The sequence below is a fragment of the Procambarus clarkii genome, chromosome 9, assembly GCF_040958095.1.
Source record: "Procambarus clarkii isolate CNS0578487 chromosome 9, FALCON_Pclarkii_2.0, whole genome shotgun sequence".
Classification (NCBI taxonomy): Eukaryota; Metazoa; Arthropoda; class Malacostraca; order Decapoda; family Cambaridae; genus Procambarus; species Procambarus clarkii.
In genome coordinates, this window is record NC_091158.1 from 37,574,774 (window position 1) to 37,646,862 (window position 72,089).

General features: G+C 43.9%; 2 protein-coding genes across 3 annotated transcripts; one reads left to right on the plus strand and one right to left on the minus strand.

Moving 5' to 3' along the window:
- Positions 1–16,554: 16,554 nt before the first annotated feature.
- Positions 16,555–19,097, minus strand: LOC138362744 (baculoviral IAP repeat-containing protein 8-like). Its single transcript, XM_069321304.1, has 3 exons — positions 17,927–19,097; positions 17,634–17,798; positions 16,555–17,522 (listed from the first exon to the last, which is right to left on the minus strand). The coding sequence occupies exons 1-3, from the start codon at positions 18,291–18,293 to the stop codon at positions 16,837–16,839; spliced, it is 1,218 nt and encodes a 405-aa protein (XP_069177405.1). The 5' UTR covers positions 18,294–19,097; the 3' UTR covers positions 16,555–16,836.
- Positions 19,098–19,547: 450 nt separating this feature from the next.
- LOC138362743 (uncharacterized) lies at positions 19,548–23,562 on the plus strand. Of its 2 annotated transcripts, none has more exons than XM_069321303.1 (2): positions 19,548–21,507; positions 21,656–23,562. In XM_069321303.1, the coding sequence occupies exon 1, from the start codon at positions 19,616–19,618 to the stop codon at positions 20,513–20,515; it is 900 nt and encodes a 299-aa protein (XP_069177404.1). In that variant the 5' UTR covers positions 19,548–19,615; the 3' UTR covers positions 20,516–21,507; positions 21,656–23,562. The 2 variants fall into 2 exon arrangements, with proteins under 2 accessions (XP_069177404.1, XP_069177403.1); XM_069321302.1 differs by having other exon boundaries at positions 20,789–21,507; positions 21,656–23,558.
- Positions 23,563–72,089: the final 48,527 nt, after the last annotated feature.

Here is a 72,089-nt window from a genome sequence, read left to right on the forward strand (position 1 = left end):
GGGTATGTGTGCAGCACATGACTGTAAAGCTGCCGCCCAGTCGGGTATGTGTGCAGCACATGACTGTAAAGCTGCCGCCCAGTTGGGTAAGTATGCAGCAAATGACTGTAAAGCTGCCGCCCAGTTGGGTGGGTGTGGAGCAAGACTAGTAACTGCGACTCCTCATAGACGTAAAGTGCCTTTTATAGTGACTGTTGTGAGCCTTTTGTTGAATTACTTGTGACAAAAGATTACTGATGTGTGTATTTGTTTGGTTGATTAAATATGTATGTGTATGTATATATGTATACGTATGTATATGTACATGTATGTGTACATTAATAATTTTGTAACTAGCGTCAAAAGATTGTTATTTGCTTAGCTAAACGAACTAGAGAGTTCAGTTCCTGAACCGATTATGTGCCTCTGTAATCCTTTACATCACCGCCCACGGAATGGGTATTGTGGGGTGCATAATAAAGAAAGAAAATGAATGGACCGAACCCCACAATTCATTTAGCTAAGCAAGTTACAATCTTGATGAGCTAGTTACAAAATTCACTATATGTCGTCACATCATAAATGGGTTCGAGATCGACCACAAGTAGTGCATTACATAATTTATCAGTATTGTGCAGCCTGTGATCCCCGCCTGGCTGGATACTGATACCTAGGTAGTTTTCATGTGTCCAGACACAGACGATAAGGTGGTATTATTTATTTAACTTAAGAGATATATATTTTTAAATGTTGTCACATTAACGGCTACATCTTCCTTTCTTCTGACATATAGATTTTTAAGATTAATTAAAATATATGGAAACTAATTATACAATTTATTGGCTGGTGTGCAGGGCTTCACACTCTGAGCTAGCCATCAAGTAACTATCAAAACGCATATATCTTCGTTTTCACTTCAGTTATATTTATGACAAAGGATTTTAAATGTAGCCTATATTTCTACCTTTCTGATGACATAAATACTTTCGTTAATTACAATATCTAGATCAAACTAACATTGATTTTCAAAAGGTTGTATATTTTCCATCAATGGAGAGCATCAGCCAAGAAGCCTTCTTTAAAATATGAATATCTTTCCTCACCCAATAAGATCTAATCTCTGAATAAAACGCAAAAAACGACTTGATTGTAACCTATCCACCGCTGCCCATTTGAAGGGGGAGAGGAGGTATTATGTGTAGGATAAACATATCAATTGTGACACTAGCCCTCCATATATGTCAGTTGCTTAAATTATAAACTGTACTTGTGGTCGGCCTCGAGCCCATTGTTGATGTGACAATGTGCATTGACTTTTGTAACTAGCTTATCAAGATTATAACTTGCTTGGCTATATGAATTGTGGGGCTCAGTCCCTGAGCCCATTATGTGCCTCTGTAACACTCCACTATCCCCCATAGGATGGGTATGGGGTGCATAATAAATGAACTAAACTAAGCTCTGCCTTTTTGATAACATATACAATTATAAGCTTTATTTGTGAATCTCAATTAATTAAACAATATATCACAGAGCCTGTAGGGTTTGGTGAGATGAGCGAAGAGACATGGGAGATTTTACATAAGTACAGTACATGGTAGTTTAGGTAACGAACGCATGTCAACGAATAACGAGTATATATTTTTTTTTTTTTGTAATATAACAAAACTATTGTTCTATGAAGTCGATTTAACTTCCAAACATATATTTTTAATAAATGGTAAATTTTTTCTGGCTAGTTATGTTAGATTTTATTAAAAATATGTATTCTACTTGTCAACATTATAATTTAAATTTGTGATAATTTGTGCAGAGAAGTGCGACAACTGGATATGCCAACAAACCCTTTCCAAACAACGATATATCTTGGATAAGTCGCTCCACAACATTGACGCTTGGACCGTCGACTTCCTTTGATGCTACTTATTTAATTATTTCATAATGAAATTATATTAGTTTGGAGTAAATATATGTTTTCTCATGTTCTGCATTCAACACCCACATTATAGTGAGTATATATACCATATTACTTCATTACCTAAATAATGCTAGGAGGGTTTGAGTAGCTTTGGGTCTTTAGTGGACAGAATCTCCAATAGATGGGGCGAGAGTCGCCCCATCTCTCTCGCCCGAGCAAGAGTCGAAACTTAATTTAAAATGGATATATCTTTGTTCTCGAACATGATATATTTCATTTGGTGCAATCATAATAATGTTCATATCTCGGTCTTTCTGGAGGCATATAAGATTTTAGGCTTTATTAGCGTATCCTCGTTAATTATACAATATATCGGCAAGTGCGTAGACGTCTGCACTCCATGCCCGACAAGCTACTGAGCGCTACTATAAAAACATATGTATCTTCACTTAAGCTATAAATATGTCTATTGTAATGTATTTAAAATGAAGCTCTTATTTCTATCTTGCTTAAGACATATAAAACACTTGTGTTTATTAACGAATTTAAGTGAAATAAACATTGATCTGAGAGAGAGTTGCTCTGTCGTTCAGTCTGTACGGGGTGGGAGGTCCGTAATTTTTAAAATACATGTATCTTCATTAGAACTTTAAATATGTCTATGGTAAAGTGTTTAAAGTGAAGCTTATATGTCTGCCTTTCTTGAGACATATAAAACATATATGTTTATTAACGAATTCACGTGAAATAAACATTGTTCTGAGAGAAAGCAAATCATCAAATGCAATTCAGCTACAGATAGACAACATTAACATCAGTAATAAAAATGATGGCAAGTTTCTTGGCCTATTCCTAGACAAGAGACTCAACTACAGCACCCACATTCAACACATAACTAAGAAAGTCTCTAAGACAGTTGGTATACTCTCCAAAATCAGATATTATGTTCCTAACTCTGCTCTCCTCTCACTATATTATGCACTAATCTACCCCTATCTTAATTATGGTATCTGTGCATGGGGGTCTACCACTGCAAACCACCTTAAGCCCATCATCACACAGCAAAAATCTGCTATCAGAATAATAATTAACTCTGCTTTCAGACAACACTCAGCTCCCTTGTTTAAATCCCTAAACTTGCTAAATATTAACTCCCTCCACACATTCTCTTGTGTCAACTACACTTACAAAACCCTGTTCTTAAATGCAGACCATGCTCTGAAACTCTCCCTGGACAGATGTAATAGGACCCATTATCACCACACCAGAAATAAATATCTCTTTGATATCCCCAGGGTCAAACTTAATCTGTGTAAACACTCTATGCAAATTAAGGGACCTAGTCTATGGAACTGACTCCCTAGTGAATTGAAAAACTGTAAAACTTTTGCCTTATTTAAAAGCAAAACCAAAAAGTACCTAATTTCATCTTCTTAGTTTCCTACACTGAGCTTTAAATTTGCTCTGTACCTAGTGTTACCCAATCTCCTAATTTTTATGTAGTATCAAACAACCTTATCATTGTGTTCATTGCTGTCTTCTTTTATGTGCTAGCCATATGCTGGATTGTGACTACCAATTTTTGTCAACTACCATTCAAGCTGTCATTGCAATCAATCTTATATTGTTTCTGCTGTATTGAGCCTACCAATTTTTGTCAACTACCATTCAAGCTGTCATTGCAATCAATCTTAGCTACCTATGTGCTTTAATATACTGTACCTACAATTTTCTCTCATCTTATTTTTTTCATTCCACGTAACTGTTATCATTTTTTTGTCTATAAATTTTGCAAGCATTTACCTTCTTAAAATTTTCTTTGATTAAGGACCTGCCCGAAACGCTGCGCGTACTAATGGCTTTACAAGACTGTAATTACCATTTTATGTATCCTCACATTCCCAATGTACATTCTTGTATATGCATAAATAAATAAATAAATAAATAAAGAGTTGCTCGGTCGATCGATCTGTCCGGGGTCGGAGCTCGGCTATTATAAAAATACACGTATCTTCGCTTTAAATTTAAATATACCCATGGTAAGGTATTTAGAATGAAGCTTATATTTCTATCTTTCTTGTGACATATAAAACTCTTACGTTTATTAAGAAATCTGCGTGAAATAGGCATGGTTCTGAGATGAATGCTGCGGTTTTCGAGCTCGACAATGGACGCCATGCACATCCAGTGGGTGTTATTGGACCCCATACCCATTCTATGGGTGGTTGGAGCCCCATACTCATTCTATGGGTGGTTGGAGCCCCATACCCATCCTGTGGGTTGTAGTGGACGCCATACTCATCCTGTGGGTGGTATTGGACCCCATACCCTTCCTGTGGATGGATGTGGTCCCCATACTCATCCTGTGGGTGGATGTGACCCTCATACCCATCCTGTGGGTGGTATTGGACCCCTTACCCACCTAACAGGTGGTAGTGGACAATATACCCATCCTAGCTATAGTTGGTATAGTAGACACAATAATATCCTGTTTGCAGTAGTTTACCCCATAAACATTCCAACGTAACATCGTTTTCTGTTAGCGTTCCTACAAAACATCCTTTAAAGATTTGTAAAGCATAAACTATGGTATATAATATTGATTGGTGAAGCACTGTTATTCTATGTAATAATTTTTAGTGCTTATTATAATTTACTAAGAACAACTAATATTTCTCAAAACAAAACTACGAGCCTTCAATAGGAAGTAGCTGATCTGTAATATTCTAAGAGCATGGACAATAGTAGGTAAATTTCACAACCCATGTGGGATCTGAAAACTACAATTTTCCTTATAATTGAACCAATCACGACTATTCTGCTATCTACGTTGACGGACGGGTACTGTGAAACGTAAATTGGTACGTGAGGAAGAGTTTGGGTTTTGGAAAAAAAGTAACTGGGAATATATCACATATTTACTAAGTCATATTCAACATATTGACTTTAAGCATTAAGTCATATATGTGCTGTCTTGTGTGAGAACGGGTTGCCTACTATAAACAGACAGTCATTCTCTCATTTTGGTTAAATTACAATATATAAATATTGCATTTTGTCACATGATAAGTGTGGTGTGTTGTTTGACATGAGTGTTATATAATTTTGGGATCCATAAGTGTGACTCTTACCGCCACCAACTGCAGCGTTGACGTCTGCTCCAGCGTCGAGGAGGACCTTCACAGTGTTGTCGCGATCACCTGCGACTGCCATGTAAAGGGCTGTCATGCCTGTCAACAGATACCGCAATTGTTATTATACATAAACCATCACTATTCCAGTACTTTATGTAAGATATTGAAAAAAGCTGTTAAAGATGAATATTTTTATATACTAGTGACTTGTACCGACTCTACATATTATGCAAAACTATTTTCCACCCTAAATTTATGAGAGGAAGATCAAGTTAAAATTGTTAGGAATATATCACTATTAAAATATCCGACATCTCACCAATTCTTATTTGATAATTTATTATTTGTGCATGAGCGACAGTGGTGCTATTGTCATGTCCGAAACACTACCACACAACCAACCACACTATCACACACCACACTACAATACCACACACCCCACCTCACTACCACAAACCCCACTACACAACCCCACCAAACTACCACACACCCCACCACACTACCACACACCCCACCACACTACAACACACCCCACCACACTACCACAAACCACACCACACTACCACACAACCCCACCACACTACCACACACCCCACCTCACTACCACAAACCCCACCAAACTACAACACAACCCCACCAAACTACCACACACCCCACCACACTACCACACACCCCACCACACTATAACACACCCCACCAAACTACCACACACCCCACCGCACTACCACACAACCCCACCACACTAGCACACACCCCACCTCACTACAACACACCCCACCACACTACCACACACCCCACCACACTACAACACACCCCACCACACTACCACACACCCCACCACACTACCACACAAACCCACCACACTACCACACACCCCACCTCATTACCACAAACCCCACCACACTACCACACAACCCCACTAAACTACCACACTACCACACACCCCACCACACTACAACACACCCCACCACACTACCACACACCCCACAACACTCTCCACCACACAACCACACACCCCACCACACTACCACACAACCCCACTACACTACCACACACCCCACCACACTACCACAAACCCCACCACACTACCACACAACCCCACTACACTACCACACACCCCACCACACTATAACACACCCCACCACACTACCACACACCCCACCGCACTACCACACAACCCCAACACACTACCACACACCCCACCTCACTACAACACACCCCACCACACTACCACACACCACACTACAACACACCCCACCACACTACAACACACCCCACCACACTACCGCACACCCCACCACACTACCACACGACCCCACCACACTACCACACACCCCCACCTCACTACCACAAACCCCACCACACTGCCACACAACCCCACCAAACTACCACACACCCCACCACACTACCATACACCCCACCACACTACAACACACCCCACCACACTACCACACACCCCATAACACTCTCCACCACACAACCACACACACCACCACACTACCACACAACCCCACCACACTACCACACACCCCATCCAACTACCACACACCCCACTATACTACCACACTACCGCACACCCCAACACAATACTACACATCCCCACCACACTACCACAAACCCCACCACATTACCACAAAATCCAACCACACTCCCACACAACCCCACCACAATATTACACACTCCACCACACTAACACACGACCCCACCACACTACCACACACCCCCACCACACTATCACACACCACACCTCACTACCACACAACCCCACTACACTACCACACACACAACCACATTACCACACACCCCACCACACTACCACACACCCCACCCCATACCACACACCCCACCACACTACCACACACCCCATCACACTACCACACACCTCAATACACTACTACACTAACACACAGCCCACCACAATTCTACACATCCCCACCACACTTCAATAACCCCACCACACTACCACACAATCAAACCACACTCCCATACAACCCCATCACACTACCACACACCCCACCACACTACTACATGACCCCACCACAATACCACACACCCCACCACACTACCACACACCCCATCACACTACCACATACCCCAATACACTACCACACACCCCATCACAATACTACACATCCCCACCGCACTACCACAAGCCCCACCACACTACCACACAATCCCACCACACTCTCATACATCCCCACCACACTACCACACATCCTACCACACTACCACATGACCCCACCACAATAACACCCCCCCCCCCCCAGCAAACTACCACACACCCCACCACACTACCACACACCCCACCACACTCCCACACAGCCCCACCATACTACCACACACCCCACCTTACTAATACAAACCCTAACACACTACAACACAACCCCACCTCACTACCACAAACCCCACCACACTACCATACGACCCGACCACACTAACACACACCCCCACAACACTACCACACACCCGACGACACTACCACACACCCCACCTCACTACCACACAACCCCACTACATTACCACACACCCCACCACACTACTACACATCCCACCACACTACCACACAACCCTAACACACTACCACACAACCCCAACACACTAGCACACAACCGCACCACACTACCACACACCCACCACACTACCACTCAACCCACCACACTACCACACACCCCACCAAACTACTACACATCCCGCCACACTACCAAACACCCCACCACACTACCACACATTTCACCGCACATCCCACCACACTACCACACAACCCCACCTCACTACCACACACCACACCACACTACCACACAACCCACCACTCTACCACACAACCCCACCACACTACCAAACACCCCATATCCCTACCACGCACACCACCACACTAATACACACACCACCACACACCCCTACCACACTACCACACACCCCACCACACTACCAAACACCCCACCACACTACCACACATCCCCACCACACTACCACACACACTCCACCTAACTACCACACACCTCACCACATTACCACACACATTCCACAACAATACTATACAACCTCACCACACCACCACACACCCCAATACACTACCACACAACCCCACCACAGTACTTCATACCCCACTATACTACCACACAACCCACCAAATTACCACACACCCCACGACAATACTACACAACCCCACCACAATACCACACACCCCACCAACCTACCACACACCCCACCACACTACTACACACCCCGCCACAGTAAACACACCCCCCACCACACTACCACACACCCCACCACACTTCCCACAACAATAATATACAACCTCACCACACTACCACACACCCCACTACACTACCACACAACCCCACCACACTACCACGCAACCCACCACACTACCACACATGTGGGATATTTGAGGCTTGACTCTATTTATTTAATTATTAAAGTAGTGAAATCAATTACGAAGGACCACCCGCTTTTAAGAAAAGAGGGAAACTAATAAAAAGTGATCATTTGAAACTCCAGGAAGAACCAGTGTCTATGGCTAAATATTAGGAAGTATAATCACTTAAATAATTAATGGGCTGTATAGATAATTAACTTGAATCAAAGCCTCAAACATCTACATTGGGGGGTTATTGCTAGAACTTCATATACGTCTAGGAACTAGTGTGGTTCGTGCACCAGTCCATTGTGTAATAACTAATCTTATGACCAAATTAAAGAAATCTATAGAAGATTATCACCAGTAATTATAAAGATCATTAGCATCAGAAATTAATCATTCAAATAAACATGGATTATCTCCAGTGTACATGATCAGTATCCAATTAGATAATTTGACATAGAATTAATGATTTTTAGAATAAATAAGCGAGTACAAAAAGTCTGAGCTTTAAGACGATTTCAATGACATCAGTCACGACTCATCCTCGGGATCTCCGGAATTCCTCGTAGAAACACTTGGAGGTGAATAACACGGAGTAAGGTAACAGCTCGTTGACTCCTCACATGCGAGCTGTAATTTAAGAGATATTACGTAGCATTGAACTAGGCTACTGAAAAATCTATATTCATGAAAATGGAAAACAATTTTGTTATGATACTAACATTGGATTTGTTATGGTCTCACGATCTAACGACAAGCTGCCCCGACATATACAATCTCTAATGATGCATCAAAAGGGAATTATATACTTAGCTAAGGGTACCAATTAGGTTGAAGCTTGCCGAAACCGCGTCCCAAGCTCAAACTCTCGCAATGTCGTGCACGTGGTTGATAGCTTGGCTTGAATGTCGACACGTTATTAGTTAGCCGGTCTCTGCAGATCACGTAGAACAATATTAACTAGTTCTATGTTGAGTACCAGGGTAATTCTTGCTGATAATCTCAACTTCACGTGTCTCAGACTCTGACACCACGACCTTGTTGCTCAATTCCGCAACACGAGACTTCCACGCCACACACCCTGGCGTCTCGTCCACAACAACAATGGCTTCTCCTTCCTCTCCCGCTAGTGTCCCTCATTCGCCACAGAAATTATTTATCACGAATAATATTATTTAGCGTAATTGTGGCTGAAATGCTTTAATAAAGACTGGGTTGTAATTCTAGGGAGTTAAATATTATTACTTTCTCGTCTTATGGTAGGAAACAAGAAATGGAGATTTTAGTTTTCTCCATGGCATTCACGCGTGACGGTAAAATTATTACTTGATAACAATTGTAACTAAAAACTCTCGATTTGGAATTATTTGGGGGTTATGTTATCCATAAATAATTATCACACGGAATACTGATGATTTTAGAGAACACATTCAATTCTCTAACACACTGGATATATATGTGTTTAATTAGGTATAATCTGACGCAATACTGGTGCTTGGTTTCGGAAGAATTCCAGCATCCCTATACAGATATAATAGTTAGTTCATGTGAACATCACTGTTAGTAAATTTTAGTAACTACAGTAATTAGTATATTTTAATACTAGTTTATAATAATACAATAGTATTGTATTAGTGTTGGAAATTTCCAACAACACACCCCATCACACTATCAGATTCCCCACCACACTACAACAAACCCCACCACACTACAACACACCCCACCACACTACCACACACCCCACCACACTATCAAACAACCCACCACACTACCACACACCCCACCACACTACCACACCCTCCACCACACTACCACACACCTCACCACACTTCCACACACCCCACCACTCTACCACACACCCCCACCACTCCCACACACCTCACCACACTACCACACTACCACACACCCCAACACACAACCACATACCCCCACCAAAAACTATACACCCCACCACACAACCACACAAACCAACACACTATCTCACACCCACCACACACCCCACTACACGACCACACAACCCCACCACACCACCACACAATCCGACCACATTCCCACACTTCCCTGAATAATAATACGCAACCCCGCCACACTACCACACACCCGCACCGCACTACAACACACCTCACCACACTATCACACAACCCCACCACACTGCCACACTCCCCACCACACTACCACACACCCCACCACATTACCACACAACCCCACCACACTACCACACACCCCACCACACTACCACACAACCCCACCACAACCACACAACCCAACCACACTGCCACACACCCCGCCACACTCCCACACACCCCTACCACACTCCCCACCATACTACCACAAAACCCCACCACACTACAACATATCCCACCACACTACCACACATCTCCACACACTACTACACACTCCCACCACACTACCACATACCCCACCTCACTACCAAACAAACCACCACACTATCACTCGCCCACCACACTACCACACACCCAACTACACGACCACACAACTCCACCTCACCACCACAACCCCACCACACTACCACACAACCCCACCACAATACCACACACCCCACTACAATAACATAACTCCACCACACTGCCACAATTCCCACCATACTACCACACAACTCTCCACACTGCCACACAACCCACCACACTACAACACATCCCCAGCAATCTACCACACACCCACCACACTACCACACACCGCACAACACTACCACACACCCCCACCACAATAATACACAACCCCACGACAATACCACACAACCTCACAATACTACCACACCGCACCACACTACCACACACCCCAGTAAACTACCACACAGCGCACCACACTACCACACACCCCAATAAACTACAACACACCCCACAACACTACCACATACCCCACAACACTACCACACTCCACACCACACTACCACACAACCCCACCACACTACCACACTGCCACACAACCCCACCACTATCACACAACCCAACCACACACCCCACCACACAACCACACACCCCCAAACTACCACACTCCCCACCACACTACCACACACCCTCACCACACACCTTACCACACTACCACACAACCCCACCACACTACCACACATCCCCACAATATAACCACACAACCCCCCCACACTACCACACATCCCCACCACACACCCCACCACTATCACACAACCCCCACGACACTTTGACACACCCCACCACACTTCCACACACCTAACAACACTACCACACCCCCCTCACTACTACACACCCAACCACACTACCACACATCCCACACTAAAACACACCCCAGAACATTACACACACCCCACCAAACTATCACACACCACACAACACTACAACACACCCCAAACTACCACACACCCCACCACACAACCACACACTCCACCACACTGCCACACAACCACACATCACTACCACACTACCACACACCCTATAACACTACCACACGCCCCACCAAAGTACCACAATCCCCACCACACAGCCACACACCCCAGAACACTACACACACCACATCACGCTACCACACACCCCACCACACTTCCACACACCCCACAACACTACCACACCCCCCCCCCACACTACTACACACTCAACTACACTACCACACACCTTGTTCAGGATATCATATATATTTAAAGATCTTAAAGTGGCTCATTTTAGATAGAGGTTAACGCTTATGGGAACTCGTGACACACGCACGCACACACGCCCAAATACACGCACACACGCAAACACACACACACACACACACACACACACAGCTACTCCACAGTCACATCAGAAGGAAAACAACAGTGAAAGAACAGGTATTGAAACTTAGAACAGGCGAGGACAGGTATACAGAGAATGACAGAGAGGTGTGTGAGGAACTCAACAAGAGGTTCCAGGAGGTCTTCACAATAGAACAGGGTGAGGTCACTGTGCTAGGAGAAAGGGAGGTAAACCAGGCGGCCTTGGAGGAGTTCGAAATTACGAGAGAGGAGGTCAAGAGACACCTGCTGGATCTGGATGTTAGAAAGGCGGTTGGTCCAGATGGGATCTCACCATGGGTACTGAAAGAGTGTGCAGAGGCACTTTGCTTGCCACTCTCCATAGTGTATAGTAAGTCACTAGAGACGGGAGACCTACCAGAAATATTGAAGACGGCGAATGTGGTCCCAATATACAAAAAGGGCGACAGACAAGAGGCACTGAACTACAGGCCAGTGTCCTTGACTTGTATACCATGCAAGGTGATGGAGAAGATCGTGAGAAAAAACCTGGTAACACATCTGGAGAGAAGGGACTTTGTGACAAATCGCCAACATGGATTCAGGGAGGGTAAATCTTGCCTTACAGGCTTGATAGAATTCTACGATCAGGTGACACAGATTAAGCAAGAAAGAGAGGGCTGGGAGGACTGCATTTTCTTGGATTGTCGGAAAGCCTTTGACACAGTACCGCATAAGAGGCTGGTACATAAGCTGGAGAGACAGGCAGGTGTAGCTGGTAAGGTGCTCCAGTGGATAAGGGAGTATCTAAGCAATAGGAAGCAGAGAGTTACGGTTAGGGGTGAGACCTCCGATTGGCGTGAAGTCACCAGTGGAGTCCCACAGGGCTCTGTACTCGGTCCTATCTTGTTTCTGATATATGTAAATGATCTCCCGGAGGGTATCGATTCATTTCTCTCAATGTTTGCGGACGATGCTAAAATTATGAGAAGGATTAAAACAGAAGAGGACTGTTTGAGGCTTCAAGAAGACCTAGACAAGCTGAAGGAATGGTCGAACAAATGGTTGTTAGAGTTTAACCCAACCAAATGTAATGTAATGAAGATAGGTGTAGGGAGCAGGAGGCCAGATACAAGGTATCATCTGGGAGAGGAAATTCTTCAGGAGTCAGAGAAGGAAAAAGACTTGGGGGTTGATATCACGCCAGACCTGTCTCCTGCAGCACATATCAAGCGGATAACATCAGCGGCATATGCCAGGCTGGCCAACATACGAACGGCATTCAGAAACTTGTGTAAAGAATCATTCAGAACTTTGTATACCACATATGTCAGGCCAATCCTGGAGTATGCAGCCCCAGCATGGAGTCCATATCTAGTCAAGGATAAGACTAAACTGGAAAAGGTTCAAAGGTTTGCCACCAGACTAGTACCCGAGCTGAGAGGTATGAGCTACGAGGAGAGACTACGGGAATTAAACCTCACTTCGCTGGAAGACAGAAGAGTTAGGGGGGACATGATCACCACATTCAAGATTCTGAAGGGAATTGATAGGGTAGATAAAGACAGTCTATTTAACACAAGGGGAACACGCACAAGGGGACACAGGTGGAAACTGAGCGCCCAAATGAGCCACAGAGATATTAGAAAGAACTTTTTTAGTGTCAGAGTGGTTGACAAATGGAATGCATTAGGGGGTGATGTGAGTAGTAGGGAGTAAGAGCCACAGGCTCCTTTTTTTTTCTGGGAAAAAAAGTGCCTGTGCGCCCCAAGGGTTTCAGGTAAATTTAGAATATCCCCTGTGCGCCCCAAGGGTTTTCAGGCGAATTTGGGGAGTCACAGATTTAGAATTAGGGAATTCTTATAATGAAAAATAATGTCATACGAGTTTGCTAAAGTTCTTATAAGAAAAATAATTTCCGAGACTTAGAAGTTTGTTAAGGCCTTATGGGAGAAATTCAAATAACATGTGTAGCACTTTAGGGCTTCCAGGAGAACTCTACGGACATATTTTACGTGTTTTCAACTTACAAAATCGTCTATGTAAGCCTTAGTTATTCATATAAATTTAGAAAATCACCTGTGTAAGTCATTGTTTTCAGGGTTTCGTACATCACACCCCCCTCCCTCCCCCCTTACCTCGCAATCTGTCGCCTCACCTGTGTTTACTTTAGACGTCAGCCAGCCAGTCGGCTCTTAATCTTATCTTATCTTATCTTATCCATAATATCTGGACCGTCCCTCCTCTCTCTCTCTCTCTCCTTTCATTCAGTTCAACTATTTTCCAACATCGTATGTTTGCTCCTTTTCATTAAGCAAGTCAGTATGTTTGCTCCTTTTCATTAAGCAAGTCAGTTTTACACAAATAAATCATGTTAGTAAGCAAGTTCTAGCTCACGTTCCCCACCTTAGTCCCCTGTCGTATAAAGAATACTATCATTCCAATCCCTCTAAAATTTAAAAATAATCATATTTCAAATGTAGTTCAATACAGTAATTAGTTACCAAGCTCCAGCTCTTGTCCTCCGCCTTAGCTCTCTCTCGTATCTTCGTTAGTATCAGTCCAATTTCCCTGAAATTTCTACCCTCTGTATTTCAGACATAGTTTAGTAAATGCAAACAATTATCAAACTCTAGCTCTTGTCCCCAGCTTAGTTCATTTGTACAAAATCATTAGTAACAGTCCAATTTCCCTTAAATTGTTACCCTCTGTATTTCAGACACCGTAAATAAAATCAAAATAGTTATCGAGCTCCAGCTCTCGTCCCCGCCTTAATTCTCTTTCGTATCTTTGTAAATAACCCATCAATTTCCCTAAAATTAAAAGCAGACATACTTCAAAGTTAGTAAATAAGATCAAGTCAGTTACTGAGCTCCAGCTCTCGTCCCCGCCTTAGTTCTCTTTCATATCTTCGTTAGTATCAGTCCAATTTCCCTGAAATTTTTACCCTCTGTATTTCAGACATAGTAAATATGAAGTAAACAATTATAAAACTCTAGCTCTTGTCCTCTGTCCAAGCTCACTTTTGTAAAATCATTACTCTCAGTCCAAATCACCCAACTACATTTTCAGACATAGTAAATAAAAAACCAGTTCAGTTATTAAGTTTCAACTCTTGTGCCCCAGCTTAGTTCATTTGTACAAGTTCTTTATTTTCCAACTAAATCACCCTGAGATTTAAGATCACCGTATTTTCTAACGTAGTAAAATTAATCTGGACATTAGCCTTAGATCATCAGACATAAATATATTCGATCAAGTCCGTCTCCAGCGTATCTCTTATCCGAGTATACACATAACCCCAACCTGTTTAATTATCTTTCACCCCCTCCCACCTTCCTCCATCTCATCCAAGTCTCGTAAATTTAAAATGTAGCTGTTAATTTGCGTTCTTTCCCCGTTCATAGCATATTCTCTGTAAGTTCAGATCTGTACTTAGTCTTACATATTCTCTACTTCTTTCCAATTTTATACAAGACTTAAACAACTATTACCGTCTCCTCTATCTTATTTAAACATGAGTCATATGTAAATATACCCCGACTCTTTCCATCCAATACAAGTCCTAGCTTGTTCACCGCCCAACTCACTACGCTATTTCTACTCTACATGTTATAGCATGTTTTCCGCTCATCTTGGTACCAACCCTTACAATCTCTCTCTCATTCCTTTTACATGTCTCAGCATGTCTCAGCATGTTCGCCTCGCATCTTACTACGCTGTCTACTTTACATGTTGTAGCGTGTATTACTGTGTCCCATATCTTATTTAAACATGAGTCATATGTAAATATACCCGACTCCTTCCATCCATTACAAGTCCTAGCTTGTTCACCGCCCAACTCTCTACACTGTCTACTTTACATGTTGTAGCATGTTTTCCGCACATCTTGATACCATCCCTTACAATCTCTCAATCCTTTACACATCCCAACTTTCAACCCTTTCTTACAATTTTCCTCCATCCCTCCGCTACATGTTCTTACCCGTTCATTACAGTCCACTACTTATTCTCTAATCATCTCTGTACTAATTCTCAAAACTAGTTGGTTCTGTCATTTTAGTAAGTAAGTAAGTAGATCATCGTTATTAACAACGACAACAACAACAACAACAGTAACATTACTAATTCACAGTAAGTTACTACTGAGCATTTGGTAGTTATCCATTTTCAAATAATGTCAATATAAATCATTCTAAGACATCTTCGTACAATTAAAGATACTTGCCCGTGCACTAAGTCATTACTTACAGTAGCATCTTAAGGCATTGTTTTCGTAACTCAGTTTTATTAAACATACACCTTCATTAGTCAAAGGAAAACTTTTCAAGTCATTGTATTCAATATTTCCGTTAAACTTACTACATCATGTCATTATTCGGTTTCATAATTAAGTACTTGTTTCAGTCCTCCAATGTAATAAGCAAATTATTCTATTAAGGATAAAGAAATCTTATTTAGAAGAGGCATTAAGTTTATTACAACATTTAACGCATACAAGTGTTCTTAGTAGTTATACAGGTATTCAAGAAATCATAAGTGTTCTTAGTAGTTTTACAAGTGTTCAAGAAAATCATATACAAGTGTTCTTAGTAGTTATACAAGTGTTCAAGAAATCATAAGTGTTCAAGAAGCAATTATATACAAGTATTCTTAGTAGTTATACAAGTGTTCAAGAAAATCATATACAAGTGTTCTTAGTAGTTATACAAGTGTTCAAGAAAATCATAAGTGTTCAAGAAGCAATTGGATTTATTATATATAAAATATTTCCTCTACAAATTGGACAGCATTTCAGAGCTAAAAGACAACCACTGCATGTCACCATATGTTTACATGGTAGTATTACAATATTTATATTTTTATCCATACAAACTCTGCATAAAATATCTTCTTCCCAAGATTGTTCTATACAGTCCTTGTTTTCATCAGTGTTAGTACAAGTCTCCGGTAAAGTTTTCAATCCCAGATCTTCAAGCGTAGCTTCTTGTTCCTTTTTATCATCAACTGCTTCATAAATTAAGTCCCGTACCCGTAAATAAATATCTGTTCCCTCTTGCATATACCTCAACACGATTTCTAGACATCTACTTTGTATAATAAAAGGCAACAAATCTCTGGATTCCTTAAGGTACTCACTTAAAGCATATCTTATACTCTCCACAGGTATTAATTTTTTATGAATCAGATGTTTGAACTTATCCATACCCTCCATTAAGATATTAATTAAATCATTGTCTATAGGTTTTATAGGTAATGGTATTGTCAATCTAGCATTCTTAACAAATTCCTTGCCCCTTGCAAGAATAATGTAAGCACATTCTGGACTACATCTCGCATGTAACGTCCAAGGATCATCTTCTGGTCTCCAATTTCGTATTCCACAGGCGCAGTGATAGCAGCAGACGTGGTCACTTATACCTGAAAACCATAAAACAATCCAGCATTATCTCGTTACTATCTTTTAACTAATATTCATTATTTCTTTACTTATAACTCTATTAAGTTTAAAATAGTTAAAACACTTCATACCACAGTAAAAAAAACCAGCTTCTGCCAGCTCATGAGAAGTTTGCTTGACGCTTCCAGGCCATGTCATATCAAATGTCTCTAGGCGAGATTTATAAGTTACCAATCCTGGATTCAGCGATTTCCTAAATTTGATCAATCCCAGATCTTCCTTAGGAGGAGCACCACCTAAAAAAATATAACGTAGTTACGTAAATTATTCTTTAGAAGAATAAGAAGTATCTATTTAAGCAATCAAGTTTTGTACAGAGTATATAAGACTGGTATAAGAATACATCATAAGAATATATACTTACTACTACCACTTATTTTCTTATTTCCCAGTTCTATTTTATGGGAAACAAATTCCAGTCCATATTTGAAAGCTATCTCAGACACCTCTAAAGAAACATTGTCACTCCTCTCGCCTCTAATAAAGGCACAGTCTTGATTAATGATCTTATGACGTCTTCTGGGGGTATCACCAACAATCCATGCACCTACTATACAATAACAAAATGCACACAAACAGTAATCACTATTGCGAAGGTAATAGAACCCATCTTCAACTAAGTCAATAGGGTTTAACCACTTAATAGGCCAATCCACAAATGTTTGTAGTCTAACTCCTGCACATTTAAGGCTTTCTATACTGTAAAACTTCCTGGCACACAAAGGATCCATCGTGTGAGGGCAGCACTAGCTATTAGAGTAGGATAAGCAAGTATATATATCCCTAAAATAAGTATCGTACATCGCTACATATTTAACAGTTTCCTCATTTATAATAGACAGTAATCTCCTCTAAATACTTCTCTATTTAAAAATCCTTAAAGTTTCATAATTAAATGAAGCTCTTATATAAATACTTAGTAAACTACTTTCATTATTTATTAGACTTATTAGAAAAATACATCACTTTGGCAATCTCGCTAAAAGTATACTGTTACGTCATTATTCGTAGCTGCCGTACATAATGATAGATATATATATATAATTTAGTAGTAAATTCTTATTTAATCTAATTAAAATATATGCTTAAAGCATCTATATCCTAAAATGAAATATACTATTAGTTATAATGTAATATATAATATCACTCTAAGGTAACAAAAATCCTTATTAATATATTCAAATAAGTGGTAACTTTTACATTTCCCCCAATATAAGAGCGCGGACCTCGCATTAGGGATATTATTACGACTATCTGGTTCGTATCTACTACCTTACGAGGAAGAAAATTCACCATGGATACTGTTCTGACAACTTGTCAGGGTTATTTAACCGACGATTCATTTTGTAATAATGAAACCTGTATTGTGTACGGAGTGAACTGTATATCCTGTGTTCCCAGAGGAATGGCTCTAGACTTAGCCAAGAAATATTCTCATGCTGATGCTTATAATGTTCGCCGACCCTTGTACAGTCTTAAGAGATGTATCCCTGAAGATCGTCCAGTACCAGGAACAATTCATATCTCTAAAGGAGAAAATTTTCCATATATTGTTGCTATAGCCACACAATACGGTATTGGATTACCTATAGAAAGTAATAACATTGCTCAGGGAATTATAGAAAACTCAAAAGACAGAAACATGCTCTCTGGATTAAACGAAGATACATCCATTAATCGTCTCGTCTACTTCAAGAATGGTATGAAAGATTTATTTAACTTTATCAAGGGCTCTCCTCAAATTATGAGAGTTATAATACCAACAGGAATTGGGATTACATGTGTTCGAAGAGATAAAGTTTGGGAAAATACTTATCTTCCTGTTATTGAAGATATGTATAAACAGTTAAAACCCTACGGAGTGGAAGTTAAATTACTGTTTAACGAGGAGATTATGCAGAGGAAGAGCAAGTAACACTTGGCAACCTTTTGTGTGCGCAGTGTTTCTACGCGCAGCCTAAAGATGTATATATGCTTCCCCCGGAGTGATCTCTTACGGTGTCCTCCTCTTCTTGGATGTCAGAATCTACTTCAAGCTTGGATATTCAAGGCTATGGAGATCAAGACTATTATTGGAGACTTTGCCTCCCTGCCCGTCTACAATAATCACGACTGTTTATTGTACGATCTTGATGCTACGAGTGTACAAATGTGTAAAATTGTGCAAGGATTGTGGGATCGTTACCCATATGCGAGATTACATCGTGAAAACTTTCCTTACAAAAACAGGGCTGTTGTATCTTATCGCAGTAACCCTGGCAGTATACATATTGGAGAACCACCTGAATTTAACAACAGGATGGATGAAGATCCCCATCTACCCCTTATTATTGGTTTAGTGACTCAGTTTGCTAGTAGACCTGCAACTTTACCAGCATATGAAAATCCTCCGTGTGAAGTACGAAGTTTAGATGAACATTTTTACGATGGACTTGAAAAAGATACAGAATATCAGAGATGGCGCTGGTTTGAAAATGCTCTGAAGGAAGCCCTTGTTTTCATTCTTAAAAGATGTGTTAAGAGAATTATTATTCCATATGGGTTTGGCATGTCAAGTTATTTGGACAACTGCGCAGTATGGGAAAGTAAATATTTGCCTATACTTGAGAAAATAGGACAAAAACTACGAAAACGAGGTATTGTACTCTTCATAGTACGTCCCGAAAACATCGTTCCTCCTCAGTCATCCACCCACGGCATCTTTGAAAATAAGATTCCATACATTGCTGTTCTTCAAAATGGATCCACAACTAATGCTACTGATGCTGCTAGGACACCTGAAGATGATGCTACGCCTGCTACCGCTGATGCTAGTTCACCTTCTATCAACACTAAGTTGTCTGATACAATTAATTCAACACCTGTTAATGTTACTACGTCTGTTGATACTAATGTTACAATGTGTGTTAGTAGTAGTTTTACAAATTTAGAAGAGAAGATGGATTGGGAATAATAATGTCTGTAAATAATTTATACTTTGTACATTTTTACAAATTAAATACATTGTACATTTTTACACATTAAATAACAAAATAGAAACTCGTGTGTTTATTTTCTCCCTTTTTAATGTCTAAATGTCAACTCTACTTTTCTGAGTATATAGGAAGAGGTACGAAACTTTTTCTGTCTTACTTCAAGATGGATTGTTCTATGTACATGCAAGTGAAGCTTAAGCGTTTGAATAAGTGTATTATAGATGCTGATTTTACTAGTGATGAAATTCTAAAACCTGGAGACTGTCTTGTCTACGATTCTCATAATTTATCTGGCGGATTTGCACAACTGTTATGGGAAAAATATCCTTACAGTAAAGTTTCCGAGTGTGAAGTGGTACAGAATAATATAACTCCTGGTGGTATAGTACTTGCTTTATCTCCAGAACCAGAAATAAAACCTCATATTATAGGACTTCAATACAGTAGCTCTAATGAAGATCTAGGATTACAGAAAGATATTATTAAACGTTGGAGTTTTAAATCTGCAATAAGGCAAATTTGTTGTCAGGCAAGAAATAATAATTTAATCCAGCGTATAATTATTCCATATGGTATTGGGTTTAATGACGGAATAGGATGGAGTAAAGAAGAACAAGAAGAATGGGAGACACACTATTTTCCAGGACTAGCCCATTTAGCTTATGTTTTAAAGAATAATAAAAAAGAATTATTAATGGTTCGTATACCTCTTGGAGAAGATGTTACGGGGACTGGGAGAGAGAAGAAACAAGTAGAGGGTAGATCTAATAAACGGAAGAGAATGTCGTAGTTAAAACTAGTAGATCTGAAATAATACATATAACTAATTTGGAAACTACAGCTAAGAGAGAGGGGGCGGAGCGTAACAATCTCCGATGTGATAAGCTAGGTCGGGATATATCTTGACATAAACTCCCCATCTCGGTCCAGCAGTGAGAAGACATACTCGGATCGATGGCTGCTGTATACAGTAAGTGATTATTGTATGATGTACTTACAGTACTCGTTATATTTGTTGTGATATAATTTTTGCTTATTATTGAATATCTTTTAGTTTTGAAATATTATGATTATTTAATAGTCCCTGTGTTAAATATTGTATTTTTCTTTGTTTAAAGATCTACCCCATGTGATGGATGTGAAGAGTCTACCAGGGTTTGGAAGCATGCCTGATCTTGTGTCAGAAACTATATGGCAAAGTCCAGCTTCGACTGTTTTGTGGAAGAATATGCCCCTGGCTGAAAAACGGACTTATAAAGTGATGACACATACTGATAAATGTACGCATGAGAACATTGTTCCAGCTCTAGCAAAGTTTATTAGCAAAAGTGAAAATGTTTTAATGATACTGATCGGTCATGATTTTATAAAGTTGAAAGAAGAACTTCCAATGATAAAATGCGACATAGTCTTATTTAGCTTAAAAGAGAGTGTTACAGATGTACTCAAGAAACATGAGAATTGTCAAGTGTTGTTGCTGACGAAAACTCCTAGTAAGGCCGAGATGAAGAAAATTTCTTTGTTATTTAAAGGCGATAAAATAATTTGCACTTTTAGACCTAAACCCCGTTTTAAATACATATTTCCAGAATTTGAAGAAGTGCCTATAGGATGTAACTTAAAGGATAAATTTTTTATAAGAAAATTTGTGGATGAAATTGGTTCTCCAAATGCTGCAAACTGGTTTATTAATAAGTTGAGTTCTGAAGAACGAGAAGTGTATACTATAATGAGCCAGGATGAACTGAAACAGCAGGTAAATAGTAAGACTGTGAAAGAGCTTAGTATTATTCACCCTAAAACAGAAGAAGATGAACATTGGAGTTTAATTGATCATATGGAGGAGAGCTTTCCATCTTTTCCGTTAAATTTAATAAAGATGAGACCAGAAATAGGATATCATACCCCCCAAAAGATAGAAATAGAGGCAGTGATGAGATTTATAGGACAGGATCCTGTACTTGGTGTTTTCTCTGGTATGGCCTTTATTGAAAATCTTATTAGGATAAGACATACTAATGTGGTACGAGCTACAGATAATTACTCGAATATGGGTGAGAGTAAGTGGATGGAGGTTGAACAAATGGATGCTGTAGAAGCAGTTAGGACTTATTGTAATGACAGAGAAGTACTTCTAATGTCCTGGCCTGAATTGATTCGTGATGATAATGTTTATAGCGATGCTTTCTATGTTTTAAAGGAATTTAAGGGACAAAAACTAATCTATTTTGGAGAAGGGGAAGGGGGATGCTGTGCATGTGATGGATTTTTTAACTTGCTGGATAGTGAGTTTCATTGTGTGAAATCAAATACATGTTTTACTTATAATTCTTTTATAAATTCAAATGTTTATTTCTATATAAGACTATAGTGTTTATGATTTCTTGAACACTTGTATATGTTTTTCTTGAACACTTGTATAACTACTAAGAATAACTGTATATAATTGCTTCTTGAACACTTATGATTTTCTTGAACACTTGTAAAACTACTAAGAACACTTATGATTTCTTGAATACCTGTATAACTACTAAGAACACTTGTATGCGTTAAATGTTGTAATAAACTTAATGCCTCTTCTAAATAAGATTTCTTTATCCTTAATAGAATAATTTGCTTATTACATTGGAGGACTGAAACAAGTACTTAATTATGAAACCGAATAATGACATGATGTAGTAAGTTTAACGGAAATATTGAATACAATGACTTGAAAAGTTTTCCTTTGACTAATGAAGGTGTATGTTTAATAAAACTGAGTTACGAAAACAATGCCTTAAGATGCTACTGTAAGTAATGACTTAGTGCACGGGCAAGTATCTTTAATTGTACGAAGATGTCTTAGAATGATTTATATTGACATTATTTGAAAATGGATAACTACCAAATGCTCAGTAGTAACTTACTGTGAATTAGTAATGTTACTGTTGTTGTTGTTGTTGTCGTTGTTAATAACGATGATCTACTTACTTACTTACTAAAATGACAGAACCAACTAGTTTTGAGAATTAGTACAGAGATGATTAGAGAATAAGTAGTGGACTGTAATGAACGGGTAAGAAAATGTAGCGGAGGGATGGAGGAAAATTGTAAGAAAGGGTTGAAAGTTGGGATGTGTAAAGGATTGAGAGATTGTAAGGGATGGTATCAAGATGTGCGGAAAATATGCTACAACATGTAAAGTAGACAGTGTAGAGAGTTGGGCGGTGAACAAGCTAGGACTTGTAATGGATGGAAGGAGTCGGGTATATTTACATATGACTCATGTTTAAATAAGATATGGGACACAGTAATACACGCTACAACATGTAAAGTAGACAGCGTAGTAAGATGCGAGGCGAACATGCTGAGACATGCTGAGACATGTAAAAGGAATGAGAGAGAGATTGTAAGGGTTGGTACCAAGATGAGCGGAAAACATGCTATAACATGTAGAGTAGAAATAGCGTAGTGAGTTGGGCGGTGAACAAGCTAGGACTTGTATTGGATGGAAAGAGTCGGGGTATATTTACATATGACTCATGTTTAAATAAGATAGAGGAGACGGTAATAGTTGTTTAAGTCTTGTATAAAATTGGAAAGAAGTAGAGAATATGTAAGACTAAGTACAGATCTGAACTTACAGAGAATATGCTATGAACGGGGAAAGAACGCAAATTAACAGCTACATTTTAAATTTACGAGACTTGGATGAGATGGAGGAAGGTGGGAGGGGGTGAAAGATAATTAAACAGGTTGGGGTTATGTGTATACTCGGATAAGAGATACGCTGGAGACGGACTTGATCGAATATATTTATGTCTGATGATCTAAGGCTAATGTCCAGATTAATTTTACTACGTTAGAAAATACGGTGATCTTAAATCTCAGGGTGATTTAGTTGGAAAATAAAGAACTTGTACAAATGAACTAAGCTGGGGCACAAGAGTTGAAACTTAATAACTGAACTGGTTTTTTATTTACTATGTCTGAAAATGTAGTTGGGTGATTTGGACTGAGAGTAATGATTTTACAAAAGTGAGCTTGGACAGAGGACAAGAGCTAGAGTTTTATAATTGTTTACTTCATATTTACTATGTCTGAAATACAGAGGGTAAAAATTTCAGGGAAATTGGACTGATACTAACGAAGATATGAAAGAGAACTAAGGCGGGGACGAGAGCTGGAGCTCAGTAACTGACTTGATCTTATTTACTAACTTTGAAGTATGTCTGCTTTTAATTTTAGGGAAATTGATGGGTTATTTACAAAGATACGAAAGAGAATTAAGGCGGGGACGAGAGCTGGAGCTCGATAACTATTTTGATTTTATTTACGGTGTCTGAAATACAGAGGGTAACAATTTAAGGGAAATTGGACTGTTACTAATGATTTTGTACAAATGAACTAAGCTGGGGACAAGAGCTAGAGTTTGATAATTGTTTGCATTTACTAAACTATGTCTGAAATACAGAGGGTAGAAATTTCAGGGAAATTGGACTGATACTAACGAAGATACGAGAGAGAGCTAAGGCGGAGGACAAGAGCTGGAGCTTGGTAACTAATTACTGTATTGAACTACATTTGAAATATGATTATTTTAAATTTTAGAGGGATTGGAATGATAGTATTCTTTATACGACAGGGGACTAAGGTGGGGAACGTGAGCTAGAACTTGCTTACTAACATGATTTATTTGTGTAAAACTGACTTGCTTAATGAAAAGGAGAAAACATACGATGTTGGAAAATAGTTGAACTGAACTGAATGAAAGGAGAGAGAGAGAGAGGAGGGAGAGAGAGAGAGGAGGGACGGTCCAGATATTATGAAGATAAGATAAGATTAAGAGCCGACTGGCTGTCCGGGCGTAAAGTAAACACAGGTGATGCGAGAGATTGCGAGGTAAGGGGGAGAGGGAGGGGGGTGTGATGTACGAGACTTGAAAACCATGACTTACATAGGTGATTTTCTAAATTTATATGAATAACTAAGGCTTACATAGACGATTTTGTAAGTTGAAAACATGTAAAATATGTCCGTAGAGTTCTCCTGGAAGCCCTAAAGTGCTACACACGTTATTTGAATTTCTCCCATAAGGCCTTAACAAACTTCTATGTCTCGGAAATTATTTTCATCATAAGACTTAAACAAACTTCTAAGTCTCGGAAATTATTTTCATTATAAGAACTTTAACAACTTCTAAAATCAGTGACTGACAAAAATTTACCTGAAACCCTGGCTAACACGCGGGATATTTCCCAGAAAAAAAAAAGGAGCCGCTGGCTCTTACAGTCCACAGGGATCCTCCGGCCTGAAAAAAAAAGGAGCCGCTGGCTCTTACAGTCCACAGGCACTTTTTTTCCCCCAAAAAAAAAGGAGCCTGTGGCTCTTACTCCCTACTACTGATGTGGTGGAGGCTGACTCCATACACAGTTTCAAATGTAGATATGACAGAGCCCGATAGGCTCAGGAATCTGTACACCTGTTGATTGACGGTTGAGAGGCGGGACCAAAGAGCCAGAGCTCAACCCCCACAAACACAACTAGGTGAGTACAACTAGGTGAGTACACACACACACAAACGTTCTGTCAGGGGAAAAAGGATTAACACCTGGGAACTGGGGATAGGACCTTACTATACTCCACCCCCCCTCTCTCTTACCCCCCCCATCTGACCTGGTCGCCATCTCGGCCCCCCCACCCCCACTCCCCCACATCCCCCATTCTCTCCCCCTCTCTCCCTCTCCCTCTCCCACTCTCTCCCACTCTCTCTCTCTCTCTCTCTCTCTCTCTCTCTCTCTCTCTCTCTCTCTCTCTCTCTCTCTCTCTCTCTCTCTCTCTCTCTCTCTCTCTCTCTCTCTCTCTCTCTCTCTCTCTCTCCCCCTCTCTCCCTCTCTCTCTCTCACTCTTTCTCTCTCTCTCACTCTCTCTCTCTCTCTCTCTCTCTCTCTCTCTCTCTCTCTCTCTCTCTCTCTCTCTCTCTCTCTCTCTCTCTCTCTCTCTCTCTCTCTCTCTCTCTCTCCCTCTCTCTCCTATCCTGCTCTGCCCTCCTGACAAATCCTATCATGGCACAACTATAGGAACATGGGCAAGCATGACAGCCAGAGGTACCAGGGGAACAGGGAAAAGTCCAGGTGACGAAATGAAGGAAATGTTTGCCCAGTTTCTGGAGGACATCAAGAGTGAGATGCAAGAAATAATGCAGGAAATGAAGAACGAAATAAGCAGCCTGAAAAGAGAGCTGACAGCAGCAAAGGAGGAGATTAGAGCCCTCAAAGAAAATGGTATCGAGGCTGAGACTCAGAAAATCATCCAGGGAGAAGGTGGTAATAGTTTTTTGGATGAGAATGCCACAATAAAAGCAACATTTGCAGAAATGCTAAAAAAAAACTCTGAAGTAATGTCTGCAGTGATGTAGGTGGCCATGAAAGCCGCCACCTCACAGGAGGCGGCCCGCTCCACTAGCCAACTGCTGGAAAGGAATAGATCAGTGGTAGCTGTGGGTATTAAAGAGAAGGATGGCTCCAATAGGACAGAGTGGAATGACAAGGAAAAACCGGCAGTGAATGAAGTACTGAAGGCACTAGACATGGAAGGGGCTGAGCATAGCATTGAGAAGGTTTTCAGGCTAGGTTGGTACAACAAAGACCGAGACCGAGTGATAAAGACAGTGTTTGCAAACGAGAGCACAAAGGAGAAGATTCTATCAAGGAAGAGATCCCTAAATAACTTGGGAGAATTAAAAAATGTATTCCTCCAGAGAGACATGACGAGGGAGGAGAGAGCTGTGGTGGCAGAAGCAAGGAAGAGGCGCAGGGCGAGAGGGGAAAACCAGGAAGTCACAGCTCCCAACACAACACCCCCAGAGGCAAGGGTGGAACCCACAACCAGCTACCCAGAAACACCAGAGAGGAAGACAACCCCGCCACCCTCTTCTGCATAGAAAACACTCCTACCTCAAACCCTCCCTGCCCCCGCTCAAATGTTCAGCCAAATCTCCCTCCCCCCACACCCAATCCTCACCCTTCTACCCCTCCCCACCTCCCGCCGAGTTCCCCTATCTCCCCTTTCCTTCCTGTCCTCCCTCCCCTTTCATCCCATACCCTCCCTGTCCCTCCCCATTCACTGGATCCCCCGCCCCTCATCCGAGTATCCTCTGAGTCCCTGTTATCCACCTCACAGGTCCTAACACCCATGGAACAGCTTCCCCCTCCAGCAGAACACTCACCAAGGAGGCGATTTGAGAAGAGACAGAAGAAAGTGAGCCTCAAAGCAATGTACACTAACATAGATGGAATTACAAATAAAGCAAATGAGCTTGGAGAACGGGTACTAGAGGAAAACCCAGACATAATAGCCCTCACAGAAACAAAGCTAACGAAAACAATAACACATGCAGTGTTCCCACAGGACTATTATGCTATGAGGAAAGTGAGGGAAGGAAGAGGTGGTGGTGGTGTAGCTCTGCTGGTAAGAAAAGGCTGGGATTTTGAGGAAATGGTTATTCAGGCCTGTGAAGGTTTCAGTGACTACATAGCAGGTACCATAACATATGGAGGGAAAAAAATTATAGTCGTAGTCATATATAATCCACCACCAAATGACAGAAGACCCAGACAGGAATATGATAGAAACAGCATGGCCACCATTAACATAATAGAAAGAGCAGCTTCTGTTGCTAGCAGGAATGGATCTGGACTACTAATTATGAGAGACTTCAACCATGGGAAGATAGATTGGGAGAACAGAGACCCGCATGGAGGACCAGAAACATGGAGAGCTAAGCTGCTGGACGTGGCAACAAGAAACTCTCTAAGCCAGCACATCAAGGAACCAACAAGAATAAGAGGAGAAGATGAACCAGAAATGCTTGATTTGATATTTACCCTAAAAGAATGGGATATAAGGGAAGTTAAGATGGAAGCGCCCTTGGGAATGAGTGATCACAGTGTATTGAACTTTGAGTACCTGGTAGAGCTAGGAATTATCTCCCCCCCAAAAAAAAACTAGGAATCAAAAGGATGGCATACCGAAAGGGGAATTATGAACAGATGAGAAGTTTCCTAAGGGAAATACCTTGGGACACAGACCTCAGAGATAAGTCTGTACAAGGTATGATGGACTATGTTACCCAAAAGTGTCAGGAGGCAGTAAACAGGTTCATCCCGGCCCAAAGGGAGAAATCCGAGATGCAACAGAAGAATCCATGGTATAATAGGGCATGTATGAAAGCAAAGAAACTGAACAAAAGGGTGTGGAGGAACTTCTGGAATAACAGAGCACCAGAAAGCAGAGAGAGATACCAGAGAACCAGGAATGAGTACGTCAGGGTGAGAAGAGAAGCAGAGAAAAGTTTTGAAAATGATATAGCAAACAAAGCCAAGACCGAACCAAAGCTACTCCACAGTCACATCAGAAGGAAAACAACAGTTAAAGAACAGGTATTGAAACTTAGAACAGGCGAGGACAGGTATACAGAGAATGACAAAGAGGTGTGTGAAGAGCTCAACAAGAGGTTCCAGGAGGTCTTCACAATAGAACAAGGTGAGGTCACTGTTCAAGGAGAAAGGGAGGTAAACCAGGCGGCCTTGGAAGAGTTCGAAATTACGAGAGAGGAGTTCAAGAGACACCTGCTGGATCTGGATGTTAGAAATGCTGTTGGCCCAGACGGGATCTCAACATAGGTACTGAAAGAGTGTGCAGAGGCACATTGCTTGCCACTCTCCATAGTGTATAGTAAGTCACTGGAGACGGGAGACCTACCAGAAATATGGAAGACGGCGAATGTGGTCCCAATATACCAAAAGGGCGACAGGCAAGAGGCACTGAACTACAGGCCAATGTCCTTGACTTGTATACCATGCAAGGTGATGGAGAAGATCGTGAGAAAAAACCTGGTAACACATCTGGAGAGAAGGGACTTCGTGAGAAATCGCCAACATTGGTTCAGGGAGGGTAAATCTCTCCTGACAGGCTTAATAGAATTCTAAGACCAGGTGACAAAGATTAAGCAAGAAAGAGAGGGCTGGGAGGACTGCATTTTTTTGGATTGTCGGAAAGCCTTTGACACAGTACCGCATAAGAGGCTGGTACATAAGATGGAGAGACAGGCAGGTGTAGCTGGTAAGGTACTCCAGTGGGTAAGGGAGTACCTAAGCAATAGGAAGCAGAGAGTTACGGTGAGGGGTGAGACCTCCGATTGGCGTGAAGTCACCAGTGGAGTCCCACAGGGCTCTGTACTCGGTCGTATCTTGTTTCTGATATATGTAAATGATCTCCCAGAGGGTATCGATTCATTTCTCGCAATGTTTGCGGACGATGCCAAAATTATGAGAAGGATTAAAACAGAAGAGAACTGTTTGAGGCTTCAAGAAGACCTAGACAAGCTGAAGGAATGGTCGAACAAATGATTGTAAGAGTTTAACCCAACCAAATGTAATGTAATGAAGATAGGTGTAGGGAGCAAAAGGCCAGATACAAGGTATCCTCTGGGAGAGGAAATTCTTCAGGAGTCAGAGAAAGAAAAAGACTTGGGGGTTGATATCACGCCAGAACTGTCTCCTGCAGCACATATCAAGAGGATAACATCAGCGGCATATGCCAGGCTGGCCAACATACGAATGACATTCAGAAACTTGTGTAAAGAATCATTCAGAACTTTGTATACCACATATGTTAGGCCAAGCCTGGAGTATGCAGCCCCAGCATGGGGTCCATATCTAGTCAGGGATAAGACTAAACTGGAAAAGGTTCAAAGGTTTGCCACCAGACTAGTACTCGAGCTGAGAGGTATGAGCTACGAGGAGAGACTACGGGAATTAAACCTCACTTCGCTGGAAGACTGAAGAGTTAGGGGGGACATGATCACCACATTCAAGATTCTCAAGGGAATTGATAGGGTAGATAAAGACAGGTTATTTAACACAAGGGGCACACGCACAAAGGGACACAGTTGGAAACTGAGTCCCCAAATGAGCCACAGAGATATTATAAAGAACTTTTTTAGTGTCAGGGTGGTTGACACATGGAATGCATTAGGAAGTGATGTGGTGGAGACTAACTACATGCACAGTTTCAAGTTAAGATATGATAGAGCCTAATAGGCTCAGGAATCTGTACACCTGTTGATGGACACTTGAGAGGAGGGACCAAAGAGCCAGAGCTCAACCACTGCAAACACAACTAGGTGAGTACACCCCACCCCAATAACACACACCCCAGAACATTACACACACCCCACCACACTACCATACCCCCCACCACACTACCACACACCCAAAACTACCACACATACCACCACACTACCACACACCCCACCACACTACCACACACCCCACCACACTACCACACAACCCCACCACACTACCACACATCCCCACCACACTACCACACACCGCACCGCACTACCACACACCCTATAACACTACCACAATACCCCACCACACTACCACACACCCACCACACTACCACACATCCCAGCACACTACCACACACCCACCACACTACCACAAACTCCTCCACACTACCACACACCCACCACACTACCACACATCCCAGCACACTACCACACACCCACCACACTACCACAAACTCCTCCACACTACCACACACCCCACCACAACACCACACAAACCCACCACACTACCACTCACCCCACCACACTACCACACAACCCCACCACGCTACCACACATCTCACCACACTACCAATCACCCCACCACACTACCACACTCCCAACCATACTACCACACAACCCCACCACACTACCACATTTCCCACCACACTACCACACACCCCTACACACTACCACACACTCACACCACAGTACCATACACCCCACCTTGCTACCAAACAAACCACCACACTACCTCACACACCCACAACACTACCATACACATCACTACACGACCACACAACCCAACCATACCACCACACTACCACTCAACCAACCACACTACCTCAGCAATCTACCACACACACCCCATCACACTACCATACACCCCAACACACACCTCATCACACTACCACAAAATCCCACCACACTACTAAACAACCCCCACCAAACTACCTGATAACCACACCACACTTCCACACACCCCACCACACTACCACACAGCCCATAACAATACGACACAACCCCACCACACTACCACACAACCCCACCACACTGCCATATACCCCAGAACACTACACATACCCTACCACGCTACCACACAAACCACCACACTACCACACACTCCACAACACTTCCACACACCCTGCACACTACCACACTACCACACACCCCACCACACAAACACACACCTTCCCCACACTACCACACTGCCACAAAACCCACCTCACTACCACACACCCCACTAAACTACGAGAAGATACGAGAGGGAAGTAAGGTGGATGACAAGAGCTAGAGCTCGGTAAATGTGATATATTTACTTACTCAGTTAGAAGTATGGCAGGTTTAAATTTCAGGAATACTGATTGGTTATTAACGAAGATACAAGAAGGAACTAGGAAGGTGGACAAGAGCTGGAGCTCTGTAACAAAACTGTCGTATTGTACGATGTCTGAAATACACCGTGTAAAAATTTTAGGGAAGTTAATCTGATAGTAAAGAAGATATGGGGATAAACTAAGGCTGAGGACAAGAGCTGGAGCTTGCTTACTGACTTCATATATTTCACTATGTCAGAAATATGACTGTTTAAAATTTCAGGGGAAATTGATAGGTTAATATTAAGACTACACTTATAAATGTGGACTCTTACAAATTTTGGTCTTCAATTTTTGGGCACAAAGTGGACTATGACGAATTTTTGGGTATAAAATGGATTCTGATGAAAAATGGGTTGAAAATGGACTCCGACAAATTTTGCTCACAAAGTGGACTCTTGACTAATTTTGGTAGATTACAGGATTCTGAATATTTTTCGGCACAAACTCGACTATGAATATTTTTGGGCACAAACTGAACTCTTAATATTTTTGGGCACAAACTGGAGAAAAGAACTCTTCACAAAATTTTAAAAACTCAGAAATTTTTTTTCTCATAAGAATTCCTTAATTCCAAATCAGTGACTGCCCAAATTCACCTGAAACCCCCGACACGCCACACACAATATTTGAATTTCACCCGTAAGAACTCTTAACAAACTTCTATGATCATATTTTTCGCATGAGAATTCTTAAAAAACTTCTAAGATCTCGGAAAATATTTGTCCCATAAGAATTCCTTAATTCCAAATCAATGACTGCCCAAATTCACCTGAAACCCCCAACACGCCACACACGATATTTGCCCAAAACAAAATATCGTCTGTGGCGTGTCATCCCTACTACTTATATGAGGGCCGGCACCCGTTCAGTTATGGTATATATATTTAGGCGGGAACCCGTACAGAGGTGGGATATATGTAGGTGGGCACCCATACAGGGGTGGGATATATGCGGGCGGGTCCCCATACAGGGGTGGGATATATGAGGTCGGGCACCTGTACAGGGGTGGGATATATGAGGGCAGCACCAGGACTGGGGTCGGATATATGAGGGCGGGCACCCATACAGGGGTGATATATATGAGTGCGGGCACCAGTACAGGGGTGATATATATGAGGGCGGGCACCCGTACAGGGGTGGGATAAATGCAGGCGGGCACCCGAAAAGGGGTGGGATATATGCGGGCGGACACCCGTACAGGGGTGGGATATATGAGGGCAGGCACCCGTACAGGGGTGGGATATATGAGGGCGGGCACCCGTACAGGGGTGGGATATATGTGGGCGGACACCCGTACAGGGGTGGGTTATATGATAGCGGGGACCCGTACAGGGGTGGGATATATGTGGGCGGGCACCCGTACAAGGGTGGGATATATGTAGGCGGGCACCCGTACAGGGAGGGATGGATGCGGGCGGGCACCCGTACAAGGGTGGGATATATGAGGGCGGACGCCCGTAAAAGGGGTGGGATATATGAGGGCAGGCACCAGTACAAAGGTGGGATAAATGAAGACAGGCACCTGTACAGGGGTGGGATACATGAGGGCCGGCACCCATACAGGGGATGGATATATGTGGGCGGGCACCCGTACAGGGGAGCAATATATGAGGGCGGGCACCCGTACAGGGGTGGGATATATGCGGGCGGGCACACGTACAGGGGTGGGATGTATGTAGGCAGGCACCCGTACAGGTGTGGGATATTTGCGGGCGGGCACCCATACAGGGGTGGGAAATATGTGGGCGGGCACCAGTTCAGGGTTAGGATTTATAAGGGCTGGCACCCATACACGGGTGAGATATATGAGGGCAGACACCCGTACAGGGGTGTGATATATGAGGGCGAACACCCATACAGGGGTGGGATGCATGTAGGCGGGCACCCATACAGGTTTGGGATATATGCGGGCGGCCACCCGTATATGGGTGTAATATACGAGGGCGGGGACCCGTACACGGGTAGGATATTTCAGGGCGGCCACCCGTACACGGGTGGGATATATGAAGGCGGGAACCCATACAGGGATTTGGGATATATGAGGGCGGGCACCCATACAGGGTTGTGATATATGTGTGTGGGCACCCGTACAGGGGTGGGATATATGAAGGCGGGTATCTTTACAGGGGTGGCATATATGCGAGCGGCCACCAGTACAGGGGTGAGATATATGAGGGCGGGCACCAGTACAGGGGTGGGATATATGAGTGCGGGGACCCGTGCAGGTGTGGGCTATATATGGGCGGGCACCCGTACATTGGTGAGATATATGAGGGCTGGGACCGGTATAGGGGTGGGGATATATGGGGGCGGGGACCCGCACAGGGTGCGATATATCAGGGCGGGCACCCGTACAGGGGTGGGATATATGAGGGCTGGGACCCGTATAGGGGTGGGATATACGGGAGCGGGCACCATACTGGGGTGGGACATATTAGGGCGGGCACCCGTACAAGGATTAGATAAATGAGGGCGGGCACCCGTACAGGGGTCGGATACATGCAGGCGGGCACCCATACTGGGGTGGGATATATGAGGGCAGGCACCCATTCAGGGGTGATATATGTGTAGGGGGGCACCCGTACAGGTGAGGGATATATGCGGGCGGGCACCCATCCAGGGGTGGGATATTTGAGGGCGGGCACCCGTATATGGGTGTAAATTATGAGGGCGGGGACCCTTACACGGGTTGGATATTTCAGGGCGGGCACCCGTACACGGGTGGGATATATAAAGGCGGGAACCCGTACAGGGTGGGAAATATGAAGGGGGCACCCATACAGGGGTGGGATATGTGTGTGGGTACCCATACAGGGGTGGGATATATGAAGGCGGGTATCCTTACAGGGGTGGCATATATGCGAGCTGGCACCAATACAGGGTTGGGATATATGAGGGCGGGCACCCGTACACGGATGGGATAAATGAGGGCGGGCACCAGAACCGGGGTGGGATATATTAGGGCGGGCACCTGTACAGGGGAGGGATATATGAGTGCGGGAACCCGTACAGGGGTGGGATATATGAGGGGTGGGCACCCATACAGGTGTGGGATAAATGTGTGCGGGCACCTGTACAGGGGTGGGATATATATATGCGGGTATCCTTACAGGGGTTGCATATATGCGAGCGGGCACCAGTACAGGGGTGGGATATATGAGGGCGGGCACCAGTACAGGAGTGGGATATATGAGGGCGGGCACCCGTACACGGATGGGATATATGAGGGCCGACACCCTTACAGGGGTGGGATATAAGAGGGCGGACACCTGTACTGGGGTGGGATATATGAGGGCGGGCCCCCGCACAGGGGTGGGATATATAAAGGGCCGTCACCCATACAAGGGTGTGATATATGAGGGCAGGCACCCATACAGGGGTGGGATATATGTGGGCGGGCAACCTTACAGGGGGTAGGATATACGCTGGCGGGCATCCTTACAGGGGTGGCATGTATGCGGGCGGGCACCAGTACAGGGGTGAGATATATGAAGGCGGGCACCAGTACAGGGGTGGGATAATTGAGGGCGGACACCCATACAGGGGTGGGAGATATGCGGGCGGGCACCTGTACAGGGGTGGGATACATGAGGGCGGGCACCCGTACAGGGGTGGGATATATGAGGGAGGGCGCCTGTAAAGGGGGTGGGATATATGAGGGTGGCCATCCATATATGGGTGTGATATATGAGGGCAGGGACCCGTACATCGGATGGATATATGAAGGCGGGCACTCGTACAGTGGTGGGATATATGAGGGCTGGGACCCGTACAGGGGTGGGATATATCTGGGCGGGAACCCGTTCAGGGGTGGGATAAGAGGGCGGGCACCTGTACAGGGGTGGGACACATGCAAGCGAGCACCCGTACAGGGGTGCGATATATGAGGGCGGGCACCCGTACAGGGGTGGGATACATGCAGGCGGGCACCCGTACAGGGGTGGGATATATGAGGGCGGGCACCCTTGCAGGGGTGGGATATATGAGGGAGGGCACCCGTACAGGGGTGGGCTACATGCAGGCGGGCACCCGTAATGGGGTGGGATATATGAGGGCGGGCACCCGTACAGGGGGTGGGATATATGCGGGCGGACACCCGTACAGGGGTGGGATATTTGAGAGCGGGATCCCGTACAAGGGTGGGATATATGAGGGCGGGCACCCGTACAGGGGTGGGATATATGTTGGCGGGCACCCTTACATGGGAGGGATATATGCGGGCGGGCACCCGTATAGGGGTGGGATACATGCAGGCGGGCACCCGTAAAGGGGTGAGATATATAAAGGCGGGCACCCATACACGGGTGGGATATATGAAGGCAGGCACGCATACAGGGGTGGGATTTATGAGGGCACCCGTACAAAAGTGGGATATATGAGGGCGGTCACCTGTACAGGGGTGGGATATATGAGGGCGGGCACCCGTACAGGGGTAGGATATATGTGGGCGAGCACCCGTAAAGGGGTGGGTTTCATGATGGCGGGCTCCAGTACAAAAGTGGGATATATGAGGGCGGTCACCTGTACAGGGGTGGGATATTTGAGGGCGGGCACCAGTACTGGGGTGGGATATATACCAGGAAACAAGTTTAGGTTGCCATAACGTATCTGGAAAGTGTTGGAAAGTATTGGCAACGTTTGTTTTCACGCAGTAGATGCGTATTTTTGTGTGGATGTAAATAAGTTTCTAAAACGTATTGCAAGAAATGTTGGCAAAAAAAAAATTGAAACCTTGTGGCATCCTTAAATGTTTCATAATCGTAGTTTTTTATTGCTGGTATTTAAATAAATGTAGCAATATAAAAGTATATTTCTACATTTATTTAAATGAAACAGGGTCATAATAAAGGTAAATTCATAATTTTTACTCATATTCTTAGGAAGAGGTCGATGAGGAAGAATTCCAGGTAAGAGGATGAGGTCGAGGAGGAAGGAGGAGGAGTTCGAGGAGGAAGGAGGAGGAAGGAGGAGGAGGAGGAGGTCGAGGTAGAGGAGGAAGGAGGAAGAGGTAGAGGAGGATGAGGTAGAGGAGGAAGTTAAAGAGGACGTTGAGGAGGATTGCGATGAAGAATGAGGGCGAGGAGGAAGGAGGAGGAGGGTGAGGAGGAAGAAGGAGGAGAGCGAGGAGAAAGGAGGAGGAGGAGGAGGGCGAGTAGGAAGGAGGAGGCCGAGGAAGGAGGAGGAGGGCGAGGAGGAAGGAGGAGGGCGAGGAGGAAGGAGGAAGACGAAGACGAGAGCGAGGAGGAAGTAGGAAAAGGATTGCGAAGAGGAAGGAGGAAAGCGAGGAAGAAGGAGGTGGAGGAGGGCAAGGAGGAAGAGGTCGAGGAAGGAGGAGGGCGAGAAGGAAGGAATAGGAGGGCGAGGAGGAAGGAGGAGGAGGGCGAGGAGGAAGGACAAGGAGGGCGAGGAGGAAGGACAAGGAGAAGGAGAGCGAGGAGGAAGGAGGAGGCGAGCGAGGAGGAAGGAGGAAGGAGGAGGAGGCGAGCAAGGAGGAAGAAGGAAAGAGGAGGAAGGAGAAAGAGCGCTAGGAAGAAGGAGAGCGAGGAGGAGGGCGAAAAGGAAGGTATAGGAGGTCGAGGAGGAAGGAGGAGGAAGGAGGAGGGCGAGAAGGAAGGAATAGGAGGTCGAGGAGGAAGGCGAGGAAGGAGGGAGGAATGAGGAGGAGAGCGAGGAGGAGAGCGAGGAGGAAGGAAGAGGAGGAGGAAGAAGGAGGAGGAGGAGGAGGGCGAGGAGGAAGGAGGGCGAGAAGGAAGGACAAGGAGGGCGAGGAGGAAGGAGGGCGAGAAGGAAGGACAAGGAGGGCGAGGAGAGGGAGCAGGGCGAGGAGGAGGGAGGAGGGATCGAAGGAGGGAGGGGGAGAAGGAAGGAGGAAGAGGGCGAGGATGAGGGCGAGGAAGGAGGTGGAGGAAGAAGGAGGGCAAGGAGGAAGAAGGAGGAGGGCGAGGAGGAAGGAGGAGGAGGAGGAGGTCGAGCAGGAAAGAGGAGGAGGCCGCAGAGGAAAGAGGTGAAGAGTGAGGAGGAGGAGGGCGAGAACGAAGGAATAGGAGGGAGAGGAGGAAGGAGGAGGTCGAGGAGGAAGGAGGAGGAAGGTAAGGAGGAAGGAGGAGGAGGAAGGAGGAAAGAGGAGAGCGAGGAGGAGGAGGAGGGCGAGAAGGAAGGAATAGGAGGTCGAGGAAGAAGGAGGAGGAGGGCAAAAAGGAAGGAGGAGGGCGAAAAGGAAGGAGGAGGATGTTAAAGAGGAGGTTAAGGAGGAGAAGAGCCAGGAGAAAGGAGGAGTAGGAGGTCGAAGAGGAAGGAGTAGTTGTTAAGGTAGGAATGTTGCGGATGAGGAGGTCGAGGAGGAGGAAGGAGGAGGAGGTCGAGGAGGAAGAGGTCAAGGAGGAAGGAGGAAAAATTCCAGGTAGAAGGATGAGGTCGAGGAGGAAGGAGGAGATCAAGGAGGAAGGAGGAGGAGGAGGTCGAGGTAGAGGAGGAAAGTGGATGAAAAGGAGGAAGGAGTAGGACTAAGAGGAAGGAGGAAGAAGGGGGAGAGGAAAGGAGGAGGGGGGAAGGAGCAGGACGACTGGGGGGGAAAGGGGGAATTAGATAATGGAGGAGAAGAGGACGGGGAAGAATAGCAGGGGTAGGAGTAGTACAGGTAAGAGGGGGGAGGGGGAAGAGGAGGAGGAGTAAGAGAAGGGGGACGAGAAGAAAGGGAAAGAGGAGGGGGAAGAGAAGGAGGGAATGAGGAGGAAGTGGAAACAACAGGGGGAGTTGTAAGAGAAGGAAGGGGCTGAGCAGGGGGAGGGGTAAGAGAAGGAACGGGAAGAGCAGGGGGAGGGGTAAGAGAAGGAAGGGGTAGAGCAAGGGGAGGGGTAAGAGAAGGAACGGGAAGAGCAGAAGGAGGAGTAAGAGAGGAAAGGGGAAGAGCTGGGGGAGGGGTAAGAGAAGGAAGGGGAAGAGCAGGGGAAGGGGTAAGAGAAGGAAGGGGAAGAGCAGGGGCAGGGGTAAGAGAAGGAAGGGGAAGAACAGGGGGAGGGGTACATAAGAACATAAGAACATAAGAACAAAGGTAACTGCAGAAGGCCTATTGGCCCATACGAGGCAGCTCCTATTCTATAACCACCCAATCCCACTCATATACTTGTCCAACCCGCGCTTGAAACAATCGAGGGACCCCACCTCCACCACGTTACGCGGCAATTGGTTCCACAAATCAACAACCCTGTTACTGAACCAGTATTTACCCAAGTCTTTCCTAAATCTAAACTTATCCAATTTATACCCATTGTTTCGTGTTCTGTCCTGTGTTGATACTTTTAATACCCTATTAATATCCCCCTTGTTATGTCCATTCACCCACTTGTAAACCTCTATCATGTCGCCCCTAACTCTTCGCCTTTCCAGTGAATGCAACTTAAGCTTTGTTAATCTTTCTTCATGTGAAAGATTTCTAATTTGGGGAATTAACTTAGTCATCCTACGCTGGACACGTTCAAGTGAATTTATATCCATTCTATAATATGGCGACCAAAACTGAACTGCATAATCTAAATGGGGCCTAACTAGAGCAAGATATAGCTTGAGAACCACACCAGGTGTCTTGTTACTAACGCTGCGATTAATAAATCCAAGTGTCCGATTTGCCTTATTACGAACATTTATGCATTGATCCTTTTGTTTTAAATTCTTACTAATCATAACTCCCAGATCCCTTTCGCAATCCGACTTCGCAATCACAACACCATCTAGCTCGTATCTTGTAACTCTATCATCATTACCTAACCTCAGAACTTTACATTTATCAGCATTAAACTGCATCTGCCAATCCTTTGACCATTTCAAAACCCTATCTAGATCAACTTGAAGTGATAGTGAGTCCTCCTCCGAATTAATTTCCCTACCGATTTTCGTATCATCGGCAAATTTGCAAATGTTGCTACTCAAACCTGAATCTAAATCATTTATATATATTATAAACAACAGAGGTCCCAGGACAGAGCCTTGAGGCACTCCACTTACAACATTTTCCCACTCTGACTTGATTCCATTTATACTAACTCTCTGTTTCCTTTGGTATAGCCATGCCCTAATCCAACTTTATATAGCACCTCCAATACCATGAGACTCTAACTTTTTAATCAGTCTTTCATGTGGCACTGTATCAAAAGCTTTGCTAAAGTCAAGGTATACAACATCGCAATCCTTACCACTATCAACTGCCTCAACAATGCTAGAATAAAAAGATAACAAATTTGTTAAACATGAACGGCCATTTATAAAACCATGTTGCGACTCAATTATTAATTTATGTTTTTCAAGATGAAGACGAATTTTATTTGCTATTATAGATTCGAGTAACTTTCCCACAATAGACGTTAGGCTAATTGGTCGATAGTTAGACGCAAGTGATCTATCTCCTTTCTTAAAAACTGGTAGCACATTAGCAACTTTCCAAAACTTTGGCACTCTGCCTGACTCTATTGATTTATTAAATATGGTTGACAGTGGGTCACAAAGCTCCTCTTTGCATTCTTTAAGCACCCTGGCAAACACTTCATCCGGCCCTGGGGATTTGTTTGGTTTGAGTTTTACTATTTGTTTAAGAACATCCTCCCTGGTAACTGCTAAACTCGTCAACCTGTCCTCGTCCCCACCCACATAGACTTGTTCGGCTGAAGGCATATTGTTAAGTTCCTCTTTAGTAAATACAGATACAAAATATTTATTAAAAATACTACTCATCTCTTCATCACTATCTGTTATTTGACCTGTCTCAGTTTTTAATGGACCTATCCTTTCCCTAGTCTTAGTACGATATAACTGAAAAAACCCTTTAGGATTTGTCTTTGCTTGCCCTGCTATGCGAACTTCATAGTTTCTTTTTGCTTTCCTTAACTCTTTTTTAACATTTCTAACCAGTTGTACGAATTCCTGTTCTAAAGTGACCTCCCCATTTTTAATCCTTTTGTACCAAGCTCTCTTTTTACCTATAAGGTTCTTCAAATTCTTTGTTATCCACTTTGGGTCATTAGTATTCGATCTATTCAGTTTGTATGGTATACTACGTTCCTGTGCTTTGTTTAGAATATTCTTAAATAAGTTATATATTGAATCCACATCGAAATCCCCATTTAAGTCACCTATCGCTGGGTTCATGTCTCGCTCCAAGACCGGCCCACACCCCATACCCAAGACTTTCCAATCAATTTGACCCAAAAAATTTCTTAGGCTATTAAAATCAGCTTTTCGAAAATCTGGCACTTTAACAGAATTTTCTCCTACTGGTCTATTCCATTCTATGCTAAATCTGATTTCTTTGTGATCACTGCTCCCTAGCTCACTCCCTATTTCGATGTCATTAATTTGCGTTTCCCTGTTAGTTAACACTAAATCTAAAATATTATTTTCCCGTGTTGGTTCCTTAATGTGTTGCGTAAGAAAGCAATCGTCAATTAATTCTAGAAAATCTTCTGCTTCACTATTCCCTGTTTTGTTCAACCAGTTTATTCCGCTAAAATTAAAGTCACCCATGACATAAATACTGTTAGATCTAGATGCTCTAGATATTTCATCCCATAGATGCTTTGCTTCCATTCTGTCTAAATTTGGTGGCCTATATATTACTCCTATTATAATATTATTAGCTTTTTCGTTTAATTCTATCCAAATAGTTTCTGTGTGTGGCTCTGTTTTGATTCCCTCTTTGAGACTACATTTCAAATTGTCCCTAACATATATGGCTACTCCACCTCCTCGTCTAATATATCTATCTGTGTGAAATAGTTTAAATCCATATATTTGATATTCAGCTAATAGTTCTCTATTTTCTACATTCATCCACGTTTCGGTAAGTGCAATAATATCTATTTTTTCTGTGCAGACAAGAGCATTTAATTCGTTAATTTTATTTCTTAGACTTCTACTGTTAGTGTAATATACCCTAAGTGAATTGTTACTTTGCGGACCTTCTCTTTCCCTGATCGTTTTGCCAATTCCTTTTTCCCACAAACACATACTTTTATTACCTCCTTCCTCCAAATCAATTCCCATACCTCTATCTACTAACAGTTTAAACCCAAACAAACACCTCTAACCACTTCTTCCAACGAGTTCGCAACAGCAACAACCCCAGCTCTCGATAGATGCACCCCATCACGAGCATACATTTCATTTCTTCCATAGAAGTGTTCCCAGTTGTCTATGAAAGATATTGCATTTGATTTGCAATATCTTTCCAGCCGGCAATTGACACCAAGTGCCCTCGATATCCATTCATTTCCCACTCCCTTTCTTGGAAGAATGCCACATATGATCGGGATTCCTCCCTTGCTCCTAACTAATTCTATGGCTGTTTTATACCTCTGAATCAGTTCCTCACTCCTAACTCGACCAACATCATTTCCTCCCACGCTAATGCAAATAATGGGATTGTTCCCATTACCAGCCATAATATCATTCATGTTGTTTATAATATCACCAATGCCAGCTCCGGGATAGCAAACCCTTAACCTGTTCCCCCTATCTCTAGCACAAAACGCTCTATCCAAATACCTTATCTGGGAATCTCCCACAACTAATGTTTGCTTAGGTACTTCCTTTACTTTCTGAGGGGCCTGCGCTTCCTTTCTCTTCGTTGCTTTCCCTTTTGCGCGATCCGCAGTCTCACTACAGCACTCGTCCTCCAAAACGTCAAATGAATTAGAAGTTGCTATGGCGTTTGAAGGCGGCTTTATCAAAGTCTTCTTAAGGCCCCTGTCTTTCACAACTCTCCAAGACGAGGTCCCTTTACTACTGGTCTCCTCCTTCGTTACTTCTCGTTGTAAGAGAAGGAAGGGGAAGCGCAGGGGGAGGGGTAAGAGAAGGAAGGGAAGAGCAGGGGGAGGGGTAAGAGAAGGAAGGGGAAGAGCAGGGGGAGGGGTAAGAGCAGGGGGGAGGGGTAAGAGAAGGAAGGGGAAGAGCAGGGGGAGGGGTAAGAGAAGGAATGGGTAGAGCAGAGGGAGGGGTAAGAGAAGGAAGGGGAAGAGCAGGGGGAGGCGTAAGAGAAGGCAGGGACTGAGCAAGGGGAGGGGTAAGAGAAGGAAGGGGTAGAGCAGGGAGAGGGGTAAGAGAAGGAAGGGGTAGAGCAGGGGGAGGGGGTGATGGTCACTATGCACGGGTATAAACACTGTACCACCCAGGTGATGGTCAGCTGGGTACCAGCTGACCATCACCTGGTGGGACCCACACGACATCCATCGCTGCCTCGCCAACCTGCATGTTCACTTAATAATATTAATTTAATTCATTAGTAAAATCAGAGATAAATTAATGTAAAACATTATTATCTTAATCTTTATTTTTCTTGCTGTATTTGATGAAGATGAACACACCATAGTCATCTACCAAGACATGCCTGTTTAATCCAGCGCCCTAACATGTCATGGCAACTCTGTAGGCCTACAGTGTACATGCCCCAGCCGTCACACAGATCCTGTTACACTCCCTCCCCATCTTCTCCTCCCCACCTTCCTCTCTTCCCTCCTACCCTCTTCCCCTTCCTCCTCATTCCATTTATCTTACCCCTCCCCTCTTCCCCTCCTCTTTCCCTTCCTTCACATTCCCCCTTCTCTTACCCCTACCCCATTCTCTTTCCCTTTCTCTTACCCCTCCATTCTTCCCCTCCTCTTTCCCTTCCTTCAGATCCCCCCCTTCTCTTACCCCCTCCCCACTCCTCATCCCCCTTCTCTTACCCCTCCCCCTCCTCCACCCCCTTCTCTTACCCCTACCCCATTCTCTTTCCCTTTCTTTTACCCCCTCCCTTCTTCCCCCTCCTCTTCCCATTCCTCCTCATCCCCCTTCTCTTTTCCCCTCCCCTCTTCCCATTCCTCCTCAATTTCATCCTCCTTTTCTTCCCCATCCTCCTCATCCACCCTTCTCTTACCCCTCCCCCTTTTTTACCTCCTTTTTTTTACCCCTCCCTCTCCTCTTCCCCTTCTCTTACCCCTCCTCTCTCCCCCCTTCTCTTCCCTTCCTTCTCATGCCCATCTGTTACCCATCCTTTTCGCCCTCCTCCCCATCCCCCCTTCTCTTACCCATCCCCCCTTCTCTTACCCCTCCCCCTCCTTACCGCCTCGTTCTCTTACTTCTTCCCCCAACCCTCACCCCCTCCACTTCCCTTTCCCCTTCCTTCTCATCCCCCTTCCCTCACTCCTCCCCTTCGCCCTCCCCCGTTTCCATCTACTACTTCTACCCCTGCTATTCTCCCCTCTCCTCTTCTCCTCCGTCACTTAGTTCCCCCTCCCCGAGGTCCTCCTCCTTGCACCTTCTCCTTCCCCCTCCCCTCTCTTCCTCCTTCCTCCTCTACCTCATCCTCCTTCTACTTTCTCCTCGTTCTGTTCCTTACTTCTCGCCTTCCTCCTTGCCCTCCTCATTCCACCTCATCTTCCTCCTCGCCCACCTCCTCCTTCCTCCTCGCCCTCCTCCTCCTCCTTCCTCCTCGCCCTCCTCCTCCTCCTTTCTCCTCACCCTCCTATTCCTCCTCGCCCCCCTCCTCCTTCCTCTCCGCCGTCCTCCTCCTCCTCGCCCTTCTCCTCCTCCTTCCTCCTTGCTCTCCTCTAATATATAAGACAACAAAACGTTTTCAGATTCTTTCACACCACTTTCCAGCAACATTTATAATTTATATCAATTATTTTAGGGAATAATACATAAATTATATTTTTAAACATGATACTAGTGTTTAGTGGAATGCATAAGGAGTCAAATTGTGTTAAAAAGAGCGATTTTTAGAAAATTTGGAAAACTACTTTTTCTGATCATAGAACAACTAAATGTATTTTGAAGGTTTCATTCAGCCATTAAATATCATTCACAATTTATTAATAAATTTGACAAAAAACACCATATATTTTATATTCAAACATGTAAAAGCTATTTGTAATACATTAGGAACAAAATAGTCATAGAAAAAACAATTTATTATCAAACCTATGTGTTTGGATTTTTGGATTAAAAGTTTATCAAAGGCTCTCCTGAACCATTCTCAATGCAAGTCATTCCTACACCTATGGGAAGAGATAGACGAACGTTTTCTATATGATTTATGATTGCTGGGTAAGGGCTAGCACCCGTACACGGGCGAGATATATGAGGGCGGGCACAAGTACAGGGGTGTGATATATGTGGGCGGACACGCATTAAGGGGTGGGATGTATGTAGGCGGGCACCCATACACGTGTGGGATATATGCGAGCGGAACCCATGTATGGGTGGGATATATGAGGGCTGGGACCCATATAGGGGTGGGATATATGGAGGTGGGGACCTGTACAGGGGTGCGATATATCAGCACAGGCACCCGTACAGGGGTGGATATGAGGGCTGGGACCCGTATAGGGGTGGGATATATGGGAGCGGGCACCGTACAGGGGTGGTACATATTAGGGCGGGCACCCATACAGGGGTGAGATATATGAGAGCGGGCACCTATACAGGGGTCGGATACATGCAGGCGGGCCCCTGTACAAGGGGAGGGATATATGAGGGCGGGCACCCATAGAGGGGGTGGGATATATGAGGGTGGCCATCCATACATGGGTGGGATATATTACGGCAGGGACCCGGACACGGGTTGGATATATGAGGGCGGGCACTCATACATGGGTGAGATATATTAGGGCGGGGACCCGTACAGGTGTGGGCTATATATGGCCAGGCACCCATACATTGGTGGGATATATGAGGGCTGGGACCCATATAGGGGTGTTATATATGAGGGTGGGGACCCATACAGGGGTGGGCTATATATGGGCTGGCACCCATAAAGGGGTGGGATATATGAGGGCGGGCATTTTTACAGGGGTGGCATATATGCGGGCGGGCACCCGTACAGGGGTGGGATATATGAGGGCGGGCGTCCGTTCAAGAGCAAGTTCAAGAGCCTTATCTTGAACTTGCATGATACTGTGGGGTACATTGACATGAAGGGCGAACCATAGAACAGGATCTGCATGTGAGATGGGTCATATTAGGGTTTTAAAGAAGTTAAGATAGCTTTAAAGAGTCCTGAGTGCTTGATAGTGGGTAAATGGTCAGTCAATAATTCTCGTGTTTTTAATCTGAATGAGGGGTCCTAGTTTGTGTTCTATTCGTAAAATGAGTTCCTTAGTATATTTGCTATGGAAAATGAGCTTTCAGTACTCTATATAATTTGAAATGAGGTCAAGAAAGACATGTTTATGTGCGAGAAGAGTCAGGTTGGAAACTGTTTATTCTAGTCATCCCACCCTTGGCTTTGCTCCGTTTTCTGTAGCCAAAGTAAAGATTACATTTTCTGTGGCATTCAGTTGATTACTGTTGAAAAAGGCATGCTTGCATTTGTATGGTTCTAACCTGTTTACAGATTTTATAGATATATTTGTCGGGCATCAAATTAGATTTTAATATGAAAAATAGCATCAAATGTATATCTATCTTTTGTAATAAATGTTACAAGCATTAACAATACCTGTGATATTTCATAGAATACGAAAAGAAGGCTAAATAGTGGGGCCTCAGCCATATTGTGTTGGGTTTGACACTCCAAACATTAACTTAACACTCGAAATATACTATGTAGAGAAGTAGTTGAGTGGTTTAAGCAATTTAATATATATTAGGAATCTGTTCATATTCCGTATTAAATTGCATTTATTAACATAGTAGTTTATAGCTTTTGTGGTGGGGGCCCCAAAAACTTCATGTAACGCTTCGACTGGCACTATCTGTTGCTATGAAATGCTTTTTGATATCATGTGTAAAAATTTAAAAGTCGACTCCATGAGTTGCCTTTTATGTCATTGGTGGTATATCAAGCGCAAAGGTTTTCAGAAAATGTTACACCTCCACCTTTCAAAAAGTGAAAAGATGAATTTATTTTGGCATTACTGTCATTACTTTGGAAGTTTTTAATGATAACACATGCTTAAACAAACTCGCTCGCAAAAACAAACTCATTTTTTTTTGGTTCAACTTACACAAATAAACCCAGGGCTTTCACATTCGCGCAAAATACTTAGTCCCCTCTAAACTTAAAACAGTTGCACAATCTTACTTAAACACATTGCTAAACTCTTATACACAAAAAAAACTCTATTTTTAACTTACACAAATAAACACGGGCTTTGCACATTCACACAAAAATAATGCTGTGATTATAGGCTATAGGGGGGATTATAGGCTAGGTTAAGGAAAATTTGATTATTTAATGATAGAGATATGGCGAATCTTATCATGTTTCCTAAGAACATGTGTACAAATGGAGTTCAAATCCATTTATATGAGGTTGGGTTGTGTTTGAACTGATGTAGAGAAAAATGACCATTAAAGCCATAGTTAATAGAGGTTAGGTTGGGATGGATTTGTTGTGTCCCAAGAATAAGATACCATATATGGAACCAAGATTTTGGTATCAGAGGTATGGGCAAGGACGGTTGGGTTGATGCAAAAACATCACTTTCCCCCAAAAAAGAAGGTGCAACAATTAACGTCAGGTCAAGGCAGGTTAGCTTCAGGGTTGTTGAGTCCATAAACAACAATGACAGGAATATTCGGCAAAGATCCACGCAGGTTAGGGTACAGGGTAGTTGGGTTAATATCCAAACAAATACTTTTCTAAGAATATAAAATACAATATTTAACAAAGATCCATAACTAACAAATAAAAAAAAAACAGTCGAGAATATTGGACTGCATATTGAAAATGCGCCTTAAATTTGCAGTGTACGGAATAGGCGAAACTTGGGGGAAAAATTGGCATTGACCTTACTATAATACGTAAAATCGGGTAAATTTTGTAGAAAATGTCTTAAATTTGGATAAATTGGGGCAAATTAGGTAGAAATTGTCTTAAATTGTGATATATTTGGTTAAATTTGGTCTTAGCCATGTTAGGGTTGGGTCTGGTTTTTAGGTAAGATTGATGTATATAAACGCATCTGTATATTGGAAATGGCTCGTCGGACCCTACACTTTCACTATGAAGTGGTCTCTGGGAATGGAGTATGACATCGACCACTGGATATTGGATACTGGAAATACACATAAACGTTATATGGAATGGGTGAAACTTGGACAAACTGGGGCTTTGACTGTGCTATGATAAGGTGAACTATGGTAAAATTTGGTGGAAATTGGATAAAATTGTGGCAAATTAGGTGGAAATTATCTTAAATTGGGGAAAATTTGTTTAAATTTGGCCTTAGCCATATTGGGTTAGGTGTGCTTTTTGGTAGGTTTGATGATATATAAACACATCTGGAACATGGAAATGGCTGGATGAACACTGCACTATTTCCTATGAAATGGTCTTTGGGAATAGGCTGTGACATTTGGGGGCGACCTGATATTGAAGATGCACATTAAATTTAATTGGGATAGGTGAAACTTGGTCAAATTGGGGCTTTGGTTGTGCTATGAAATGGTAAACTCGGGTAAATTTGGCGGGAATTGGATTAAATTAAAAAAATTGGATCAAATTATGTGGAAATTGGATTAAATTGGGATAAATTTGGCCTTAGCTGTGTGTTAGGTTAGGTCTGGTTGCGAAGGATTGAAGATATATAAACACATCTGGATATTTGGAAATAGCTGGATGGACACTGCGCTATTACTATGAAATGGTCTTGGGAATAGAGCATGACATAGAACACCTGGATATTAGATATTGAAAATGCACATTAAAATTTATATGGGATAGGTGAAACTTGGTCAAATTAGGCTTTGGTTGCGCTATGAAATGGACAAACTCGGGTAAATTTATTGGAAATTGGATTAAATTAGGATAAATTGGGGCAAAAATTAGGTGGAAATTTGATTAAATTGGGATAAATTGCCATAAATTAGGTGGAAATTGTCGTAAATTGGGACACATTTGGCTAAAATTTGGCCTTGGCTGCATTAGGATAGGACTAGTTTCCTAGGAGTGATGATATATAAGCACATCTGGATATTTGGAAATAGCTGGAAGGACAATGCGCTATTACTATGAAATAGTCTTGGGAATAGGGCGACATAGGGCAACTGGATATTGGATATTTAAAATGCACATTAAACTTGTATGGGATAGGTGAAAATTGGGTGAAATGGGCTTTGGCTGTGATATGATTTGGCATATTTTCCCAATATTTAATGGGGAATTGTCATTAATTGGGATGAAATTAGGTAGATGGCCACAGCACTAACACTATGAAATGGTCTTGGGAATGGGGAATATGTGGTGGCTGGATACTGGGCATTGGAAATGAACGTTATATTTAGATGAGATGAAGAAAACTCGGGTGAATTGGGCTTTGGCTTGAACAAATCAGGCCTATTCCTGGGGTGGGGTGGGGGATGAGTGGATGGGGGAGGCACAATGAAATTTAGCTTTTGGTTCTTATATGATTAGTTACATTTAAATTCAGTTTTATTTTTTTATATAATTGGAGATAACTTTTGGTGGACTTGTCTTTAAACTTGAGTAAATTTAAATAAATTTAGCTTGGGCTGTTTTTTTTTTTAAGCTTTGGGAAATTGGGCTTTTAGTTGTGCCATACACAACAAATTTTAGGTAAAATTGTCTTTAATTTAATGAAATTACCTGGAGGGGTGCAGCACTAACTCTTATGAAATGGTCTTGGGGATGTTGTATAATATGCGTTGGCTGTATATATATTGGGTATTGGAAATGCATTTTTTTAAATTTAGATGGGATAGGGAAAGTTTAGGGGAGTATATTGGGCTTTTGGTTGTGCTGTGACACGGCGAACCCCCCTGAATATAATGCATATTTTAGCTGAAAATAAAAAGGGATCTCCCGCATGTAGCGGAGGGAAAAGGGTTCGAGAGCCGCATAATTGGTTTGGAAACTGAACCCTACATATTGTTTAGCTATGCAAGTGACAATCTCTTGAAAGCTCGTTACGCGATTGTCACTGCTACATATACACACACATATATGCACCCTAAGTGATTCAACAAGAGGCTTGCAACGGTCTCTATGCAAATCATTTTTACAACTATGGGAAGTCTGCAGTTGCAGGTCTCACTCCACAACCGCCTAACCGGAGAGTCATGTGCATCCTTCACCTACATACAGTAAGCAAATATTTTGGTTACTTTGCTAAGATTCCTGGCAGCGCATCATTATGAATGAAGTACATGCGTATTTCTTGGACTCCATTGATGGTGTTATCTCTGAATTCTGCGAATTTCTTTTTCGTATTCCATTATATAATGACACAAAGTATGCGAATAGTTAAACTTGCTCAATGAATTTGTATTAGCTTGCTAATGTAATTGTATGGGGTTTGCATAAGTTTGTTGAGAATATAATTGAATGCTAGTTTAGTTCATTTATTATGAATCCCATACCCATCTTGTGGGGCGGGTAGTGGGAAGGGTTACCACGGCGGGAAATGGACTCTGGTAATGAACCCAACAATTCATTTTGGCTCAAGCAAGAAAACAAAACAAATAATGGGTAAACGAAATTGCCAAAATTAATTTGTGCAAGTTTGCAAATGTGATTGTAATTTTTTTTTTTTTTTTTGCGTAAGTTTGAGAATATATAATTGAATGTTAGTTTTAATTCATTTATTAATGCAGCCCCTATTCCCATCTTGCCACAGGGGAGACATCTCCCATCACGCAAGGTGCAGTCGCACCTCCACAGATCTCCAGTATCAGCTATTGATACTGGTAATGACTCAAAAGGGCCACCATGTACGGGCTATTCATGCCACCTTTTGGGTGGCTTAATCTTCATCAATCAATCAATCCCATCTTGCGGGCAACAGCGGAAAGGGCTGCAGCGATGCATAATGGGCCTCAGAGTCAGAACCTACACAATTCATTTAGCTAAAGCAAGCTTTCGCAATCTTAATCGCAATCCTTCAAACGGCCTTTTCGCGCCTTTGAATCTTCCCTTCTTGCCGCCAAGCGTCGAAAGAACCAGCTCAGGTTTCTTAAAGACTGTCTTGCTGAGCAAGTTCTCCCTCATTCTTTATCTCACTTTCTCCAGTTCAACACTTCGGGATCTCCTTTCCCTGAACATGCCCGCCTTCTTCTTCAAGAACTTATTCATGCCACATCCTTTCAAGTTGACGAGGCTTTTCTTGCTGTTCGTCAAGAGCAACGCTTTTTGTCCTCTTCTCTTCCCAGTGATCTATGCAATATAATTTTTCCAATTGCATTTGACACTGCTCACGTCTCCTCTTCCCACCACTCCTCCACACTACACAACAAACTTCAACGCCTGATCTCCAACAGTCCTTGGGCCAAATACTCTCTCTCTGACTGTGTTACCAACCTTTCGTCCTACTCTCTTTCTAAGCACCAGCAAGAACTTCTTGGTCTTGGTCTGTCTTTTGCTACTTCCCCTGGCCCACGCTGTGGCATTGATCTCATTAGTTCCTTTGACAGGTTTGTCAATTCTAACTCTAGTACTCTTTCGGACCTGTCTGCCTTTAGAGGGGCCCTTATCCCCGTTCTTGACAGCTTGTTTTCTAAAAATAACCACCTTCCTCGTCGCTTCCAGCTTGCCCTTGCCTCCCTGAAATCTAACAACTCTATTCTTATCCTTCCTTCCGACAAAAGCAATTCGGTGGTTGTCCTTGACCGTGAGGACTACCTCCGAAAAGCAGATGTCTTGCTCTCTGACTCTCGCACTTATGCTCCTCTGACTTCTAACCCTTTGGATCGCCTCAAAACTTCCTTTAACCGCAAACTAAGACAGCTCTCTAGTCTTTGCCCTCCTGACTTTGATCTCATTAAACGTTTCCGTGTCATCTGCCCTTCTCTTCCTTATTTCTATGGTCTTCCTAAGACTCATAAACCTGGTGTTCCTCTTCGTCCTATCATTTCTTCACGGGGCTCTGTCAGCTATCCTCTTGCCTCCTGGCTCGCTAAAACCCTAACACCTTACCTTGGCACTTTTTCCCCTGCCCACCTTCGTCACTCTCAGGACTTCATAGAAAGACTGCGCCTGCAACCCTCTTGTAAGATGCTTAGTCTTGATGTCGACTCTCTGTTCACTAATGTTCCGCTCGATGACGTTCTCTCTTTCCTCAGACAGAAGGCGTCAGAGGGCCTCCTTCCTCTCCCACTTCCCACTGACGTTTTCCTCGATCTCATTAGACTCTGTGTTGAATCTAACTCTTTCTCTTTCAACGGTAAATATTACACTCAAACATTCGGTGTGGCTATGGGTTTCCCTCTCTCCCCTGTTCTTGCTAATTTCTACATGGAATACTTCGAAATTGTTCTTCTTCCTTCTATTGACACTCGTCCCTCTCTCTGGCTTCGATATGTTGATGACATTTTTGCTTTATGGCCTCATGACCTTAATCTTTTCCAGCCTTTCCTCGCCTCTCTTAACAATCTGGCTCCTTCTATCCATTTCAAAGTTGAGTGGGAATCTAATTCCCTCCTTCCTTTTCTTGATGTTCATGTTCACAGCTCTGTGTCTGGGTTCTCTTTCTCTGTCTACCGTAAACCCATGCATAGTGGCATTTACATTCACTTCTTTTCCTACCATCCTCCTTCTGTTAAGAAAAGTGTCCTCGTCTCTCTCTTCCTCCGCGCTCTACGCATCAGCGACCCTCAGTTTCTTGATTCTGAAATTGCCTTTATCTACAAATCATTCTCTCGCCTTGGTTATCCTTTGCATTTCATCAACTGTGCCCACTCTCAAGCTAAACGAAATTTCTTTCATCCTAAACCTGCTTCCAACACTAGTAGCACTGTACTATGCCTTCCCTTCATATCTGAACTCAAAACTTTTACCAATACCTTTCGTCCTCTTGACATTAAACTCGCCTTTCGACAAACTAACACACTTCGTAGCAATCTAGTTCACACTGCTCCTCCTGCTTCTAATGCTGCTGGTGTCTACTCTATTTCCTGTTCATCTTGTCCTCTCCAATACTTTGGTGAAACTGGCCGTACACTGAATGACAGACTTAAAGAACACTAGAGAACTGTTAAGTCTGCAGACACTAACAATGCTCTCTTCTGCCATGTGAGGGATTCTAATCATCCCATTGATTGGTCTTCCTCCAAAATAATCTTTCCTGCCTCTACTCTACACAGACGCCGTCTTGTAGAATCGGCTCTTATAAACAATGTACCCAACATGAACTTTAGTCCTGGCTTTGTTGCTGTGGACTCTTCCCTTTCACAGTATATACTCAAATGCTCTAATCTTTCTAACAAACGTGACTTAACATAAAGCTTTCCCCCTTCCATTTCTTTCTTTCTCTTTCCTTTTCTTTCTCTCTTCTCCCTTTTTCTGTTCATTGTCTTCTACGCTCCCTTGCTATCCTCTTCTTTTTCCTATTACTATCTCCTTCGGTGGTTATAATAGTAGCTGCCTCGTATGGGCCAATAGGCCTGCTGCAGTTCTCATTACTACTATCCCCTACACCTGACTTTCCTCCTCAGCTCTCTCTTGCCTATTTATTGCCTGTCCCTACCTCCTCATCACAATCGACTTGAGAATGGTCCTGGACGGACCGAAACGTCGTCGTCCCTTCAATTTCTAGTGTGTGGTCTGGTCAACATACTTCAGCCACGTTATTGTGACTCATCGCCTGCAGAAAATGGAATCTTTACTTTGGTTACAGAAAACGGAGCAAAGCCAAGGGGGGGGGGGGGGATGACTGGAATAAACAGTTTCCAACCTGACTCTTCTCGCACATAAACATGTCTTTCTTGACCTCATTTCAAATTATATAGAGTACTGAAAGTTCATTTTCCATAGCAAATATACTAAGGAACTCATTTTACGACTAGAACGCAAACTAGGACCCCTCATTCAGATTAAAAACACGAGAATTATTGACTGAACATTTACCCACTATCAAGCACACAGGACTCTTTAAAGCTATCTTAACTTCTTTAAAACCCTAATATGACCCATCTCACATGCAGATCCTGTTCTATGATTCGCCCTTCATATCAATGTACCCCACAGTATCATGCAAATTCATGATAAGGCTTACTATGCCTAAATATCCAACTTGGTCTTTGTAAGGAATCTTGACCCCCCCCTTGTATATGTTTGACCCCACTGGGTTAATCATAGGTAGGGGGTCCCTATTGCCGACGTCAAGTCATGTGACACCCCCGCGACAAATAAGGAAAATTTCACCTGATTGGCCCATGACCCTGGGACAGAAAGAGAATTTTTCTACTCGGCTCCTGATTGGTCAAAAAATCGTGCCCCGTTCTCACCGCTCACCTCTGACCATTGCAGAAAATGGAGCTGTGCCAAGGGCTCTCTGTACTATTCAGTCATAGCCTCATTAAAGTACTCCAAAAACTTCTATATTCGCTTTCAACTGTGTTTCCTGGTTTGAATCTATTGAACATTCACCCTCTGATCTATTCATCAGTAGGGACCCCCAAATTGATTCCGTAGTACTCTGGTTACACCCCTGGCCCAAATCGTGAATTTTGCTCATGCTATTAAATACTCCAAAAACGTTTTATATGCCTTTCACCAGTGTATTTTTTGGTTTTCATCTATTGAACATTCATCTTCGGTACCTTTAGAAAGTAGGGACCCCCTTCTTGATGCCTTAGACTCATCTTGAAAGCAAGCGACAAATCGTACAAAAAAACAAGTTAGGATAGGGCACCAGTTCCTCAGGTACATCCTGGGTGGTGGGCCCCGGGGACCCCTGGGGGGAACGGACAACCACCCCATCCTGCCACCGAGCCAGGTGCGCGCCGAGAGCGTCCTGACCCGACCGCTTGAAAAGTTTTTTCACGATCTGGCCCGACAGGGTCGAGTCGGCATGGAAGTGCCCAACCGTTTCTGAAAAATTTATTCCCCATGTGTCTCCTTTTACACTACTGTGGCATACATGCGGGCGGGCACCAGTACAGGGGTGAGATATATGAGGGCGGGCACCCGTACAGGGGTGGGATATATGAAGGCGGGCACCCGTACAAGGGAGTGATATATACGGGCGGGCACCTGTACAGGGGTGGGATATATGAGGACGGGCACCCATACAGGGGTGATATATATGTAGACGGGCACCCGTACAGGGGAGAGATATATGCGGGCGGGCACCCGTACAGGGGTGGGGAAATATGAGGGTGGGCGCCCGTAAATGGGGTAGGATATATGAGGGCGGGCACCCGTATATGGGTGTAATATATGAGGGCGGGGACCCGTACACGGGTGGGATATATTTCAGGGCGGGCACCCGTACACAGGTGGGATATATGAGGGCCGGCACTCGTACATGGATGGGATATCTGTGGGCGGGCACCCGTACAGGGGTGGGATATATGAGGGCAGGAATCCTTACAGGGGTGGCATATATGCGAGCGGGCTCCAGTACAAGGGTGGGATATATGAGGGCGGACATCCATACACGGACGGAATATATGAGGGCAGGCACCAGTACAGGGGTGGGATGTATGAGGGCGGGCACCCGTACACGGATGGGATATATGAGGGCGGACCCCCGTACAGGGGGGGATATATAAATGCGGGTATCCTTACAGGGGTGGCATATATGCGAGCAGGCACCAGGTACAAGAGATGGGATATATGAGGGCGGGCACCTGTACAGGGGAGAGATATATGCGGGCGGGCACCCGTACAGGGGTGGGATATATGAGGGCGGGCGTCCGTAAATGGGGTAGGATATATGAGGGCGGGCACCCGTATGTGGGTGTAATATATGAGGGCGGGGACCCGTACATGGGTGGGATATTTCAGGGCGGGCACACGTACACGGGTGGGATATATGAAGGTGGGCACCCGTAAAGGGGTGGGATATTAGAGGGCAGGCACCCATACTGGGGTGGGATATATGAGGGCTGGCACCCGTACAGGGGTGAGATATATGAGGGCGGGCACCCATACAGGGGAGGGATATATGTGTGCGGGCACCCGTAAGGAGGTGAGATATATGAGGGTGGCCATCCATACATGGGTGGGATATATGAGGGCGGGCACTCATACTGGGGTGGGATATATTAGGGCAGGGACCCGTACAGATGTGGGCTATATATGGGCAGGCACCCAAACATTGGTGGGATATATGAGGGCTGGAACCAATATAGGGGTAAGATATATGAGGGTGGGGACCCGTATAGGAGTGGGCTATATATGGGCTGGCACCGTACTGGGGTGGGATATATTAGGGCGGGCACCCATACAGGGGTGCGATATATGAGAGCGGGAATCCGAACATAGGAGGGATACATGCAGGCGGGCACCCGTACAGGGGTAGGATATATGAGGGCAGGGACCCGTGCAGGGGTGGGATATATGAGAGCGGGCACCCATACAGGGGTGGGATATATGAGGGCGGGCACCCGTACAAGTGTCGGATATATGAGGGCTGGCACCCGTACAGGGATGGGCTATATATGGCGGGCACCCGTACAGGGGTGGGATATATAAGGGCAGGCACCCATACAGGGGTTAGATACATGCTGGCGGGCTCCCGTAAAGGGGTGGGATATATGTGGGCGGGCACCTGTACAGGGGTGGGATATATGCGTCCGGACACCCGTACAGGGGTGGGATATTTGAGAGCGGGAACCCGTACAGGGGTGGGATATATGAGGGCGGGCTCCTGTACAGGGGTGGGATATATGTAGGCGGGCACCCGTTCAGGGGAGGGATTTATGGGGTCGGGCACCCATACAGCAGTGTGATATATGAGAGCGGGCGCCCGTAAAGGGGGTGGGATATATGAAGGCGGGCACCCAAATATGGGTGTGATATATTAGTGCGGGGACCCGTACACAGGTGGTATATATGATAGTGGGCACCCGTACATGGGTGGGATATATGTATTTGGGCACCCATACAGGGGTGGGATATATGAGGCCGGGCACCCTTACAAAAGTGGGATATATGAGGGCGGGCACCCATACAGGGGTGGGATATATGTTGGTGGGCACTCGTACAGAGGTGGGATATATGTGGGCGGGCACCCATACAGGGGTGGGATATAAGAGGGCGGGCATCCTTACAGGGGTGGCATATATGTGGGCGGGCACCAGTACAGGGGTGAGATATATGTGGGCGGGCATCAGTACAGGGGTGGGATATATAAGGACTGGCACCCGTATACTGGTGAGATTTATGAGGGCGGGCACCAGTACAGGGGTGTGATATATGTTGGCGGACACCTGTACATGGGTGGGATGTATGTAGGCGGGCACTTATACATGTGTGGGATATATGCGGGCGGGCACCCATACATGGGTGGGATATATGAGGGCTGGGACCCGTACAGGGGTGCGATATATCAGGGCGGGCACCCGTACAGGGGTGGGATATATGAGGGCTGGGACCCGTATAGGGGTGGGATATATGGGAACGGGCACCATAGAGTGGGGGGACATATTAGGGCGGGTACCCGTGCAGGGGTGAGATATATGAGGGTGGGCACCCGTACAGGGGTCGGATACATGCATGCGGGCACCCATACAGGGTGTGATATATGAGGACGGGAGCCCATACAGGGGTGATATATATGTAGGCGGGCACCCGTACAGGAGAGAGAGATATGCGGGCGGGCACCCGTTCAGGGGTGGGATATATGAGGGCGGGCGCCCGTAAAAGGGTTAGGATATATGAGGGCGGGCACCCGTATATGGGTGTAATATATGCGGGCGGGGACCCGTACACAGGTGGGATATTTAAGGCCGGGCACCCGTACACGGGTGGGATATATGAAGGCGGGCACCCGTACAAGGGAGTGATATATACGGGCGGGCACCCGTACAGGGGTGGGATATATGAGGACGGGCACCCATACAGGGGTGATATATATGTAGGCGGGCACCCTTTACAGGTGAGAGATATATGCGGGCGGGCACCCGTACAGGGGTGGGAAATATGAGGGCGGGCGCCTGTAAATGGGGTAGGATATATGAGGGCGGGCACCCGTATATGGGTATAATATATGAGGGCGGGGACCCGTACACGGGTGGGATATATTTCAGGGCGGGCACCCGTACACGGGTGGGATATATGAGGGCCGGCACTCATACAGGGGTGGGATATATGTGGGCGGGCACCCGTACAGGAGTGGGATATATGAGGGCGGGCATCCTTACAGGGGCGGCATATATGCGAGCGGGCTCCAGTACAGGGGTGGGATATATGAGGGCGGGCATCCGTACATGGATGGAATATATGAGGGCGGGCATCCGTACATGGATGGAATATATGCGAGCGGGCTCCAGTACAGGGGTGGGATGTATGAGGGCGGTATTATAGACTGTGAGTTGTTGGTGTTGTCGTCGTTGATCCTTCTCTACGAACAACCCAACCCACAACTCGGTAGAGTGCTTATACCTTACTAGGAGATCACCCTTGGCGCTTCTGGCTCTTGGAGAGGGGCTCCACGTCACACGTTTAGGGTATCCGGCTCCACACTTAGCCTCGTTGTCACGTACACACACCCACTCGACAGGGTTGATAAAGACAGGCTGTTTAACACAAGGGGCACACGCACTAGGGGACACAGGTGGAAACTGAGTGCCCAAATGAGCCACAGAGATATTAGAAAGAACTTTTTTAGTGTCAGAGTGGTTGACAAATGGAATGCATTAGGAAGTGATGTGGTGGAGGCTGACTCCATACACAGTTTCAAGTGTAGATATGATAGAGCCCAATAGGCTCAGGAACCTGTACACCTGTTGATTGACAGTTGAGAGGCGGGACCAAAGAGCCAGAGCTCAACCCCCGCAAGCACAACAAGGTGAGTAGAACTAGGTGAGTACTCGAGCCGCTGTGACTCCCATACACGATACATACACACATATAATAATAATGAATCCTATACTCTATAATATTACAATCAGGTTGCTCTCCAACACCATCAGAACTCTATTATCAGTTTACCAAGTGGTATCCTATCTTCTGATTCACCACCTGATACTATCACCCTCCTCAAGTAGATCAAGTCTACATACACTGTTGCACTATCAACAAGAGGAATTTATATATATATATATATATATATATATATATATATATATATATATATATATATATATATATATATATATATATATATATATATATGTCGTACCTAGTAGCCAGAACGCACTTGTCAGCCTACTATGCAAGGCCCGATTTGCCTAATAAGCCAAGTTTTCCTGAATTAATATATTTTCTCTAATTTTGTTCTTATGAAATGATAAAGCTACCCATTTGATTATGTATGAGGTAAATTTTTTTTATTGGAGTTAAAATTAACGTAGATATATGACCGAACCTAACCAACCCTACCTAACCTAACCTAACCTATCTTTATGGGTTAGGTTAGGTTAGGTGGCCGAAAAAGTTAGGTTAGGTTAGGGTAGTCGAAAAACAATTAATTCATGAAAACTTAGCTTATTAGGCAAATCGGGCCTTGCATAGTAGGCTGAGAAGTGCGTTCTGGCTACTAGGTACGACATATATATATATATATATATATATATATATATATATATATATATATATATATATATATATATATATATATATATATATATATATATATATATATATATATATATATATATATATATAGGGAAGGGAGTACCACCTCTAGCTGGAAGAAGGGGGACCCATAGCCTCGGAGGAAACCACGCATAACGCATTAGAGGGAATGTTTAGATCCCCTCCAATACAGTTTCTGTGTGCTTTTCTCCTACCACCCCCTTCCTTAAATATTTTTTGTGCTTTATTATGCATTTGATGGTTACAAGATATACATGGGTTGATACAAAAATAATAATGCAAAAAGGTGCTTAAAGGTTATGGATCTCTTGAAAAACACAACAATGGGAAACATTGATGAATGTCACAGACGGGTTCGATCATTGTTGCAAGTCAAACACTTCTTCGAATTCCTCTGAAGTTGGACTAGTGCCCAAGACGCAACAGGCATTTCCCCTCTGAATCGCAACACTGAGGCGCTCGAACAAGAAACTTTTTGCTCTCTGGTCTTTTGTAGCGCTGATCAATTTGTCCCCCAATTCCTTCAGGAACTATATATATATATATATATATATATATATATATATATATATATATATATATATATATATATATAATGTGTACAATGAAACTCAGCATGTGAGTGCAATACCATATATCAGTATAAATGTTCATTGACACACAACAATGATTAATCGATCACCCTCTCAGTCCTAGAACGCATACGTCTGTAGGTAATCCAGCCTACGTCTGTAACTCTAAACTTCAGTATAAAACACTCCTTGACATAAGAATGCCAACAATCACTCACCTCTCACTGCGTCTTGCACGCTAATCACAACCAAACACTATCAACTCCCTACAAGTAATCCACCAGAACTTCCTTCCACCTCTGGAAGTTCACTAACCTGATATCTTCAGGTTCTTCTGGGCTTCACTACCTGGATCCTCTGCAGCTCCTCCAGGCTGCTGTAACACGGGTTCGGGTCCTCTCACTTTACTTCCTTCTTTCTACTCCCTCTACCCGTATTCTTACTTTTATTTCTAAACCAAGGGACTCCAAAACTTTTAACAAAGCCAACTCCACGCCACGTGGTCCTAAGACGATTGACCGACTTAGGATTCTACACCCAGTATGACGTGACCTAAGCTCTGAACAAAACCCTAGAGTCACCTCTGCTGCCACCACCAGACCAGTAATACAAGAGCAATGATCGAGGTCTGGATCGATCACGCTAATTAATCAACCTAGGGGCTTGATCCCCACTATAAACGATGACCTTGAGTGTGGAATAAATTACACGGTAATGATAATTCCGATTCGATGTTAGAATCGGCGCCCAATGCAACTCTGCCTCGTGTGGACCACGTGACCAGGACAAGTATACACATAAAACACATGGAAACAATAAAATGCAAATTAATAACAAATTTAATTTATTAAAAGAAAACTAAAACAAAATCTAAATAGGTTCACTCCCTATCACTTTAACACTCCCTACTTGACCTGAGTGGCAAATGAGACTATTTCTATACTTAACAATAGCAACTATACCTTGGGCGACCAGCTAGATGTCTTGGGGAGAGGTAAGATGTTTGACCTCTCCCAGCTGCTCCCGTATTCACACTGATTTTTTTCTTGTCTGGACTACCCCAGACAGAGTATTGTATCCTTCCGCCTCGCTTACCCAGTTACTTTAGCAAGGTTAAGTTATAACAATTATCCTCTGTTTATACTGAATTGATCCAGACTGGTTGAATTATTTTACTTTAATTAGATTACACAAACATCTAACGGCAAAGCTGTTCCCGATCACAAAAATGGTTATTAAAACTTTGAGAAATATTAGACATGTCAACCCTGCTGACCTATGACCGCCGGTCACTCCGCCTCAAAAGTTAGATCTGATTCGTGACGTCACTGATGGTGACTTAAACTCAATAATTAGAATACTCTTGATATTGTATCCAGTACTATTATACAATACAATTTTAATGCAAAATGAATAAAGGCTAATTTTCTCTAAATTACTGAATACTATAGGATGATTCATTTACGCAGATATGAACAAAGCGTCGGTTATTTCCACCGCGAATTCCCCTGGGGGTCAGGTCACCATGCGGCTCAGCTTCCCATTCTCCTTTGTCGATAAACCACTCTGGATAATTCTTACAACAGCCTAGTTTGTTACAACCCCCCCGCACAAGCACTTAGTAAACCTTGTTAATTTGTTAAAATTCACGAGGTTTAGTATCCAAACCCACAATTCAACTCATGCCACAAACAAAAGCTAACCTAACTAATAAAATTCGACAAATAATAGTCCAACATCATAATAAACATGTTCATATTTCATAAATTTCTCAGCTGTCAACTGACAGCAATCCTCCAATATCAGGAAACATACATCCTACCCTTACTGACATAGCTAAATAACATGTCCCTACTTTACCATAAAAAACTAGCTATTAAACTCTTTTGGCTCTTCACTAGCCAAGTCCATGTGTCCTCTAGAGCCGGCCACACCGTGCTCAAACAAACATTAAAGTTATATCATCAGACTGAACTTTCAGTCATCCGGGAGCGTACTACGGAACTATCAGGTACACATCCGTGTACTAACCACTCCCCATCAATGTCAACCTTGACATGTTAAGGAACACACCTAATGTTTATTACATGTATCTAAAAATATAAAAAAAAATTCCTATACTATATCACAGGTTTCAGCTGACTGTACAGCCAAGTGTTCTCACTCACTAGAAATGTCAATGTTTATATTGGTCCGCCTCTCCTGTGTTCAAACATTCTGCAAAAATAGCACAACATAATTTTCCATAACCGTTTGTTCTGGGCTGAGACAATTATACAGGGGCTTCGATTTTGATTACTGACCAATTTATAGTTAAATTTTCATATATTATACCAGAATTATTTTAAATCTGTTTTTCAACATTTAAAAAGTATTGTGATTCTAACTCTGTTTTTCAACATTTAAACAAAAGTGTCCAGATGTTCTTTACACAGATGTTCAGAGCCACTTTGTTGTTTGTATCAATTGTTCATATTGAGTAATCGAAGAAAAAAATCGATGCTGCTGGATGCTGAATGTAGTCGCTGACGATGACGGTGTCGATCTTGCTTCTTCTCATGTGTAGACATCAATACCTGGTCCTCTTGTACTCCCATCCGGTACTACTGAATGACGACAGAGTGTAGTAGAGCTGAGTGCCAAGTGACAGCTGTAGAATACTGTTACTTCGGCCATTAATCTTGCTCTCGACAGTCCACACGCCTTCGTATCAATCACAGTTCACACGGTAGTCTTGATGTTAAACTTGTCGCAGATGACCACAGCAGAGCAGAACTGGATGTACCAACGGTGTCTCTTAGCAGGAGTGATGTTAGAAGGTCGTAGAGGCGGGTTGCTTGTTTGCAGAACAGGTGAATCTCGTCTTCCATCATTGCTCACGTCATCTCAGGCGTTTCTTGATGTCACCAGGTTACTAGGCCGTAAACACCAACTGTGCATACCCTCGTACCGCCGACTTTAGGCCAAAGGAGACAATTTTGCGACCTTCTATTGGCGAGTCCCGGTACTCTGTAGGGAAACCGTGCCTTCCACCTGTGACCGCCTTACTTCTGCTTTCTTGTTACTTCAGATGACGTAATCATTAATCTTCCGGCGAAATTCTTGAGTACTGCTACGTGCTTTCCATTTCTTGACCTCTCCTCCAACACTGCTGGAATGGCTGCAGTCTTGATGACGCAGCAGGTGGGTAGTGGTGATCTCGAGACAGCTACCCCGGCGTTGTATGGCACCTCCGGTGACTGCTATAATGTGGACAGCTCGCTGGCCCTGACAACCTCGTTAGTGACGTGAGGCGTCGGCCGGGTGACTCTTGGACAGTCACTCATCCCCAAAGTAACTGATGTATGGGTTACTGGGTCTGGTGGGGGGAGGGCTTTGTGTAACGTGCCTCCCCCCTCGGTCTTTACAGACAAGGGTTCACGTGTGGCTGGAACAACTGGGTCGGTGTACCAATCAGACCTGGGAACAGACAGACACAACACAGCGGAAGCATAGATATACTCTGGGTTTGGTGGAGGTGGAACCCCAGAGCACGGTAAAAGTTGCTACCTGAGTTAAGTATAGACATAGTACATCTCATTGCCTTTACAGGAAAATCTAATGAATACTAAATTATACTAACCAAGGAAGTTACTTTACTGTACAGCGCGAGATCTCGTCACCATAGGGTGGCGAGACTGCACCTGACTACTGATGAGCGATGACAGAGGGTCATCCTCATCTTCTGACTCGTCGGTGAAGCCATGAGTCAGCACTGCTGAGTCAGGAACTAGACCCGCTGAAGGCAGTTCTAATTCCTCTCTAGCATGATAATGTTTCAATTTATTCACGTGAATTGTCCTTTCCACCTGGTCCTCGAACACTCCTTTTATAACAAGATTAACCGGCCCCGCCCTTTTAATTACTCTATATGGTCCTCGCCACCTCGGAGCTAGTTTCCTGCTCTGATTGGCGGGCGCAGCCTCATTCACTCTCAATACGAGGCTTCCTTCCTTCAACTCAAGAGGGCGCACTTTCTTGTCATAAAAATGAGCATACCGAGTCCGTGCCTTCTTGGACGCTTCAGCTGCAATATTCCATGCATTTCTCATTTTTCCAAGGACCTCTGAAGGATAGTCCTCCCCGTATGCAACATTATGTCTGTTAAGCAGACCTGAGGGGAAATTGCATGAATTACCAGTAAACAAATGAAGTGGTTGGGTGTTAATTGATTGGTGGATGGCAGTATTCAAGGCGAACTGAACATAGGGTAGGTGTTCCTCCCAGGTGTTTGCATCATGTTCAGCAAGGATTGCAAGCATATCCTTGACTGAACGATTAGTCCGTTCCGTCATTCCGTTTGCTTGTGGGTGGTAGGCCGTTGTAAAAGCCGAAGTTGTCTCTAAAATCTTACAAACTTCTCTAAATATATTCCCATTGAATTCTTGACCCCGGTCAGAGACTAAAACTTTAGGAGGTCCGAATACAGTAACGAACCTACGCAAGAATGCATCTGCAACCGTACGAGAATCCTTCTGAGGTAATGCAACTAGTGTAGTGTATCTAGACAGATGGTCAACTAGCACCAACACGTATCTGTTACCCGCATGACTGTGGTGTAAATCAATCAGATCGGCCCCCACACGATCTAACGGTTCACGAATTTCAGGAAATTCCTGAAGTGGGGCTTGTACCTTAAGGGTACCTTTCCTCCTCTGGCAACGAGGGCACGACTTCACGAAATTGATTACCTCAGAAAGTAATCCTGGAAAATAAAATAGAGACTTTGCTTTTAAGTGGGTTTTAAAGATCCCTGGATGCCCTGCAATTTTTGAAGCATGCGCAAGCTTTAACGCTGATGACCGCAACGCGTCCGGAATAACTAGCTGAAATACTGCCCTATCATTCTGGCTATTAACATAATACAGGACGCCCTGTTTCATCTTAAAATCATGTATAGGTAAATTCTTTTTCTTTTTGGGGTATTTTCCTCCCTCTAAATACTCAATAATCTCTTTCCATCTAGGCTCGCTCATCTGGTATTCTCTCATTTTATCTGATGGAATGGTTTCAATGTTTTCATTAATTTGAACTGCCGCTATATTTCTACTTAGCGTATCTGGCACAACATGTGCTGGACCAGGCTTGTACAAGATCTGGAATGAGTGGGCCGAAAGTTCGTGAGACCAGCGTGACATTCGTGGGCATTTTGTTCGCTTCTTAAATATGTGTGTTAACGCTCGATGGTCTGTGTAGATTACAAAATGCCGCTGAAATAGGTAAGGCTCGAAATACCTAACTGATTCTACTACTGCCAGTGCCTCCCGATCCGCAGCTGAATAACGAACTTCAGGTCCTTTGACCTTCCTACTGAAATAGGCTACTGGATGGGGTAAATTATCTGCGTCTCGCTGAATTAAGCACCCGCCAATAGCTATACCGCTGGCGTCAGTGTGCACTTCCCACTCTTTATCAAAATCAGGAATAGCCAATACCGGTGTCGTGATTAGTTGGTCTTTCAGTTTGCGATAGGCCTCGTCATGTTCTGATTTCCACACAAACTTCGCATTTTTCTTTGTCAGATCAGTCAGGGGTGCTGAAATGCCAGCGAAACCTTCAATATGACGACGAAAATATCCGGCCGCCCCCAAAAACCTACGCACGTCCTTTGCTGTCCTTGGAGTAGGCATGTCAGCAATGGCGCGGCAAGAATCTGGGTCAGGTCGGATACCGTCTGGGCACACCTGGAACCCCAGAAATTTGAATTTCTGAGCCGCCAAGGTGCACTTCTGAACATTCAGCCTGAAACCTGCCTGATCTAACAATTTCAAAGTCTCAGTCAAGTCCTGTAGGTGTTCCTCAAACGTCCTGGAATATATCACAACATCATCCAGGTACGCTAAAGAATGCCTACCCAGTACCGGACTAAGGATAAAGTTGATGGCCCTCTGAAACGACGAAGGCGCTGTCTTCAAACCAAACGGCATCCTACGGAATTGATAAGTGTGCCTACCATCCGAGAATGCTGTTTTTTCCCTATCCTGTTCTGCCACCGGAATCGCCCAATACGCCGACTTTGCGTCAAGAGTTGAGAAATACTTAGCAGCACCAAATTGATCTATTATCTCCTGTATTCGGGGCAACGGATACACATCACCCTTAGTTAGTTCGTTCACCTTCCGGTAGTCAACACAGAAACGATAACTACCGTCCGGTTTCCGAACTAGCACAACAGGAGAGAGCCACGGTGACGTACTAGGCTCTATCACGCCCTGTCTCAACATTTTCCGGCACTCCTCCCTGATAATGTTCTTTGCCTGTTCCGGCAACCTCCACTGTCTTGTGTACACAGGCAAATGGTCACCAGTTGGAATGGTGTGCTCGATCTTATCAAGGAGACCAATCTGGTCATCCTCTGTCGCAAACAATTTCGGGAATTTTCGTAAAACTCCTCTCAGTGCCTTCCTATCCGCCTGTGCAACATGTTGCAAATCAAGTGCTGAAATTAATTTTTCTATTTCCTCTACATTCTGTGCAACATTTCTCGTCTGGTATTGTACTTTGGATGGTGTTTTAGTGTTCAACATATTTAGTGCACTACATTGTGCAGTGACGGCTGGCGTCTCAGCTGACTCATGGTGAAAGATTTCTGTGTCCTCCACCATGGTTCCCTGAGATACCCTATCACCTGCCCTGAAGCGAAAAGTCTTATGTGAAAGATTGACAACTGGAATGAGTGCACCTTTATCGAGCACTTCAACTAAGTGATGAGGAATTAATAAACTATCACATCTCCCAGCCACCTGAAGGGTGGTACCTGGTTGTATGTGACGTCCCACGGCTACTTTAATAAATTTAACAGAATGTGGTGGGCAACTCTGTTTGGTCAATGCATGCAAGGCGCATGACCTCTTAACTGTGTCTGGAAGAGACTTAAAAATCAATTTTGGATAGTGCGCATTATATTTCAGCTTCCTCTTAATTGAAGCTACAACTGGGGGATGGTCGATCATCTCCACTGGGTAGGAAGTCTGTCCCAACTGCAACCTGCAGTTCCTAGCCCCTTTTTGAGCAGACAAGGAATAATCAAATCGCGACAGAAAATCAGTTCCCATTAAGATGTGACCAGGAAAATCAAGGTTCTCTACGATCGTACATGTGTGAGGCTGCAATTCCCCATCAATCTCAAAATTAACTGTACCTTGACCTACGATCTCAATCTTTTCCCCATTGACTGCTGTTAATGTCTTTGCGCACCGTTGAAGACGTGCATACTTAAAATTGCTGAAGGCTGACTTTTTAATTACTGTTGCCTGGCTTCCTGTATCAACAAAAGCTGTCAATCTCACACCTTCCACTTTCACCTCAAAAGTAGGCCTGCCATCACTAGGAGCCTGCTTTCATGCTTTCGTAGGAGTGACTTCGCAATCCCTCTGTATATGCCCGCGCTTCCAGCAGGAGTAACACCTCCGCGGATCTCTGTTGGTACCCCGCGCAGGGTGGCTCGAACTTGCAGCTGAGGGCTGCTTCCCGCCTGATGAACCCGCGCCACAGTTCCTCGGCTTGGCTCCCTCGCCTTTACTTAACGCCTCTACGTATGGCGACAACTGAGTGCCCGGCGTCTCCGTGCGCATCTGCCTGTCTAAGGCTGTGGCGGCCTGGGGTTGGGGTTGAGGTATGGTGTGGGTGGCCTGGGGTTGGGGTGTGGATGGAGGTTGGGGTTGAGGTATGGTGTGGGTGGCCTCGGGTTGGGGTGTGGATTGAGGTTGGGGTTGAGGTATGGTGTGGGTGACCTCAGGCTGGGGTGTGGATTGAGGTTGGGGTGGGTATGGGGTGGCCTGGGGCTGGAATGGGTATGGGTATGGGTATGGGGTGGCCTGGGGTTGGAATGGGTATGGGTATGGGGTGGCCTGGGGTTGGAATGGGTATGGGTATGGGGTGGCCTGGGGTTGGAATGGGTATGGGTATGGGGTGGCCTGGGGTTGGGGGAAGGGTTGGTATGGGAATTGAGGATGGGGTTGGGGTTGGGGTTGTTGTAGTGACGGATGAGGTGTACCTAGGTGTTGTGGGTGCTGTGGTATTGGTGTTATGTTGGGTAGTTCCTGCTGTTGGTGTGGTTGTTCATGTTCCCGTTGAACGGGTTGCTGTTCTCTACCGAGCGAAGTGGGACGTCCTGCCATACTAACTGAGGCCCCCTGTCTGCCCTGCTGGCATGGCGTCGATGTTCTTTGTGGGGGAACCCAAGACGGCTCTCCCCACTCATGGGACGACTCCTCGCAAGACTCCCCACTCATGTCAATAATAGTATCGCTACCTGAGCGATCCCCAGTGGTGTCGGAAGAGGTTCTATCCTCTACACTCCCATTCCCACTGGTCCCTACTGACTGGTCATTATCAGGGTTAAACATTTTCTGTGATTCCTGGTGTGCCACGTCTCTTCTAAACTACCCTTTAGTACACCCTCGACCCGGACTCACTACAACCGTGATCTTACACCAATAAAAAAAAATCACAACTCTTTTTCTAAGAGAAAACTACTAAATTCCCAAAATAGGAAATACAACGATTTATCGAGAGAATCGCTGAAGTGAATCCAATGAATGAGTGTCTGCCCCGCACTCGTGTCTGACCGTGAAATATCCCGCAGTTCTATTGCTGAAGCCTAAGTCCTTTACGTTAAAAAAATTAAAGAATCTAATTTATATAAAACAATTTAAATGATAACGCAACTAACGCGCAGCACTCGTGATGGATTAATAAAGAATATTTACTGTACTTGAATACTAAGCGCGCTGGAAGTGAACAGCGTGGCCACTGATGACTGATGGAGCAGGACCAGCTGCGCTGAAAAAAAAACTAAGTCCCGCGCTTTTTCGCTTAAACGCTGAAAAATCAAAATTTTTGTTCTGAAGGAAAATAACTAGTTTTACGTTAATAAACCGCTCTAGCGATTAATATAGACACCCAGGACCTATATATGCTTACCAAAATTTGAATTTTTATCAAAAACTGCGTTTTTTACTCAATTGCTGGACTCTGCCAATTTTTCTGACTCCGAGGGAAAAAATTTCTATCACCCCAAATATCACAAAACTCCTTTAATTCACAAAAATTTGGGTTTCTCGTTCCCAGATATAAATACGTTATTATTTACTACTGACGTTGTATGCAGAACAATACTGACACATCGGGCGGTTTCAACACTCACTAATTCGATTTTTCGTCAAAATCCGAGATTTTCACCTCAAATGGACTCTGACAAAATTACGACACGATTTTCTCGAAAATTAACTAAATTCGGCAAAAATGTAATTATCACTGTTTAATGCTTATGGACAGAATTACGTCCCTTGCGCGCACTAGAGAGTAATACTGACCCCAGAATATACACGAAACATGAAAATCAATTTCCGCCAAAAAGTCAGATTCTAGCCCAAGCTGGACTTAGAAAATTTTCCACCTACGTTTCTACTGAAAACAGAATTCTAAGTCTACAAACACAATTTTACCGTCTTACTGGTAAAAACTAGAAAATATCATCCGCATCGACTGGAGAATCCTAATGACGCCCAGAACATACACGTGACCCACGAATACAAATTAATTACAGTTAACGACTTTCCGACATCGACTTAGCCGAAAACTTATCCCAAAATACTTAGAAATATTCCACGGACAAATAACATTTACACGCAACTTACTATCCCTTAAACTCCTTCACTTATCTATCGTGACCGACATATAGCCCTAAGTCCAGAGGATTAACTACACTCTAGCAACAACGCCTCTGACTTAGACTAATAGAACAGGGAATAACAAAACTTAACGTACGCACTTAGCCTAATATGCAAGAAAACGCTAAACACTTGGGAAAAATTTTAACCGGGGATTGAATTTAGGGGAAAAAATTAATCTAGAACAACGCAAATAAACTGAAATTACTTTATAAATTTAAGTATACTTAATTAAAAAAATGCACTCGACTTAATCTTATAATTGCTCCTACCGGCTCGCCGTACCACACCTAGCCTAGGGGCCACACCCTCTAGGTTCCAACAGAGCGACACGCAGCTTTCAGCAACAATTATGACTAGGGACGACTCAACCTCCACTAAGTGTGCGATCACTTAGTTGTTGAATCGCTGCTAGGTAGTTTACTAGTCCGTCCCTCGGAGGCCGCAACGCCCTTCACGGATTACGTTTTTCCTTAGCGTTTTGGGTCGTCTAATAACGCCCTCGGACTATCTACTGGCGTCCCACAGATATATCCGCCCCCGACAGCCCTCAAGGAACTGCTGTTGAGAGTATGGTGGCTCCCAACACCTCTGAATTAATTGCAATGGGTCGAGTATGGTACCCAGTCCAATCAACTCGGAGCGGTCTCCTTTTCAATAAATCTATTTTAACAGCCTAATCTTACTAACTAAACCTTAATCATATCAGCCCGCATGACCCAAGATTCGCCAATCCCCACTCAAACGCACTTGTGGGGCGCACTGCTAATCCTGGCCCGCGGCTGTCTCCTTAGCATCCGCGCACGTGTTCGAACGGCTAGACGCGTGAGCCTTTCAACAATTTCAAACAAAATTGTTGAAACCACCGCTGTGCACCATTGTAACACGGGTTCGGGTCCTCTCACTTTACTTCCTTCTTTCTACTCCCTCTACCCGTATTCTTACTTTTATTTCTAAACCAAGGGACTCCAAAACTTTTAACAAAGCCAACTCCACGCCACGTGGTCCTAAGACGATTGACCGACTTAGGATTCTACACCCAGTATGACGTGACCTAAGCTCTGAACAAAACCCTAGAGTCACCTCTGCTGCCACCACCAGACCAGTAATACAAGAGCAATGATCGAGGTCTGGATCGATCACGCTAATTAATCAACCTAGGGGCTTGATCCCCACTATAAACGATGACCTTGAGTGTGGAATAAATTACACGGTAATGATAATTCCGATTCGATGTTAGAATCGGCGCCCAATGCAACTCTGCCTCGTGTGGACCACGTGACCAGGACAAGTATACACATAAAACACATGGAAACAATAAAATGCAAATTAATAACAAATTTAATTTATTAAAAGAAAACTAAAACAAAATCTAAATAGGTTCACTCCCTATCACTTTAACACTCCCTACTTGACCTGAGTGGCAAATGAGACTATTTCTATACTTAACAATAGCAACTATACCTTGGGCGACCAGCTAGATGTCTTGGGGAGAGGTAAGATGTTTGACCTCTCCCAGCTGCTCCCGTATTCACACTGATTTTTTTCTTGTCTGGACTACCCCAGACAGAGTATTGTATCCTTCCGCCTCGCTTACCCAGTTACTTTAGCAAGGTTAAGTTATAACAATTATCCTCTGTTTATACTGAATTGATCCAGACTGGTTGAATTATTTTACTTTAATTAGATTACACAAACATCTAACGGCAAAGCTGTTCCCGATCACAAAAATGGTTATTAAAACTTTGAGAAATATTAGACATGTCAACCCTGCTGACCTATGACCGCCGGTCACTCCGCCTCAAAAGTTAGATCTGATTCGTGACGTCACTGATGGTGACTTAAACTCAATAATTAGAATACTCTTGATATTGTATCCAGTACTATTATACAATACAATTTTAATGCAAAATGAATAAAGGCTAATTTTCTCTAAATTACTGAATACTATAGGATGATTCATTTACGCAGATATGAACAAAGCGTCGGTTATTTCCACCGCGAATTCCCCTGGGGGTCAGGTCACCATGCGGCTCAGCTTCCCATTCTCTTTTGTCGATAAACCACTCTGGATAATTCTTACAACAGCCTAGTTTGTTACACTGCTACCATGAAGTTTCTTTGAGCAACTACGGTGCTTTACCCTTCTGCTAGGGTCCTCTCCAGCTCTCTTGGCTGCTACACCATGAAGTTTCCTCGAGCAACTATGGTGCTTCACCACCTCTACAGAAGCACGTGACACTCCTCTTCACTGCTTCTCCTCACAGCTCGAGGTCCTCTGCTCCACTACCTTGGAGTCTCATCAATTACTCCATCTGTGCTG

Coding starts and splice junctions, on each gene's coding strand:
- LOC138362744 (XM_069321304.1), bottom strand. CDS start 18,293: ATGGATCCTTTGTGTGCCAGGAAGTTTTACAGTATAGAAAGCCTTAAA. Junction 17,799..17,926: donor TAAGAAAATAAGTGGTAGTA/GTAAGTATATAT, acceptor ATATTTTTTTAG/GTGGTGCTCCTCCTAAGGAA. Junction 17,523..17,633: donor AGCTGGTTTTTTTTACTGTG/GTATGAAGTGTT, acceptor TATGGTTTTCAG/GTATAAGTGACCACGTCTGC.